The sequence below is a fragment of the Lampetra fluviatilis genome, chromosome 20, assembly GCF_964198595.1.
Source record: "Lampetra fluviatilis chromosome 20, kcLamFluv1.1, whole genome shotgun sequence".
Classification (NCBI taxonomy): domain Eukaryota; kingdom Metazoa; phylum Chordata; class Hyperoartia; order Petromyzontiformes; family Petromyzontidae; genus Lampetra; species Lampetra fluviatilis.
Window position 1 is genome coordinate 4423840 of NC_136294.1, and position 60948 is coordinate 4484787.

The window sequence follows — 60948 nt, forward strand, 5'->3', positions numbered from 1 at the left end:
CACATTCCTATGGCAGGGGCGAGCCTCTATATGGAACCACTGCTGAGTTCCCCACAATAGTGGACTCCTTTATTACCCCCCCCCTGCCCCTCCAAAGGGGATGAAGGGCTGCGTCAACCCCCAATCAGGATTTGAGCCCTCAGCTTTCCGTTTGGGAGTCGCCCGCTTATCAGTGACGCCCTTGAAGAGGGCCCCGATTGTCGATGACCCCTTGGCGATGTTTGGGCCTTCGGGGGTCAGTGCTCCAGCGACCGTGTGGTTTAAAGATTGAAAAAAACGTGTCTTGTGCAACAGGCCCGCTAACCGCTGCAAGCAAATCTGCTCCTGCGGCAGATTTATGCCGCAGCTGCCACACATCTGTGGAAATGTCTACTGGCGTGGCCGTGCGCTTTGAAAGCCAACGGGCGCATATTTAGCGAGGCGCTTTTGCCAGTCCCAGACGCCAACATCGAGCCTTGCTCGCATGGGGAATAGCGCTAAAAAAAAAAACAAATGTGAACCGACCGTCGGTCCAAAAGATTTTTTTTTTACCTCGACGATGAAGAAACTCCTCTGTTTACCATTAATTACATTTTCGTTTTTTGGCAGTGATATCTAGGAAAGGAGAAAACGAGTGTCGTATGTATGTCAAGGCAGAAAAAAATATAGACGAATAGCATCCTTAATGTATAGGGGAAAGCTTTGCCGAGTCTCAATACCTTTAGGAAGGTCCTGGATTGGGATGCGTGCTCATTTCCATGAATAAATCAAATAATATTTGATACTGGATGAATCCGATGAGCTATAAAGCTCGTTCTCACAGATCTCCACTATGTTTGTCATGCAGAGTATGTTGTTGAAAACTCCACGCAGTGAGTTCAAGAATGTACTTGCTGTACTGCCATCTCCTGGCCAGCATGCAGCCCCAGGGAAGTTTGGAGTTTGGAAGTTCTGGATGATTCACCAAACCTGGCCGAGGAATCGGTGGATCACAGACGGTGCGCACCACTGCTCCCAACGATACATTTTCACTAATCTTCCATTGGAGGCAGGACTCTTTAAGGAGCATGGGCATTTGGATATAATTATCAAGAAACCAAATTGAATATATATTTGTTAAAGGAAAACACCGAGGACTTTCATCAAGAGGGAGCCTATAAAATAATGTCCACATAACCAACTATGTAAAATATGTATGTATAAATCAGTGTATTCTTTAAATATTCACGAGAATGTCCTTTGTGAGTTCATAATACATATATCGTGTACCATAATTTATCCTCCTTGTGCCAAGTATTCACACATTCCACGTTAATATAAATTCCCTCAGTGTCCCAAGTTATAAATTTAAATTAAAACACTCTTGCTAATGGACTGGAGTTCAAACAGTTCCGAGTATTGAGCCATTTTGTAATTTGCACAGCAATATGCACAGTGCAAATTGCTGGAACCAACTGGTTTTGTGACGAAAACATCAAAACTCAGGAGAGTAATAACCATCAAACATTTAATATGGAATATAAATAAAATTCCTTCACTTTATACGTCCTGGTTATTGGCCAAGGAAGCCTACTGCACAGAAATACAGAGCCGGTTTGTACATTATCTTTTGCATAAAATTGATAAAACACATCTTTATCTGCCTTAATTGTGTAACTAAATATGACATTATGCCCAATATATTTTCTAAATGTACAGCTGGACTTGGAGAAGCTATGAAATCGTATAAAAAACAGCAGTTTCAAATTCCAGTACAGCATTTAATAAAGGCATCTGTCAACATTTTTACAAAACATCTTGAAAATACATTTTTCACAATTTATGGTTTAAAAAAAACATTGGCCATATGAAAGATATTTAACAAGATGAAATGAACATGGGTAGATCAAAAATGTGATTTTTCTAAAAAAAACTTAAACAAATACATGATTGATCCACGACCAAAACCCATGAAAATTCACAACTGAAAAATATAGGCAATTTTTTGTTCAAATAATGTGCAGCTAATGCATTCATTCATCATTATAGGCACGGACTGCAAGTCACTGGGGCAGCATGAATCGGTGTTTGTGGTCCATTCTGTCTGCATGCCTGGGGGGGGGGGCCTCGTGGTCACGGACATGGATCGCTTCCAGTAAAAATAAACACCCATCAAGGCTGTCCTTAGACTGTGTGCTCATGCGCTGCAAATACCTAAACAAACAGTCATAATAAACAATAACTTTTTTGATACGTATATATAAACCATGTTAACCAGTTATAAGCAAGAGAACTTATGTATATAAAAAAGAGAATCCACACAGGTTATTTTTCTTGAACACAATTTAATTATTTTTTGCAGTGTATCAAGCCATACGTTGTGAATTACTAAAGCGAGAAAAAATCACCACCTCGTGTCCACAGTGGGTACTAAACACTTAAAAATGCGTCAACGGCATCATCTGCTTTTACAGATTTACACCGGATCAACAACAAAAAGTTCAAAACAACAGGGCTACAATCAAGCTGGCTCAAACAAATATTTTCGCGAGGAGGGTCAACGATTCAAAGCGCACTTAACACGCCACGGCAACAAACGATACTTTCATGAAAGCAACGTTATTGTTTTTTACGGCAAATGTCCGGTGTTCGGCCACTGTAAAATAGGCTTATACCACCAAGCGCTCGAACCACCAGATGGCGCAGAAACGCCACAGCAGAGGAGATTTACTGAACAGCCACGGTACATGAACGGCAAGCCCACCCCAAAAGCTGCGGCACACATAAGGGATCCATTATAATGCGTCACTTACAATACGGAATGTTTTAGTTTTTTTTGTGTGGAACGGACCGAGGGGCTCGATGTAGCACAATGGTGCGGACACAAAAGCGTCGAGGTGAACAGAGACAATCCAATGACACGCGGCTCGCCAACGAGTGCATTGTGGCAACGTTTCCCGTGAAGCGGAGTGTGTGAAATTCGGAGTGCATCTTCCATGGATTTCAATATTTAAACACAGTGTTAGGGTTGCAGTCGCGTTTGTATACTCCATCGATTAAAGTTGAATCGTGTTTTTTTGTTATTTTTTTCTGTTAAATCACACTGATTGGCAATAGTAAACGTCTTGTTTTTTTTGTTAATCAAATTTGCACGTTTTGGATTTGAGTTGGAAAAAACTGATCCATAAAGAACTACTATAATACACTCGCTATTTACAAATCGACGTGCCAACGTTCAATTCGAGGTTTTGCAGACGTAAGCCCCTGCGCCTGTCACTTTGGTTTGCCCGTACTGACATCAGCATGGTCACACGGCTCAAAAAGTACAAAGTTTAAATAACACAAACCTTCACCATCATAATCATCGTGCGCTTACCTGGTGCCATAGCCGTTTCCCAATTGAGATGTACACATTACTCTTTAATGCGATACGTTGCTCCATGAGGCCCTTAATAACGTGTAACCACATCGGTAAACGGACAAGATCAGCATCAACGAGCATCCGCCCCAGATGAATCATCATCGCGCCCATTTTAGCGCGATGACCGGATATAACTTGAGGTAGAGGCACACGAACCAGATTGACTCCCCCCCACACCCCCTGAGATGGGTCTCAATTGCATTAGGGTTGGTCCATAGGCATGGAAATCGATACAGGTTTTACCACTCCAGTTTAGCCAAATCTGTCAGTAACCTTTGACTGTTTTTTATCGTGATGCACGGGCATGTAAACATTAATCCGTTAAAATATATTCTAATACTCAAGATACATGCATTGAACCCTGAGGCTAAGTGCACATTACAGGTCTGTGTGCCTTGAGGCTAACAGAGGGAGAATGATTGAGCACACTTCGAGACAAACAATATACATGGTACGGTAAAAACAAAACACAAATTAATTTTTGAATCGAATCATGACCATGATTCATGACAATCCATAGAATAAACAGAGATATTAAGTTACATGCCTGGCGAAACTTACACAGGTCTACTGCACTTCATTAGGTGTTGGTGGGACTACATCTATATTTAAAATGAAGCCTTGATTAAGAATGACTTAAGTGGTGTTGTAATTAATAAGTAGCATCGATTAAGTTGATCGCACCAGTGGAATCAATCGGGTCATCCGACACAGACAAGTGCTCGAGCATGGGAGAGAGGGTCCCCTGTCAACTTTAAGAGGGTGGAAATTGCAAATCATTTCACATGATCTCACTTCCCCACGTGTGAGAATGTCGTTTGAACGATGGCCTCCGCTGTGCAAGAGTCCTATGTACAGCAGAGATTTTGATCAATTGACCCACTTTTGGTCAAAAGCCGAATGTAGTGTTAGCGCCGCTGATAAAGGTTTTTTTTTTGGTTACAACGTGCACGAGGCAGACGCGAGAAGTTGCAAAGCATCACGGTGCCAGCAAGGCGGAGTGCAACAAATGGTCACTCCTTCACGGTGGACTTCGGAGAGCTAACAACAGTCAACGAGGCTCGTGGCCAAGACTTTTAATTTGAGCGGCTCACTCACTTAAAAAGCGGGGGGGGGGGGGTTAACGCTGCCAAATTACAAATAATATAAAAGTTACGGGGTGTGGAGGGGGGGCCCCCGCTGACTAAGCCACGGTACATCTTGAAACTTAGTTCCGGGAAAGGAGGGTTCGGCGCAGGAGACTTGCGTTCCTACCCGATCCGGTAAGAAACGATGTGCTGCTACAGAGCTTCAATGTCTCCACGGATTCCGTGCAAGAAAACCACTCAAAATTCAGCTATTCATTTCACTTGCTTATTTGCATATATTTCGAATCAAATGTTAACTAATATTAAAAACAACAGACGATAATCATGTTGAGCCCAACTGATAATTATTTAAGTCATTTGAAAACAAATGTTTCCTGTAACTGGTTTGCTGGAGTTTTGCGAAAGAGTTTGAAGCCACTGAGCTTATATTTTGTTCCAGTTGTTATCTACAAAAACATTTAAAACCAAGATTTCAGTCAAGACAACCTCTATTGACTCCTGTTTAAACCAACGTTATTCCAACGCACGCTAATGGTACTACATATATATGCTTCGGATTTATATCGCGTCTAAGTGCAACAGCATCTCAAGTTGCCGCCAAGGTAATTTAAGAGCTTGTCGTGGATGTAAAACTCAAAATAATCAATGACCTGCATAGAACCGCAACGTATCTCCGATGAGATTCAACGCGCGCGCGGCACTTTGAAAACGCAAAATTGCATGCCCCATGTGGTTTGCCGGTCTTCTGATTTATCCTATCAAGGTCAATCTTGGTTTCAAAAGTTTCTTCGGTACAAGCCCTCCGAGCATTTATTCATTAAGGAAATCCATATTAGCGAACAAGCCAAGCGTATGTATAAATGAAACGAGGATCTCCCGTCGGCACTGAGCATGCCGCCCCGCACAAAGCGGGGGTGGCGCCATCTCAAAATGGAGCCTTGCATGTTATTTCATACCAGCAAGACGGAGGGGTGGGGTTTTGTACGATAGAAGCATGCATGCGGTGCAGGTATTAAATCACAACGGGCCGAATAACGGTTATATTACAGCATTTAAGAATGAGTGCTCAACTGTTCAAAATAACAAGGGTGTGTGTGCACGGATGCATCAACTTTGCGAGTACATTGTCCAACATGGAGGCACTGATACCGGATTTTGCACAAACCCCCCTTTGGACCCGCACCCAAAGAAGGAATTACTGTCAAAGTTCAACTTACTGCTATGTATAACTTACAGGTCGCACATGATGATTGCAGTTTTTTTTACTGGTGGAATGAGTAAGGTCTTGCAGGTACAGATGGAGGCCTCCTGGATGATACAAAGGAAAGAATTACTACGTGAATGTCACAAGCACACCACAACAAAGGCTACATAAATAACGATCCAAGTAATGATCTCACAAGTTTGTTGCTAACCCACTGCACCATTTTAATTTTAAACGCGCACACAATTATAGCTTGACCGTTTAACTCCCAAATGGAACGAATAGACTGTACGCATGCATTTCGAGCGGTACGTTCCACATAAAAAAAAACTGACATGCAATGCGACGCAGCGAGACAGGAAATTGTTGGCTTAGGGGAAATGACGCTAGCCTTTAACCTATGATACTCCAGAAAAAAGCAAGCAAGCACACGCTGAATAGGGGACAAACAGCACTTTATTACAGCAAGTTATTGCAACAATTTGGAGCAGGACAACGGGCTACAGACTATAGGCTAACGATACAGTACTGGCATACGACTCTTATGCTTACATCGGCCTACTTAAACATTGCGTGATCGATTTACAGTGCCAATTACATTGCACACAAAACTAAACTTTGCACTGAAATGTCAGAGGGAGTTAGCATGACCAAGGTCATTACAAGAGTTTACATTCGTAGAACACAAGTCTCTCAACGGGTTCGTCAACACAACACAAACTTTAGGTCAGGACATTTTTATATTCTTATAAACGAACCACTGCACACAGCCCCCCACGAAGTTGCATAACAGTGGGACAGGCAGGTTACGAGTTTCACCAGCTGACAATATGAATCACAAGGCAATGGTAATCATATTTTGTAACTGATAATTTCACCTTTTATTACCGGTCATGATTAGCCATATAAAATCGGCAGGATAAAATATGAGACGTAACACTGAAAAAACTACAAGTCTGTGTACATTCCCTTAAAACATAACGACCGTAATCATGGATAGATTTTCTACATTTTTTGCCAGTGATTGAATGTCAATTCGAATAATGGACGTTGAAAGTATAATTGAAATCAAAATGAAATAAAAAACAATTAAGTACATTTTATTCACTCACCTTTGCATAACATTTGCTTATATTTGTCATTTTGTTAATAGCTGTATTATGAGCAACAGTTAACTAATACCTTACCTTTTTCAATGTAGACATTCAAAAACTACTGAATTCATAATAAGCGCAATATTTAATTCCGTCTATTTACCCATAAAAGCCTACAGAGTCTTACGATTCTCTTACAGGAGGGTATTCTGCACTGGGACGTTTGGCCAAATCCATTAATGAGCGTTTGGCTTCATGTGGGAAGAAACTGGAGAACCTGAAGGGAACCTACCACACAAACGGGGGGGGGGGGGTGGGGACGACACTCAGCATCGCCATCTCCTGGCCACATCTCACCCCCCCCCCCCCACAACGCTTGGCCAACTATGGGGCGGTCAACCATCTATACACAAATAAGCAGGGCTCAAACCCTAAGCTTCGGAGATCTGATGAGATTGGGCATATTCGTAGGGGGATTTCAAGCGAATTTCTTTTAAAATTTGACGTGGGAACAAGGATGAAAGGACTTGCTTATCACGTGTTCAAATTACTGAATTGTTTTGGCGTGGGTAGATATTATAAACCTGTACGTTTAATAATGCATATATATAATCGTGACTTAAAGCTTTCGTGACTGCAGAATTTCATATTCTTTGGGTCTTTTGGTAAAGTTACGTAGATAGGTACAAATTAATAAAAAATTATAAAAAAATTTACATGAAATAAACAAAAAAAACTACGACTTTTCGATCACAACACAAGCGGTCGTCATCAGGAGGAAAGAAGCGATCGCTTGTGTTGTGATCGAAACGTCGTAGTTTTTTGTTTATTTTATATTCATTATTTTTATTTACCGAAAGACCCAAAGAACATACGTAATCGTGTTGCTTATTATAGTAAAAAAAAACATTGCGGCATGAACTTCAATTACGCTCACAATATGGGAATGGTAGGCCGTGTAACACTCAAAACTATGAATGGTTTGCTCTGGGTCAATTTATATCAGAACTTTACTATATTGCAGTTTGCAATAAGGAATGTTGACATGGAGACAAACAGGACTCAAACCACACTTCCAACATGCGACGGTACCATGCATGCACACAGACAGGATACACTCACTTACCACAGCTATAACAATTTCACCACAAAGCACTTAAATCTTGGCGTACACAATGTCTATTGCATACATTGTGTAGGCCGATAGAACAAACGCAAAGCGTTACCGCACAGCACTGAAGGAGGTTGCAATAAGACACAAAAGCACACGTACGTACATTCATTGCGAGTTGCGTTAATTTGGAAGCAAAACGGATGTCAGTCAGCTCACCAGACAAGTCAAACGAGCAAGACGCTAGCATGACTTATCATGTTATCTTTTCAAGCCAATTTAACACGAACAAAGAACATTAAGAGTGCTGGAGTTTAGATTTCAGTAACACAGGACCTACAGTTTCGTGCCTGCAAAACTACAGGAAGAGAGCCCACTAAAAAAGTATTAATCATAACCAATTAAGCTAAAATAAAATGAATCAAATGAGAATGTTATACAGGGGTATTTATTATAATTCGAATGGCTAAGTCTCCATACAATTGCCATCAACTTTGACAGAGCCGTTTCACCGAAAGCGCCAAGCGTACGTTTAGCGTGTGAGTTAAACTTAGTTTACCATTAGAGAGCCGGTAGGCAAGCACTGCGTGACATTGAAACGCTCTCAGCTGTAGGCCAGGGCATTGCACTAACCTACTTGAAGCAGCCTTTGTGTCTTAACATTTGTGCTCCACATAACGGCCTTGAAGCATCAAAGCTTTGCAAACATCTGTGTTCACTACGCATGCACGCGTACTTGCGGTATGCAAAGTTAACCCGCTTTGATGAAGTCACAACTATCGGTGAGGATAATCTTGTCATTGTGCTCAAAGCACACACACCATTAAGGAATATATATTTATCCCAATAACGGTTAGCTGCTGCGAATTCCTGTTGCCTCCAGCTGCACATTTTAAACATTGTGCAAGTGGAAATGGTTTTATTTTCTACTTAACTTAAAATCCCAGCCACCTACGTTTCTTTTCAAAGCTTGAAATGGTTGACAATTGTAGTGGTGGTGGTAAGGATTTCCATAAATATGCCTTATTATTAGTACTGTGTGGGCTCTTTAAAAAATGGCAAGGGTTGCTTACCAATAACTAATATTTTGCAGTTACTTAGGCAACGGGAATGTGCTATAGGAAAATTGGAAACGTGTTACGAGCGGCACGCGCAGGCGCACACGCACGTACGCACGCGCCACCAAAAGCTCGCAGGGGGGCTACGTTAGACTTGGAAGGGTACACGTGTGCACACACACCCCACACAAACACTCCGACACACGCTTTTGCCGAGGGCATAATCTACTTCACGAAGGGAGCCGCGGAGCTGAAGGCTGTTTTGTACGCAAGACCACACAGCAGCGGTGGTGGTGGCGACGAGAGGCAGAGCTCAGTCGAGAAGACTGGAATCTGGGCGAATCATGGTCGGGCGAGTGGGAGAGGGCGGAGGGCGTCTGCTGCTCGACAAAGTGGCCAGCGCGGCACATTCACACAAGGGGGGGGGAGGGATGTGTGCGTGAGCGAGAGACGATGATGGGGGAGAAATAAGGGAGCCAGAAGCGAAGGGTTGAAAGAGAAAACAAAAAGACGAGGTGGTTAGCACAGGACTCAGGGATGAGATCAAACGAGTCGCAAAAATAGCGAGGAAACCGAAGCCTTTGCTGGTATTTGTTTAAACAGAGGGCATTTTATTCACACACACACACTGCAGACTGTTATGATATATTTTGTTAGCTGAAACGCATTATGATTAAAATGCTGGGAAATCAGCTGGCTGCTGAAAATTCAGTCGACAAGCAGTCCCACTCTGGCATTTTTAGGACATAATAATAAAGCGGACGGAGAATAAATCCTTCCTAAACCACTCCAAGCGCGAGGTTAGTTTGAAGCAGAATGTGACAGCGCAACCAACCCGCGGCGGCATGCGACAGATGGAAGGTGGCAGGGCTACTTGGACAGCTAAAACATTCCGTTGGGGAGCAAACATGAGACGCAGCCTCACAAATTACATCAACCATTCTCTTTGGGGTGTCTGCAATCCAAATATGAGTTTATTGCCACTTTATGGAATAAAGCTTGTAGTGTTACAAATGGTGTGGGTGTACAATAGGCAACGCAGAGGACGAGGGCGAAACAGAAGATAGCCATGTCATGCCTTAACACCGGGTGCGATTACTGTACACAGCGCTTACAAAACGGGAAGAAAAAAAACAATATGGGTTGGCGCTCAACAAATATACATCCACGACCAGACAGGCAGCCATGGGTCGATTTAAATTTCACCAATTAAAGCCAAACACCGAGATAAACAGAAACGAGAAATATTCTTATATGATCGTGGAATGTACTAAACCAAGCCAAATCATAAAATGCATACTTACCTTATTAAGCTTTATACACAGCAAGCAAAAACTTGTTTTTGTAATTTTGAAATTGACTAAGCTATGTCCTCCTTTACTAGAACACCCAGGTCTTATTTTACTTGATTTAATTAAACAAAATGTCTATATTATCTTGTGGCAATTATAAAATGTCCAACAACTCCTGGCCCTTATTGTTTTTGTTTGTTCATGGCTTAACTATAAAGCTGCACAAATCACATATTTTAAATATATATACTGTATACACATATGTATAATTCACAAATTTTCAAGTTGCGCTGGGGTAGCCAACCAATTAAACTTCGGAATAAATCCTAGTCACGTGAGCGCACCCACATGAGCTCACTTCCCTTGAACGCCAACTTGCACATAAACATGCAGCTGAAAGTTAACCAGAATTGAGTATAAACTCCCGATTAACCCTATCCAATAAGGCAACACCGAAGCAGCACTTACTTAAAGTGGTTCTCACACACTAGATATACAATCACAGCCGTTAATTGCCAATGTGCCAATAGCTGTAAATCTAAACGTACCGACGATCTTAAGCGCAAACATAAAAAAAAGCTCAACTATAGTAACTTGCAAGATAATATAGAATTAATAATTATAGTGGATTTTTACTTGCAGAAAAGTATCGTAGCGAACTTAATGATATTTTTTCCACTCTAATATATATATTTTTTGACAGAAAGTCCAGCTTCCAGAAGCCACTGATGAAAGGATGGTAAGTGCAAACATATTTGCTTTTCAAAACACTCCAGGAGTGGTGGTACTAATGCCATCAGTAACCTTGACGAGCGCTAGACCTGCTCCACCGCAAGTGAGCGTGCATTCAGAAAATACCCTGCACACTCCAGCCACTCGGGGGTCATTAACTGGGCTCTACGTTGGAAGTAGCTCATTGCACATAGGCACAGTTTACTCAGATGTATTTTAATAAATTATATGAACAAGCTGTAGTGGAGGACCTACCGGCTCACCTTGCTTTTACAGTACATGTACAGCCCTTCATAGTCAATTCACTGCCGGCAGAATGCCTTTTCCACTCAGTGCATTTCATGGCGGTTACTTAACCATACTTGACCACGCTGGTCAGTGCGGGTTGGTGAAGTCGGGGTGAGCTTAGCTGTGAGAGTACAGCACAGGACAACAATGGAACTTGCTGCACTGAACTCTTCTGCCTGCAACGTTTAATGGTACATCACAGAGGAATTGTTTTAAAAAACACACATTTACGGTGCACCTGTGCGCGCGTGCGTGTGTGCGATTAGCTACACCAACTGCCCACTTATGGAAGAAATCAATCGGTAAGCTATAAGGCAGTGCTAATCCAAGAAAGGCAACGCAACTTGGCTGCGCATCAAATAAAAACGGGCACAATGTGGTGCCCAGGCACCCCCCGGGTGACTGTCACCAACGCGACCTCGACGGCGACGTGCGGGATTTACGCCGATGGAAATCGGTAACGGGTGCCACTTGCGAAGGGAGCGATGAGAGGGGGGGGCGGCGGTGGTGGTGCGTTCTTGGTTGCGAACGGCGATCGCGCGAGTCTAGAAATCGATGAGGTTTTGCCCGCTGGGGGGCAGGTATGGCGGACGGCGGGGCACGGCAGGGGGAGGGCGGGTGGTGCCAGGAGGGGGCACGTTCGGGGGAGGGCGGATGATGGTGGGTTGGCTCTGATTCGGACCAGAACTTGCAGAGGGAGGGAAGGAGGAACTAAAAACAGCCGGGGGGGGGGGAAGAAAAAAAAACACGCGCACCACACACATACGCACGCACGTACGTACATACGTAAGGACATGCGCATGCAAAAAAATGGAAGATGGGTAAAGAGCTCAATAAACCCCCAAAAATTTCAAACCTCAAAAACAACCATGACGACCAGCAACCACAATGACTTGTGAAAGAAGTCACTAAGGAATGAGGCACACATCGAGTTTCAAACAGTTACAGACTGGAGTTACCATCAACTGACGAAACAATGATATTAATATGCAGAACTTATTCCCATGACATCTACCAATAGGATACTTTTGTTTGGCACAACCCCGAGGTGCACCTGGAAGAAATGTAGAATTCTTTACTTCAGTTTTACAGTTTGCTCCTTTTGAATATGTCAAATCTTGAACTTTACAATGAAAGTTCAGGAAAAATTGTGAATAATACCAGAGACGGCTCACAGAATGTTTAAAAAATAGAAATATTTCTTGTTTACGCTTCAACCGGTTAGTGACAACGGAGCTGTGGCGAGGCAAACAACAGGGTTGGGAAAGTAAGATTCAGTTTGCCCTTGAATGGTTCAGTTAACCTTGTGAATAGAGTTGCAACATTAAAAGGTTTAATTAATAAAAGTGGCTTAAGTGTTATTTATTGTGCTGGATTAGCATGGATAACATTTTTTTAATGCGTGGCTTCCCAGTGAATGTCAAAGCCTACGCTACAAAGCACGCTACACGATTTGTGTTGCAGGATTAATGTACACATTCACAAACACCGAAAAACACACGCACAAAGTGGAACGTTAGGCTCAAGGGTTAGAGGCAGTAAGCTCAAGCAGAAAAAGTTGTGATTTTTTTTTGTCCAAAGGAAAGGGCTTCTCAAGATGGATGATGAATTTGTTATTTAGTTTGTTAAAAGAGACTAATTGTATAGTGAAGTATCCTGGATCTCTACTGATACAAACCACTACCGACAATAAGGTCAAGTTAAAAATGGTATGCTAAACTAATTTGCTGACAATATTAGTACACACACATTGACAGCACAAAAAACACAAACGTAAAGTACAAACTACAGAATAAAGTAAACAAGGAAGCCAAGTACGGCACACACACAATCTCTTCTATAAGCATAACTTTGTCAACAAGGAGGCCAAAGTAGTTTAAAATAATTTTGTCGATGACGCACTGTGTTAATGAAGACAATGTTACACCAAATCTCAAGCATGATCAAAATGACCGGCGCGCATCGATCTCACTTGTCGGCAAATGTACACTACACCGCCACAAGTTAATACGCCAATTAGTGCGGCATTCTGACACTGTAAAACACAACCTAAGATATTGCCTCTTCAAAAAAGCTTTAATAACCGCTGTTGGACAGGACTTGACAAGCAAACCTAGGTACGCATCTGCAACAATCGAGCCAATTCCTTTCGAGGGTTGCGTCTCCGTATAAGCGCGAGGCAAGTCAAACGAATGCTCTCCGATGTGTTTTTGGTTCCTCAAGCTGCTAACCCCCCCCCCCCCCCCAGCACGGGGAGAGGCAAAACGGACGAGCGTCACGCCAAGCGCAAAACGGCGTCATTGACCCCAAAAAGAAAAACACATCGGAGAGCTGTACGCTGTGCACCTGGCGACAAAAAAAAAACCTCGGTGGCGAATCGACAACCGTAGAGAAGGAGAAACGGGTGACGTACCTGGGCACGCTGGGCGGGGCGCGGTTCGGGCGATTCGGAATCTGCGGGGGTGCGACGAAGGGATCGCTGCCAGCCGGAGGGTTGAGGGTGCCCGGGCGGTTGGGGATGGGTGGTCCGCCCATCGCCGATGCTGCCGCCATGGGTGGAGGGGGCCCGGCGCCACGGCCGGCTGGACGCGCTTGCGGGAAGTTGGGCGGTCGCCGGATGGGAGTCGGGCTGGGGGGAGGCCTGAATATGTTAACCGAGGCGGGGGGGGGAAAGCGGGCAGAAGCGGAGAAAAAAAAAAAGAGAGAGAGGGAGGGAGGGAGGACGGGTGCCGAAAAAAAGCCAAGCAGATCAGGTGGGCGAGAGGCATCAAAAGATTGGCAGAATTCAGCTGCAAAGCAAAGCGTAGCGAGGAAGTGTGCAACTAATGCGAGGACCAATGACAAAAAGCCAAGCGAACGGCAGCTGAAAGATAAAGCACATTCAGAAGCGCATCTAAGAAAAGATTTGATGTAAACCATAAGGGGTATCGTATTATCGAAGTCCTTAATGCCAACTTGATTTTATTAAAAGGACACAAATGATCCCCCACTGAGTCGCCTCAAACACGCGGATGCAGAGCAAAGTTGATGGAGCAACTTGCACACAATTCCTCAAGGCACATCCTGTACACACTGGGTTAACACCGAGCCTAAACATGGTGGCAAACGCTTTAAATGGCCATAACAAACTGCATCTTTTTTCCATTTAAACTTTGCTCCGCTTAGAAGCGGAGCAACTTCCCTTCTCGGTACACGCGCGATTGGCAACGAACGTTGAGGTTGAACTAAAAAGGGTGCGAACCGGGGCTTTACCTGGGCGCCGCGTTGTTCTGCATCCACGTGTCGTCTACGGGCGGCGGCAGCGGAGTGGTTGCGGTGGACATGCTGATGTCGCCGATGATGCTGAGCGCATCCTTCAGGGTGTGGTACATGCGCAGCACCTCGTCGCGCCTCTGAGCCTGCTCCGCCGACTCCTCCATCAGCGAGGTCTGGTCACTGGACGAGTACAGGTGGGCCAGCAGCTCCGAGTGGATGAAATCCTTCGTCTGCAAGAATGCACGACGGCGCCATCGTCCGCAAATCAGGTCTCGTCGGAATGATCCGTTCGCTGCAATTAAGTAATTTTTCTCCCTCCAGCCCCGATTGTGTCGTACCGTGGTCACTGGTTAAAAATCGGAGGCCCGTTCTCCCCATGGTTTGATGTTAAGATCAATTGGTGGGCGAATCTATTACGATAAAAATATTCACCAGCACACCAGCAGAGAAATCACTTCCGAGACGCGAGCTACATCGGGCTCGGCAATACCAAGGCAGCTTTTGCGCACGGTGCTGTAGAATTCTTTACAACCGACAATGATGAGTGTGTGAAATAATTATGTTTATGAGTAAGTGCTTTCTGTTTAAAATATTTAGGAAGGGAGGGGAAAAAAAGGTTATAAACATGCGTAATAGTGAATCTTCAGTGTGTTCATACTTGGCACTTTACAGCCCTATGACTCCACTGCTGGATGAAGGAATCCTCCAATGTTGTGTCGATCATGTGGGTTGTTTGACCATACTTCACCATGATAAATACTGTTTTATAAATTTATTTTTGCCAATGGAATGCATTTTGTGAATATGGATTTCTCTTTGGAGGAAATTCTTCCCGTTTTAAACTACGTGACATTTTAGACAAAGTATTTAACTGGACCAACTTTACAACACATTGAACGTTCATAATTACAATCCATACGTTGTCCGTTCCACTTTAGGATGGTAACAATATCATTGCACCGACGATTGTAATATTATTAATATTATTCTGCTTCTTAACCTAGGAAACCAACACCAGACACTTGTGACTCATTTCCAGGAGGGTAAAGTCACGTTTTAAAAAAATAGGAAAGATAACAATGTACTACCCAACAGATTAACAGCAATTCACCGTGTATTCTAAAAACACAAATCTCCCTCAACTATATCTGGGCAAATTTTTATTTAAAGCTTTCGTGACTACAGGGATTCATATTCTTGGTTCTTTCGGTAAAGTCACGGAGAAGGAAAATAATAAACTAATAAAAATATTAAGCAATACAATTCTCACGACGTTTCGACTGCAACACAAGCAATCATCATCAGGTGTGAAATCCACAGCAAGAAAATGTTCTGTCTTGCTGTGGATTTGTGGATTTCACACCTGATGATTGCTTGTGTTGCAGTCGAAACGTCGTGAGAATTTTATTGTTTTATATTTTTTAAAATTATTTTATTATTTCCCTTCTACGTGACTTTACCGAAAGAACCAAGCATATATATATATTTGGGCAGTTCAACAAATTAGGCTGCCAAAGAGTTAACATTTCAGAAGCAAAATCATAACGAAAGACATTGGGTGTAAGTTTGAAGGTAATTATCTAGTTTTAGAAATTAAGTGTTATATATGGAATATGTCATTGGTGCGGACACACTATAATGAATGTGCTGTCATCCCAGCGTGGATGAAAAAGACATTTTGTTCTCCCCCCGTCAAATAACTTCAAAGGTGGACACATTACTTACGTTTGAATTATAGTCCTAATACGAAATATATATATACAAGCTGTACTACCCGGCTTCGCCCGGGACTTGGATTCACCACACCCGGCCGCCTTTGTCTCCCCAGTGGCAATGCTCACACAACAGGGACTCGTTTGAGGCTGAGTCGACCTAGGGGAGGCCCAGGACCGGTTCAAATAATCGTCACTGGTGGTGGCCGTGAGCGGGAATCGAACTCGGGTCGCCGGGTTCGTAGCGCAGCGCGCTAACCACTACACGACAATGCGTTACGCTTCCACATGCGCGGGTCACGTGACAGATTTGACGTCATAGCTCACTTGCCGTGCAAAAAATATATGCATTATTGAGCTCCCCCCCCCCCCCCAAAAAAAGTTTATTTCTACAATTTTTGCATGGTGTAGTCTGGAAAGTACCCACATGGCAAATTTGCAGTTTGTTGCATGTCGGGAAGTACGCGAAACATTTTGAACAGACACACATATTCACAACTTTGCCTTTTATATATAAATGGAGATGGAGATATACTAATGATGAACCCACGTGTTTAATACAAGTGGCTGCCACGTACGTCCCAAAATCATGAAACCCACCCATATTTAAATTGTATTCATCAGGCGCTTGCTCGTTCACTCACGTTGTTTATCATGAGGTGCATGATGGTCTTGGGCATGAGGTCTCGGATGTTCTTGCTGACGATGCTCATGTAAGAGTCAACCAGGTTTCGGATGGTCTCCACCTGGCGCTCCAGCTGCGGGTCCATGGAATTCCCAAAGTTGTCTCCGGTAGACTCCTCACTCTCACTCTGCTGTATGAAACAGGACACAGGAGACTGATTGAAAAGGAAAACAGCAAGGGGGGCAGCATCCATTTGTTCCACTTCCAGGTTGTGCCCACACAGCAATACAAAAACTCTTTGTTAAACTCTCAACTCCATGTATAAATCGCCTTGCTTTGGCAAAATATCCACAGAAAATAAATGATCCTCACGTCTTAATTACATTTTTACTTTTGTGACCATGTAACAGACTCTCACAAATAAGGGGAAGAGTTAAAAAACAACACGACGGGTTATTTTTTCAACCATTAAACATTCCAAGAAACTTCATAAACAAAACAAAGAATAAAGGATGCATGAAAAAATATGTTGAAAGGATTACTTCAGCAGGGAAATTAAATAGAAAAAAAACTTTAAATTTAATATTTTTTGGCACTGTCAAAATCATAATCTATTAAATGGCAATGGAAAGAATGTAGCAAGCTTGCTGCAACCTGGCATGCAACCAAACTTACTTGGTCCTTGCTCCGTGAAAGCTGTTTAACACAGAGTTTAGCGTTTTTGATGCAAAAAATAGGGCCATGCGCAGTGTTTACAAGACGTCTTTAGACAAAACAAATGAAATTCCCCAGACCGCCAGATATGGCCGATAAGTCTTTACAGCCCCATGACACTTTGTGACAAAGAAAAAAATAGAAAAGCATTTTCAATGTCGCAGCAAAGTATGCGACTGCAGCCTGAAAGCGACATACGTTAACCTGAATGAAAGTGCGAAAGCAGAAAAATAGATTTTTTTATGCCATTTGATTAGAAAATGTGCAATGTGAACGAGTTCATATCCAATTGCACACTAACAGTGCAAGACAATGCTTGACGTGGAAATAAGACCAAAAACTGCATCTAGTTTGTAAGCAGTCGCATGAACAAAAAACCTATTTAGTTTATAAAAACCCATAAAGTGTTTTATATAAAAGTCCAAAAAATTTAAGTTCCACATTTTCTTTCACAAGTTTTCAATACAAATGAAATAACTTCACATTTTATGACATTTCAGAATTTGGATAATGACTTTCTTTGAAACATATGCCAATAGTATTTATGTTTTCCATTTTGGATAAATAAGACACCATAACAATAACGTTAGTGTACCAACTCAAACAAAATCACTTTGAATGCCGATGTTTTGATAAACATGCTTTCTCAAAGCACTACCCTTGACAAGTCATTTTTTTTGCCGTGGAACTACTCATATGCATCAGCAAATGTAGAAATATACTTGGCTCACAGTAAATCCTAATCTGATAGTATGATGTGTCAATTACATTTTTTTTTTACCATGTGTCAAATCCATTGCAGGAAGGCCTATTAAAAATGTTACAACAATTTGTTGATCCACTGCTGGATGAAGGCCACCCCATGCATCGCTGTAGGTCACAGGGTTGTTTTCCCATATGTAGACATGGCTTCCCCTATATGTTCAAGGCACATAAATATAGGGAATGAAGGCCACAGACCACTTCGGATATCACTAACCACGCTTCACCAACGCCGCATGGATATATGCGCGGTGAAGTATGGTCAAACAGCCCCGACATGGGCAGGGGGGAGGCTTCATTCAGCAGTGGATTTACAAAGGGCTGGAAGTGGATATAGGCAGTACCTTTTTCATTGACAGAATACAAACGGAAACACACACGGTAACGTACAGCAATATATCTTGCACAAACGACGAGGCTAACTGTCCGTCAACAAACGTACACGACACAAGCATATGGCAAAGAGCCTGTGCAGGTTTTGCTTTGGCTGCAAACAACAGCCAATGGATTCCTCCAGTCCAAGTAAAGATTCTAGTAAAAAGATTCTGATAACACTGGCAAGTGCAATTGAACTACTGCACTGCCCATAATTACACTATGAATTGTTGAAAATTCAACTAATGAGGGACATTTATGTAATGTAAACACAGATATTATCTATCAGTGCATGGTATACAAAAAAAACCTTTATTATGCATTTATTTCAATTAAACATTTGCATCATGTGTGTTTGTGTGTGTTAGGCACACATCATATCAATGAAACTGCAGAGGTGATGCGATGGAAATGTCCACTAACGCACTCTTGTGCAAAAAGAGATACAGATCCAATGGGGCAAAAAAATAACAGCAAGCGCAGAAAATGTGGATCTTTTAATAGAAAGGTATGGCGACAGGAAAGCAATAGTTTGCCATCAGGCTTACAAAGCTACCAACCACTGTGTAGACGTCGTGCGAACGGAAAAGTTTACGCACAACTACTTGTTGGACTGTTAATGTGGCTATTTTGTTCTTGAATGTTTGAAAAAAAGCAGGTGTTTTCATTTTACTCTTAATTTAATTCATTTCAAGCTAGAAACTGGGCCAATGTTTGGTTTCTCTTGAAAAAGAAAACCTGCTTTTTGTTTTTGAGAACGATGATTTAAAACTTTCCACGTACCATTTCAGGGTTTAAATGTGAAGCGCTCTCAACTCGAGTCTACACATTGTTCTCTCATGTCATCTTAGATATGGTCCACAGATATTTCACAATACAATTATTAAGAATGAATGAGGGTTATTGGCCAATCGAACCGAGAGAAAAAAACAAAACTGACGAGAATGTTTAATTGAAAGTTCTGTTGGAATACTGCACGAGAATGGAAGTCAAGAGCTCATTCAAGCTATGATAATTGTGCCTTTTAGCCATTGTTTGTGTTGGTCGGCACGTTCAGCAGACATCTGGCCTGGATGTTTATACAAGTTGCTGGCAGCGGGCGAGCAGAGCTCTTGTGACGAGCGGTGGCTTCATGCTCCCAAAAGAATGCCGAGCACTTGCAAGCCACATTATAAAGGCCGCAAATCCCACCAAAATGCCTCAATCAGTCACCAAGGCGCTCACGAACCACACACATTTCCCACGAGCGGGGAACAACATGAGCTCATTAAAAACTTTCCCCCCACCCACTCCCCCAATACCGCAAGCACACATTTTTATGGTGGTCAACACACATTAAAAAAACCCGGCTTGGTAGACCATAATGTACTTGCGAGTTGATAATGCACTTCAACGTATTTGCAAGGAGAATAAACGAGGGCCGTGTTTCCTATCTTTGTGTGAAGGACGTGCCGCTTTCCTACAGACGTCCCGATTTGCGTGCACAAGTTGAAGATATTAAGTTACTGATCGTGTCCACGGCTCGTCACGTTTAAAACCGATTTTGTGCGGCCATCTATGCGCGATGCACATAAATAAAGCGCAAGGAGAACACGTTAATTTCTTCAATTTTGAGTCTTGTTTGTCATCCGCGGCTGACTGCAAAGACGTCCGTGAATCAATCCCTCTCCCTCGTGACGCATTACAGCTCGGCAGCAGACAGAACACAACCTGCCTATGAGGGAGACCCCCCTCATAGGAAGGTTGGCCGTCATCCAGTAACAAAAGCCTCCTCACATTACTACAACTCTCAAATTCAGTTGGTGGTCGGCAAATACTTTCAGAACAGAGGGTGGGATTACAACTACCATTAGGTTAAGATGATACAGATTCGATCTATATTCACATTTTTAAAAGTATATATATTCCCAGCTAGTTTATTTTTCCATGCTAAATGAAAAAGGCTCAAATTGCCGAGAAAAAACCCTAGCTTAACGCGCAACGAGGCTGCTCCTGCTTTAGATAGGAGCCATTACCGCTCCCAAGATTCAAAGATAACCCTTGCCATTTGCACTATTGTGAAGATATCAATCCACTGCTGGATGAGGGACTCTTTAACACACTGCAGTTCATAATAATAATTATAACAAATTACATGTATAAAGCGCCTTTCTACTCGGTATTCAAGGCGCTGTGTGTCGCAGACAAAATAGCATAGGGCAAGGGGTGAAAAATGAAGACAAATAAAAGCGAATTCAGAGAATCACAACAGAGAATAAACACATGTTGAGGCGTGTTTTAAATACCGCCGCCATCTCCGAATCACGAACGACAGTGGGCAAGTTCGTTTTTGACCGTACTTCACCACGCTGGTTGGTGAAGGCGGGCGGGCATAAAAGTTGACAACACTATAGAGTACAAAATTATAATTTTCTGCACTCTCTCTGCTGACAAAGTAGGCCAGCAGCAGCCTACAACATCTGTTCTATGCATGTGGTCACCCATCCAAGCACTACCCTGCCTCAAACCTGCTAAGTTTCCGAGATCTGATGAGATCGGGCACATCAAGTGGTTTGGACACAGGCCCCTTTACCATCTCCGCAATCCAAATGAAGTTGATATGAAGAGTTATTTTCCACTCATAAATAACGTTCTAAATTGGCTCGGAAGGATGTAAATAATATTGGTATAGGCTCATGTACGGCACGCCGCATGAGAAAAGCCACCGCTCCTCATGAGTCAAGAGCTAATCCACAATCTGTACAGATAACAATGTCTTTGGCATAAATTTGATAACAAAACATTAAAAACAAGAGTTGGCCATGCGTGGCCAACAACGCAACATTAAACAGGCAAATGTTTGTGGGAATCGAAAATAATAATTTAAAAAATGCACTGTTGAATCGTCACCAAACTACATGGAAACACAATTTGGGTAACTTGACGTGGCTGTTGAAAAAAAAGGAGAGGGGGGGGGAAAGAGGGGGAAGGCGGACGGAAACAGGGGCCATAAAAAGGAGTTTCAAAATAACGCGCGTGTTCATTTCCAGCGTTCTCCCTTCAGATTTTAACGTTCCTCCGTGGGACGCGTGTGTGCGTAAGCATGCAAAGGCGTATGTCATCTATGGTCGCTTACTGTTCTGCGCTCGGGGTAGACTCCGGCACGGAGGAAAGAGGCCTTCCAGCTGTCCACCTCCTCTTGGCCTTCGCAAGCCAGCTCCAGCTGCCGATAATCCTTGTACACATTCCTAAGCGCGACACAAAACGGAGTAACGCGCACGCACGCACGAGAGAGCCGAGAGCGGAAGATGCGCACCGGCGGAGTGCTCTGCAAATTCAGTTCTGCCGAGCGTTGTCGCGCACACCACATACAGAAACGCATTTGCAAACAAACACACGTGCGAGGAGGAAAAGTCTGTTGTCATTATTGTAACTATAATGGGCCAATTGCTCAGCCGCCATTTGTCTCACATGAGCTCCCCTGACACTGCACAGCAGAAGGCCAAGCATAAATAAAAGTAATAAAATATACACGACGGCAACACTTGAGGCAGGGGGATACCAAGCCACAATTCCCAACGGTGCGCACACATTTTGGGGCAGGCAGCAGGAGGCCGCTGCGAAGGTGCCTCCCGGGTTGGGTTCAAACTCTGGCTGTGCGGACCCACACTGCTGTTGCAATAGTGTATAGCTGGTAAGAGTCGAATTTGATGTTAACTTGTACTCGTTTCGACAAGACATTCTCACGGATGAAGACGAGCGACCGCTGGTTAATCGTGATGAATGGTTCCGAGGTAAAGGAAAGTTACTATACGGCACACGCTATTTTTAACAAATTCGTTTCCCCCAACAAGGCATGGATTTGCAGGTCTTCACGGTCAAAAAAGAACTCAGATGGGACACATGGCATCTTCAATTGAGATCCAGGACCGCAAAATCCACCTTTGTTTGTATAATACAGTATAACATCACATACCCATGCTGGCGTCTCCGCCCGCACCCATTGCTGCTCGTTGGAACTGTAACCTCTGTTGACATTCACAAATCCGACCCTTTTCGCATTCAGCAACGTGTTCTTAACCTCGTCTGCATTTGCACTTCCGCAAGCAGAGTGATGCATTTTTCGCCACATTTTGAGCGTTTGCACATATTTTTTTACCAGTAACCTATTTGCGCATGGTGTATAAAACGTCATTTTCCAGAGATAACCACATATCCGCGTCTCCGGTGAGCCGGAAGCTGCCATATCGAACTGTATCGCGTATCTTGCGTACAAAATGCTTTGAAAATGGGAGTTGTCTCTTCAGACAAAATCATCGTCTAACCTCTGCTCCGTGTTGAAGATGGCAAATATGTGCTTGCTGGACATGAACCCGCCCTTCTCCATGTCCCTCAGCTGCAGGTTGTCCAGCGGAAGCATGTACTTCTTTTCTTTCTCCTGCGAAACGTACAGCGCATGCCACAAACAGCGTTAATCAAAGGACACACATGACCTAATGTTATTCTTACCAGAAACTGGGGTCTCTTTGTGCTCAAACGGCGTTGGGGTAATGACAGGTCTCATTAACAAAGGGCAGGGCAGGGGAGAGTTGGGGGGGGGCAGTGAGGGAACCACAACGTAAGGATGTATCGTGAAGTGCTCAACAATAATTATAACATGAAAACAGACGTGGAGTACAGTGAAACTATTTTTTTTTTCAAATGCACAGCGTAAAAATATGTAATAGTCAGAAAATAACCGTTATGCACGAACACAGAGGTACACAGTGTGTGGTGGCTGTTAAGTTTTACCATAGGGAGACAAAGAAAAACCCAGCTACAATTACCACGATTCTAAAAGTCAAGACGCAATTAGTCGATTTTTTTTTTGGTGAGGAGGAAAAGGCCGGGAACTCTTAAAAAAAAAATTCGTCAGCGGTTTGAAATGTAGATTCTCGTGTAAAAAATATATATATTCCCGGAGGGAAAGAAATGCCTTCGACGTGTCTGAGACAAGAGTGGACGGTTATTGTTTAATAAACAACAAAGAGTGAACCACCAGCGGACAACAAATCCAAGCAAGCGGCTATGGCTCCCAGGCTGCCGTAGAGCTGCATTATCCAAACAGTTTGTAACGGCAACATTTTCCATCTGGTTCTGACTCGCCGTTGGGTCGCCTGCCAGCAGCCTACGCTTTCCGGTCTACGTCTGAAAGTCTGTCTTTTTACTCAGTCTTTCTGTACAGTATGCATATAGGTAATGAAATTCACCGGTTGCTAGTTTCATTTTTCACCCCCCCCTCCCGCTTGCAGGCTCTCCTGCGAGACCCCAGAACAATTTCTGCATTAATTGGAACCGTTTAAACCCTTTGTTAAATTGCGATGATTAACACAAACCTATTAAAATATATCGTCTTCGCTTGGCCAGAAAAAGCACGATGGAACGTTCAACAGACTTTAAAAACAAGGTGATCAGGTCTCCATAAACCACGCCTGTAACTGTCAGCTATTTTTTGGGCAATGGTGGAAATTTCCATTTTTTAAATCTGAGAATTAAGTTGCGAGCAGCCAAAGCTAAACTCTTAAAAGACACCTTTGATATTTTTTTTAAACAACATTACACATTTATAACTCAAAAGAACATTGCTCCTAAGAGGACGGAGAGACACTTAGAGAATCTAAGATTTGCCATGGGTTTTAAAAAGCTCAAGAACTAGAGCCTCAAAAAAAGTACGTGCTACCCGTGGCACTCTGGGGCGGGCAGCAAGAGCGCATGCGCTCGTTTCAAACCAAAAAAAAAGTAGAGAGACACTTGGCCTTGACGATGCCAGCATGTCGTACCCTCTTTTTTCTCTCTCTCTCTCTTCTTATGCACATTTAGTATCTGACACTTTTTTCCATATCTGCCTGGAATTCCTCCTGGTCTGGCCCTCTTCCGGTGGCCAAAAGCCAAGAATCCTTGCCAACATTTCCTGTTTATCTCCACCACCCTCAGACTATCCTCGAGAATTTTTTTACTCAACGATGGGGAGTCTAGATGGAAGCGTTATTCACAAATACATTTTTCGTCACCTACAAATGTACGGGTGGCCGTTTGTTAATCCACTACGAAATGAAAGCCTGCCTAACACTGTGTTGGTCATGGGGATATGTTTTCAACATACTTCACCCCCTCTGGTCAGTGCAAGTTGGTTAAGGGGGAACACACATAACTAGTTCGTTAATCACTCCCCACTGGCATCAGTTGTGGCCGGGAATCAAATTCAGGTTGCCAGGTTCATAGGGCAGTGCATTAACAACTGCTCCACTGCTACAACCCCCATTTATACATAAACTATGAAAAAGTAAGTAGATACGTGACATTTACATTTAATGAAGTCAACATGCTCACAAAGAAATATATTAGCCGAAAAAAATGTGAAAATGTATTCGAACACGACAACAATTGAATTATCCAAGTGCAGGCAATAAACAAAATGTCATGATTGCTCTCACAGTGTTATCAATTCCAGTTTGGCTGCTGCAGCTATGATTGATGAGGGACAAACTAAGTAATGGTCAAGATGCAGCCCTGGAATTACTTGTTCGCACCGCTGCTGGCGGAAAGGACTCTCACGAGAAGTGTAAGACAGTCCTTCTGAAGTATATTTTGGCCTACTCTTCCGCGCCAGCCAGACACTCTTGGAAGTGGTGGGGGTGGCTGCACACCACATGCGGGCGAACCCGCCGACCGACTCAATGTGGCACAGCCATTTATACCGCTGTGTGGACAGAGACGGGGAGGGGGGGGGCGGACTAGGATTTGCTAAAAACTTGCCAGTTAGTCCAGCTGCCGCGCCAGGAGATCGAATTGAACCCGTGACCTCTGGATTGCAAGCCAAGTGTGCCAACCGTTACACCAATGGCAGCATGTCATCAACTAAGCTTATGGACACAAACAACGTTAATGAAACGCATTCCTCCACACTGCGCGTTTCCCCCACACGGAACCTGCACAGAGTGGACTTCTGCAGTTTCTGCAACGATCGCTTTCCCCCTTTCCTCTCATGTGACGGGGGCAAGAAGCCAACAAGTTATGTATCACTTCCTGTGAGTCTGTTTTTCTCTCAGTCTGGCTCTTTCTGCACATGTGACTTCAAATGGGACGCATACACAAACCAGGGGGCCAAATAAAAAGATATTTTAGACAGCCTGCGAGGGCAATGCTCAAACATTATAACAAAAGCCAAGGTAATGGCATTAAAAGTCCCAAACTACAATGCTAGCGCTGAAACACAAACTTTTTCATATCCGAGACGCGCCACGACCGTAACTCGACACTCACAAGAGCCGTTAGAAAAACATTCTTCTCATAAGAACTCCAGTATCATTAAAGCCCCTATTCTCAGTTAGAATCACACAAAATATACAATTGCCATTTGATGCATCTTATTGAATCATTTCACTGCAGTGTTAGTTAGATTGTTTATAAAATGCACCTTAAGTAGCTTTCAGACCAACTGCACACTGCAGGTGGCAGTACATGCCACGTAGGCGCAACATTTGTTACACACTGATACTCTAAAACACCATTTAATTTTTAATCGCATGCTGTGCCATTATAAATTGTACCAATGTGATGTGGATCACGTAACTGCGGTGCTGGTAACCGAGGGTGTTAATCGTTCAAACCTCCCTAGCGATTCCATGAAATGTCACGATTCGATTCTAGAATCAATAACTTTTTTTGTTTTAACACTGGTTTAACGTTGCAGCCTCCAGCAGCTGCAGGGGTCATGGGAACCCATTACATACAACGTATATATAAAAACTAAATCGCAACTGAAGACCCCCCACAATCCACGTCTCAACCGTGGGGGATGTCTGACCCTTCTTCACCGAGCTGGGCTGTGCTGGTGTGCGAAGGGGCACCCAGGACGGGTTCGGATATCGCTCAAAGAGTGACGACGTTAGCCGTGGCCGCTAAGCTAAGTCGGGTCACAGGGTTCATGGTGCGTGCTAACCACAGCGCCACCGCTCCAACCACGCGACGTACAAAACCAAAAATAAATCACGCGATTTCGGCACGTGTATCGTGTAAGCTTAATAATCAATGTACCAGTACATCCATACACTGATTGCAGTGCCCGGAACGCCCCTACAAATGTGCACATGAACAGAGCGCACCAGTACTGGTAAACATGATCTAATAAACATCGCCCCAATTTTTTGTACTCGAAGCAAATTCATTGCAAGATTTTTTTTTGTATTATGTGCATAGTAGTAGGAGTAGATAAAAGCAGATGGTTGAGACTAATGACAGAGTGGCAGCCCAATGAGAGAATACGACCAAGAGGACGTACACCGTGGAGATGGAGCGTTGAAACGATCTCATGCAATGGAGCCGGATGAATCGTTGCCTTGCAAGAACGTAAGAGAAAGGCAACGGCTTGTGAAGGGGCCTTCATCCAGTGGTGAATAGATCGAGGTTGATTAAAGTAGTAGTAATAATGAATCTGAGCATTATATTGCCATTCTCAAACCTTTTCGAGCGCCAGTAATGGGTCAAAATTTGTTTTAAGTTCGACTCGTAACGTTGAATGAATAATTTCTCAGCCTACGGCGGGGGGCAGGCAGTTCTGTGCCCCTGTCTGTCCTCCAAGAAGGAAACCTATAGGAAACGTAAACTTGAAGTAAAAAAAAAATCCTCTGGCTCAATTAGGTTCTCTTATAAACACAACCCGCTCAAAGTTTGAGCAACTCGTACCGATAAAAAGCTGCAGCACAATCACTCAAATAATGGGGCCGACTTTTCCCCCTAATTCTTTACAAACATATCTCTGCTCATTCCAACTACTGCTGTTGGGCTGCACCACAGTCTTGCGTCTTATGAAAGCGCTAAATACGGGGAATATATATATAATCACATCAAATAAATATACCGGCGACACATTTAATAACGTAATAAAGTGGGGGTGGGATGGGGGAAGGCGTAGGTTTCGAAAGCGCCCGTTAATGTTCTCTTGTGCCAACAGGCATGCTCATAAGCACCAGCTGAGCATAGGATACATTTACGTACGGCATAACTCTCCAAAGCTTTACTTTTTCTGACACATTTTCCACATTTATTTTTAGAGTGTTTGCCCACGGCAGTTCTAAAGGATGTGGAGACATTACAGAATTCCATCTTTCCATGTGGGCGTTACCCTCAGATTTAAATCTTTACTTTACATATAAGGCACTGTCAAAATTAACTAAAAAATATATAGTGGGCCACTTATTTTGTACTATATCTTACCGCTAAGCAGCAGGCCACAAGAAAAGCCTCCGCAAGAATCCAGAGTTCAAGACAAGAAACTCGGGACATCTGGAAACCATTACTTGAAAACCTCCTGCCAAGCTCAGCGGTGGCTTGGGCTTGCGAGTTGGGGGGTTTGGTGAGGAGGGGGGTGGGTGAGGGGGTGCTGGAGGCCTTCAGTTTACTTCCCTTGTCCCCAGAGATGCTTGAATTGGGGTGGGGGATCATTTGGAGCCTGTGCGTCTTACTATTGGTCATACCGGCGCTGACACATTTCCTGTAAACTGTGAGCAGTTTAACCCATTTTTGTAGATGCTGTGGATTTACCGAGAGGGAAAAGGACACGCATGCAAAATGGAAGGAAAAAGTTTGAAAGCGGTCGACGAGATTAACGTTTGTCTCCGCGCACCGAGCTAAACATTTTATTTTTTAAGGGTCAGGATTCCATAGGCATGATTTTGCGGGTGCGTGTGTAACATATGGTGGCTCACTAGCACATGTGTGCGATTCTGCGAGGTGCGGAGCCACAAAGTTAATCTGTAAATTTCTTATTAAAATTTGTCTGAAATAAAAATAGGCGTAAATACGAAATCAAATAATTGAGTTCTGGCTTCCTGCACTGTATGCAGGACGAGCATTCCGGGGTAATATACCTTTTTAAAAGGAATTTTAGGAAACTCGAGTACGTCCTGCTAACATATGGAAATAATGGAAAAGCGCAGGGGAGGGGAGGGGGGGGAAATAAGGGGTTAACCACAAAGCAGCATGAACCAATCAGCTGGGCCGTGCCACGTCGTCGCAGCACATCTGCGACTTCACTCGGAGAGTCGTCGGCCATGAGACTTTCCCTCACTCCATCTTAAGACGGACCACCAGCAACCCCGGGTGGCTCGCGAGGAGGACGAGGAGGAGACGGGAGCGCTCGCTGCCCCCGTTTGCGTGGCCCGGTCGGGAGCCCGGGTGCCTCGCGCTCGGGCAGCAGCGAGTGCTCCTTTTGCGCGCTCTTCCCCCAGGTTGGTTGCGACGAAGGCAGCTCACATTTTCGCCTCTGCTTCTCTTTTGTTACGCTCGCGCGGATTTCGGTCATTGGCGCTGCACTTTAAAAGAGATTCACGACGTCTGCTTTTCAGCTTGCGGTAGACGCGAGGACGGGTTTAGCGAACTCTGCATGGTACGGGTATTTGAGCGCTAAATATGCCGCACAATTTACGGAGCTCCGAATGAATTCTAGCCTTTGCGTTTTGTTCAATTTTGTTTTTTCTTGCGGGTTATTTTCTCATCTTCTTACAGCAGACGCAATGACATTCTGCTTGGTGGCGGTGGAAAAACTATAACGAATTGAAGAGGGCACCAGCGATGAAGACAAGATGAAGAATTGCCGTTCCGTCTCCCCAGTGTTCAGACTACCTGTTCAGGAGGTTAATGTTGTACAGTAGTCTGCACATTGGTTAGACTGAGCACGGCCATTCATCTCAAAAACTATGACTCTGTTGTAAGGAAAATCACTTCACGGATCAGTTTTGTTGTTGTACGATTCCATTGCTCGTTATCAGTAGATATAGCAACGTAGCAATAATTTCAGTCTTTTTGCAGTTTCGTTGTTAGTAAATGTCAACATATTTTGGATTCTGTGTTCATGTTGTGAAATCGGCAAAATAAAACAGAGTTAATAACTCAAGTCTGAAAAGTTTATTGTTTGTTTTTTCACAACTAAAAGGTAATGAGGTGTGATTTTACATAACTGCTGAAAAATTACAAATGATTTTGTCTAGTTGATAACCAAAAAGAACTTTTTAAAGTTTGCAAAATTAAACTTTCCTCCAATGACGCAAAGAAGAATGGGCAAAGGGTATTTCAAATCTAGAAGGTATTTTTGTGTTTTTATCACAACAACAACGCAAAAACCACAAAGGGAGACGTTGATTTTTTTTCTCTCTCAAGTTGCTTTTTCTGAGAGAGTCTGTGGTGGGGGTTAAGGAAACGCACACTCCCAGCCGAACCCTGACCCCCATGGGCATCCCCAAAGAAGACCTCCAAACCCAACGCCTGCAGTGTTCTCCTCCACAGCTCATCAACAATGTAGCTCCCCAGTGGGTGCACAAGGCAATTACGAGACCACATATGCTATTCATGAGATAGCTCCACTTTCAAAACGGCTAGTTACTTAACCGCACTCGGGGATGCTTTACGAGTCGCTAAAACAATTGAATGCGTCCACTAGAGTCGTGCTTTTTATTATGAGTTGTGACAAAATAAAAATATATTTTGAAAATGCCTCGTGAAATATGTGATTTTTTTTTTACTTGTTTTCGCAGTATTCATTTTTCGAGATATACTACTCGGTGTACACGCACATTTTCTGATGTTATAAAGTAACGCAAAGAAAGGGAAAGTTTTAAGTGTATTAATTTGTGGGGGGGAAAATGTCATGATAAAGCTACGTAACTTAAGAAGAACAAAGGAAAATGACATTAGACAGCTTGGACTGCATGTTTGAAGGAGGAGGGAGCAGATGTTTAACTTCTGCAGCAATCCTTTACTGCCATAGTTATCTATGGGCTTTGTGGATTAACTTTGACAGATTCTCAAGACAAAATGTAAATAAGAGGCATAGTCTCAACAAATGCTATAAATATGGAATATCTCAATCGTTGCAGCTCACTGTAAAAAAATCAACCTAAATCATGGAAGGAGGAGGAGGGGGGAATAAAATGAGCCATTCTCAGAAGAGTGAGCAGTTTGCTTTTCTTTCTGCTGAACAATTTCCTGTCTTTCCTCCCCCTCTCCCTTTCCTCTCTGCCTCTCTGGCTGGTTCCTCGTGAGGCCTCCGTGCGGGGTGCACTTGGGCTGAACCTCACCACAAATATTGTGCCGTTTATACATTCCTTTCTTCTCACCATGTAACAAAGCACAATTTGTGTGACTTTCAGTGGAAAGATCACAATTTAAAGCGCACAGTCGCCAAAATAAACTGTGCAGAGTCTTCGCGATGGAAAAATCATTGTCTGGTTAACAACTGCTGGTTACCCACCAAAGGTGATGGGAGTTTTTTTTTCTTATTTGTGCTTTTACAATCCAAAACGACAAACTGGTTTAAATGAAAGGGTTTATCATAAAAAAATATATCGGGTTTTATCGGAGAGAATTTTAAAAAGATTAAAACAAAGCAGCTGAGATGTATCTGAACGTGCAGACTTGCGATATCAAACCACAAGGGTGAGGTCAGTAATCATTGCGACAACAGGTAAGGAGAGATACAGTACTATAAAACAAAAGAATTACAGCCCACTGTCATCATTTGAATTCAATTCACGCTACAATATTCTTGAGATAGCCTAAATATATCCTTGCTATAGCGGCATACATTATGAACACTGTCAATTTTAGTCATCCAATAATCCAGGAGCCACCACGCCGCCTCTCACCTGACGAGGGCGAAATAGAGCAAGTGATTTCACCACACATCACGCCTGGCCGTGCACTGATAAACGGTAAGCGCGCACTCAGGAAATTGTCATTGTACCCCAGGGTGCATGATTTGAAAGGCACGGGGACAAAGAAACACCTCTGCAATGGCCAAATTCAAAATGACCTTTGCGGTGCAGTCCAACCACATCATTTGTGAACTGGTGACAAATCAAAGCAAGCGAGCATCTTCAGCCTGCGTGAATCATGAGATAACCATAATTAGAGGTCAATTATGGTTACAAAACTTTCACAAAGGAGTCATGGATGGAAGACTGCACAGCTTGGGAAAAAAAACCCCTGAAATGTGGCCAAAGTAACGTATTGTGATAAGCTGTAATATATACACTGTTGTTAATTCTCTGCATTGGTTCCAGGTATTCTGGCTATACAAACTTCCTGTCTCAAAATGCTCTCAAACGGTAATGGTAACAGATCTGTGACACATACTCCAGACAAAAAAAAGCACATTTCACAATTGAACACATTGCAGCAGCAGCAGCACCAACATTAAAATGAATCAACAATTCCACCATCTGTACACACGTTAAATGTTTGCATTTTAGCACGGCCCACATAGCAAACGCTTGTATTTTCTCCACCCCATGAGGGTACTTGAGAAACCTTTATGATGCGCACAGCCAGCATGCTGTGGGGATATACAAACACGTGTGAATGCAACCAAGATTAACATATATAGAGGGTTGGGCATGTGCACGCACGCGCACACACACAAGCACGACACACACGAGTAGGTGCGGAGGAGAACGTACCTCCTCATCCTTGTACCAGGAGAGACTTTCGGCGGACAGCACAAACCAGTACTCCTTCGAGCCACCTTTCATGATGCCAATGTTGTTAATTGTGAGCCAGCCCTTTCTGATCACCTACAAAGGTTCGCAGGTAAGGGATAAGGACCATGGGCAAGGAAGGTACAACGGAAAGCATGGCACAACGGTGGTGATGAGTTCCAAAACGATCATCAGCGGCATACACAAATCATGGCGACGTCTGCAGGCAGGGCTGCTCAAGAGGTTCCCGAAGGCCCAGGGTGGGCATGGAGGCCCAGGACAGAATTCCACGAAGGGCGCCCCCCCCTTGTTTATGAGCAACAAAAAAAAAACATTGTTGTTGTTGCGGGGCCCTATTTTGTGAGAGCAAATTCCCGGCCACCCCCACCACCACCCTGTCACCAATCTGGGCGGCCCTGACAACAGGTCCTCCGAGTGACAGCTGTATTTGAATTGTACAGCGATGGGGCATGTCACTCATGAAATACCTTCTTTTAGTAAAACAAAACATTATTTTAACAGCAACGTTTCAATGCAAAAAAATAAGTGATAATTCACTTAGAAAAACACATAGAACTTGGCAACAATGTCTGATTGTTATGAATTGATGTAAAATGCAGTGGTATAAAATGTCTAGTAAACATTAGCATCTGCTAGTGCAATAAAGGGCAATTGCTTCAATAAGTTGCTTTGGATAATTTACCAAGTCCTGTTCTTTTCTCAAATTACCAAACATTTATGTTTAATAATGGCCACTTCCTATGCACTACCTAACAGAGAACACTACAATCATGGAATGCACATATTAAAAACACAGTAATGTCGGCAACATAAGCAAATGCTACTGTGCTACATCTGACAATGATCCACGTAGATTTTAATATCATGAAACTATGTTAACTAAAGACTGAACACACACATGTGGAAGCCTTTCTACAACACACAATGCTGAAAACATAACACACACACACAATGTCCAAAAAAAGAATGCGGCTCAACCAAAGGTGAACTCAAAACGTGACATCTATACACTCTCCTACGTGTACCCCATTTCAATCGTCATTTATTTATTCATTCATTTGCTTTCACTTTCAGAGTTTGTGATGCCAAGATTGTTTGACCGTTTAACTTGTCAGGGTGTGAGAGATGGCAGGGGAATTGGTGGGTGGAGGGGGGGAATTGGGGCAGTGTTTGGAATTTTCCATTCCAAAAACAAAATAAAAAAAACTTGACCAATCTTACCACTTGCCCCTTCAGGTCAGGTGTCCAGTGTTAGCTGGGGACTTGGTAAAGCATGTCTGCTTACTTGCAGATGTTAAACGTTCGACAAAACAACACTCTCCATAAGCGTGACCACTGTGCCCTGCTGCCGAGGCATGGATGAAATCACTGCCCAATCCTGTCTCATATTTATCCGCAGTACAAACAGGCAGTCCGTGTAAACGAGCCACAAGTGGTGATGTCGAGTTGACCTGTAATCACATATGTAGTTCATACACACCCCATCTCCAAGGACCTTTGATTGGAGGTGAGTGAAGGGTGGTGGATGAAAATAAAATGTATTTTTTCAATGTTAATTTACTCAATGGAGAATGCCTATTAGATAATGATAATAACCCCAAGTCTTCATTTGGTTTAGAAAAAAATATATACCTTTGGACAAGACAATGATGTATTGTCTAGAATTTGTGATGAAGCAGGGCTAACGTTTTTATGGTTAGTCTTGTAAGGGCATGCAAAATGAACTTTAATAAACTCAAAGCCTTTTGGTTAGTTGGTTAACGAAAAGCCACTTTTTCGATGGAGGCTGGTTAGTTTCTCATTAATACGCAATAAGACATTTTAAGGCATGAAGTAGGCAGGAGCCAGTATAGCCATTTGTACGTCAAAATATTAGAACTGTGGGCTTGCGCTGGTTGTTAGAGGGCAGGGAGACAGCCACAGGGCTTTGATACAGCTGTGGTATGCAGGGGGGGGGAGAGAACTGCAATTCGGTCGCCTCTGAGCCTAAATTGGTCCTCTTTATACACTTTCTATAAACGTGGCTTCATCGATCAATGCTCAATCATCCTGGAATCAGCTGTAGCAAAGACGGGAGCCGCTGCGCATAGACTCGGGCTAAACGCAAGTTAATAGCGAGGGGGCAGACATTTACAAGCTTTACTTAGCTCATACAATTTGCTCTGGAAGAGAGGGGCGGGCACCCTGCAGCTGGAAAAAGTACAACACGAAAACTGATCATGCCCATTGAGCCCAAGTGACCTCATTGCAAAGGATTATGTAAGGCGTAAGGGGGGAGAGCACACAAAAGGCTTAAGTCAGTTCATTTTTTTGAAGAATTTGCCTGATTAGAGCAGTCAAATTTAGCTGTTTCAAATTACATGCAGTCACAAGAAAGATATAACTAAAGAAAAAAAACGGCAGGCAACATAGTTCTTACTACAACAAATTTAACACGTAGACACTGTTCACGTATGCACATGAATACATATATCTGTATTTTATGTATGTAGACTGCATCTACAACTACTGAAAAAGCAAAACCTAATTTTTTTTAAAAATTGTGTGTGTAGAATACATGAAAACATTATCTATTCTACATTTTTGGCAACTGAAAAAAAGCAAATACAAATTATATTTCTATACTGTTTGGACGGTGCTTATGCATTTGTATATTTGGCCAAATAAGGCGTCTAACAATGTACACATGCTCCATTGCATTATGGCTTATGACAATGTAACACTGATCAAAAAGTCAAACGTTTTCATGTTTTACTTAATGTATTCTATAAATATACTTATTGAAAACTTATTAAATAAAAGAATTACCCTTTTAAATGATCCCTTTAAATATAAACTAAAAACTAGCAACAATTATCATAAGCCGAAATAATAATTACAATGCTATGGCAATGGAATTATGGCGGAGACAATGACTTTTATAAGTGGGGCCCAGATCGGTCTGACAGACCAATCACGAGCAAGCCAGGTTTTGTTTTCTTAGAGCACCAACAATAAAATGTGGCCAGGTAGATTGAATGTTAATTTTTTATGGTGTGCATTCATCACACGTCCAACCTAGCCACTTCCAACATCAGCTGAGGCTAATGTACATGCATTAATGTTGAACTTAAGATCAGTGTTGGCAATGGGAGCACTGTCACCTTGAAATGAAAGGACCTACAGAGAAGCATGCCTTTTAGCGTTAAGTACTCACCATTAGTTCATCCTGACAGCACCATGCACACAGCAAGAATGTAGGTTGATAGCAACCATTGCAAACAACAAAAAATAAGATGAGCAAATTAACAAAAAGATTTTGACCACAGGAAATAGTTTGGCAAACACGGCAAAATCATGCAGTTAAGGGTTCCTTAATCAGCAATGTGATGATCTTCTTGGGGATTTTCTCATCCCCAGTGACCAGAGGTGAAGTGAGCCTTTGTAAAGTGGCTGGGAACACCACGTGTCACTTTGAAGAAATGCCCGCGTGTTAAACAATTGAGCACCCTGTACAAAAAACATGTTATACTCGTTTTGGCCACAGTGTGGCAGTGTGGCATCTGGTAAAGCCTCACAAGTTGCCTATTTTTTATTTTACCTGCTTTACACCAGTCAATTACCTGATTGCCAGGTGCCTTCTTCTTAGCAACGGGCTGGCTGGTTCGCTGCTGGGCACTGGAGCATAAAAATGGCACCATCAGACAAGAAAATATATCACACAAAACATGCAACAGAATTTTATTCCATACCTAGTGACTTGACCAAAAGAACCGAAGAGTATGTAACAGAATAATACCTCAACGCAGCTGCAGCTCTAACTGTAGTTGTTCATCCATTTAAAATCTGAGACAAATTGTCCATGTTTTACATTAATAACAAGCAACAGTTAAGAGGTCAGCTGCGATAAAATGTGTCACCGGTTAAATGGAAAAATGTAGGCGTCCATTGCATCTTCACTGTCATGTTGCACCGACTTAAGTCATACACAAAAGCAATATTTAAAACAAATGTATGTTTTCATGTTTGTCCCAATTGTGGCATAGGTGTCTCTTATCATGAGACCAAGCAATCATTGTGAACTCTTGCCGAGCCGTACATGACCCCATATTCGAGTGCAGCTTTCGGCAGAAAATGACTCGGAACGACTTGAGGTCTCTGAAAGTATCCGGTTGATCCACATACTGAGGCACTCTCTCACATGGCCTGCTACAAATAAATTATCAGAACACGGTGATAATATAGATGTTTTTTTTCTCTTGGGGCTGGAATTTCGCCAGACGAAGTGACGAGTTTTCTGTACAGTCATTGGCTGAGACCGACTCGCTACACTTGAGAACATACTTTAATCACCTGCATTCGAGCCCAGGACCTCAGCTATGAAAGACGATTACCACCCGGCCACCTTCTCCTCACACATAATTCTTGGAGATGAACGCAATGAGTCTGGTGCCTGAGACAGTGACCAAGGACACTGAAATGAAGTTCTCACTCACTTGGAAAATCCAATGAAATCCTCATGGTTGGTGTTCATGTACGCCAGCTGGATGTCAATTAGAAGCAACACCTGGTTGGGGAAAAATAAATATCATAATTTGTATGCATGTTGAATTTATTTTGCACTATATATAGCCAACCATGCTAATCGGAGGTGGGGGGGGGGAAGTACAACAAACTATACACAAACAGCAGTTGTGAAGAAATTCGTTTTCAATCTATATTTAAAAGTGCATTGCTCCAGTGGCTTCCTAACATCGATAGGAAGAGCATTCCAGACGGCCGCAGAAACGCATCTGAAGGCGCGCGATGCAGTTACCATCTTTGTTCGATAGCTCAGCAAAAGTCGCTGCGAGGAATACATCAGTAGATTGACAAAAGGGCTGTATGAAACTTTTTTCTAGTATAATTCACGTGTCTTTTGAGAACAGGACACAGGCCTTAACATCAAAGCTATTATGGTACAAGTCGCTTGTTAAAGATGATTGTCGGTGGCTGGCGATTCTTACAATGCTCACATTCCAACGTTAATTATAAAAGCACCCATCCTTTTGCCCGACAGTATTTTAGGCACACTTAGGCACCCAATATCCCACAGTATAAAATAAATAACTGCTACTTCGATCAAGAAGATAGAATAACCATGAGCCCACAACATTGCGTGTCATGGTGTAAATAGTGTACGTAACTGTCTTTCCATTTTGACATGGAATGAGAATGAAGGCATCTACGAGACCCAATGTTGAATAAAGTCAGCGATGTGAGACATGACAAATTCTACAATAAAGTCAAATTGCTTGGCTTTCTAACAATTTAACTTGAAACAATGCTACTTCGTTGGTCCAAATATAAAACAAAAACCTTCTACTTACAATTATCATGTTCCATTTTTCTGCGATTTCAATTCTACAGCAATAAGTGCACAAACTTTCTAAAACAATGATCACTCTCCCATGCTCATTCGAGCAAAAGTCAAGTACACGAGTGCACACGGTTTACAAATAATAGTGGATGAATTTTGGCCCACGTCTTCAACGTTATAACAAGCAGTACAGGGCCTGTACTAGAGTTACCTGGTCCTTGGTACGCCCCTCCCGCTCGCGGATGTACGTCGTCACTATCCGGTCTGTGTCGTCACGCAGCCTGGGGTAACTGCCCAACTACGCGGGCAACACAGAAAGGGGGGGAGGACACTGCAGTACCAGGTAGAGCAGTGCAAATCTGCAGTATGTTTCGAATGTTAAAAAGTGTCTGTTCACAACTGCTCTAAAGTGGCACCAGAATATTAAGTAGGCATGTAATGACTCAACTGCACATCCAAAGCAGTTGCATGAACTGTCACAATCAAACATAGCGATTCAAATTTAAAGATCAGTTTGTGTAAATTTGCCACCTTAATTTTGCGGGGGTTTTTTTGTGTCCTGTTTCATTTGTAAGTGTTGTAACCCCCACCTCTGCGCCCTAGCATAAATTAAACACCAGCATAGCGTTTGTATGAATTGTATATAAGCAATTTTGCATGGATGTATGGTGAACAGTGAATTTTTACATGCCTACACAAAATATTTTTGCCATTTGATATTACCAAAATATTCAGATTTTATAATACATTACTGTTTGAAGCCTTATGCCAACCAACTATGCCATCAGGTAGCGTTTGTGCCATTTCCCATGCATGTGTTATCAAAAAAATCAGGCAAACACAAGCAGTTTTAGTTCCATGCATGAGATCTGAATAAATTAGTCACTCGGCAATGAGAAACAAAGAGCAGAGGACAAAGCGATCGTGAGGAAACTCAACAGATGATCACTAAAGAATATACCATATTTTACACATCAGCACCGCCGAAAAAAATGTAACAAATATGATTTTAGATTAAATTAAAAAGTCCGATAAAAGTTTTCGAAGACTAATTTAGATGACTATTGCCCTCCGTTAACATATCTTGGAAGCGGAAAACAAGTGTTCCGATGAATAATTATGCAAACGTTCCAAACCAATTGGAAGAACAAAAAACAAAAAGACTCTAAACAAAAAAATATAACCGTGAGCTAAACAGCTTCAATTGAACACTTATGAGAGCAAGAGAGAGGTGGACTTCAAGTGTCAGATTAAAGAGAGAGTGGGGGGTTGTGTTTCACGGTCAAACCACAGTAGCTCCCAATGGGCACTGCGAGTTACCTTTTCGCTGCACTTTCTGATCACAGTGGTGAGTTCACCCACCACCAAGTCTACACATTTCAGGCAGGGTTCCTTCAGCTTTTGGATCTGCTTTTTCACTATGGCTTCAAAGGCAAGGTCAGGGGTGAAAAGTCCCGTTCTATAGCACAGCATGGGTTTGGGGGGGGGGAGGAGGTAATGTTCAGGCAGAAATTCGAAAAGAGATGCAAGGTAGCAGTGGGGGTAAGGAAATGTGAGGAGGCAGCAGTGGTGGAGCAAAAGGATGCAAGGTAGAGAAATATTTGTGCGTTGAAGGCATGACATGTTAAATAGGTGACGTAGATTTTGATTGTATGAAGAAAAGAAAAATAAGAGACAAGGTTGAGAGGGGGGGTTAAAAAGAAGCATTGCAATGGTAAAGGCAAAAAAAGAGTTGAAAGAAAGCTTAATATAATTTGAGGTTACAGGGCAGGGGTGGGATTGGGAAGTGGGGAGAGATCGATACCAGGTGTTAGTCAACACTTATTTTTGTTCAAACGAGCAATGCTCCATTCAATTGGTTAAGGTACATTCAAAGTGCTAACTCAGCAATATGACTTTTGAAGAACACTGGCATGTTATTCGACACCATTAACAGGCGGCCGGTGGCTTTTGCCGGCCATAAATAAATGTCAATGACGGCGCAGTGCATTTGGTCTCCGGCGAGTTTTCAGGTTGCACCCGCGTATTGTTTGGCGTGTGTGGATGTTTGACTCCACGTGCTGGGGAGCAATTGCTTTCTCGACGAACAAGTTGCCAGCGCGTGGGAGTGAAACGTCAGACATCGCGCCGAACAACATGCTAATACAACCCAAAAATGCATTGAAAACCTCCACAGTTGGATGCAGTGCATTGCTTAGCTAGATGAAAGAATGTCAATTCGTACAGCACATTTACATGCCATCACCACGGAGTGTTCTTTACGGCCACATGTCCCGAGAGGCACGTTAGTACACAATGCACAGCATACATTCTCCTTTTCCACGATGCACCTGCAGAAACATGCCAACTCATGCACAGAGATACACTATTATACGCTGGCTACTCCTCACGCTTTCAGTCTAGAGCTGGCTCACAGCATTATGTACATTGCATGTACTGTGACTCGAAAAAAATCTAATTTTGTTGGGTTTTTTGTTTTACTTCTCAAGATTACAAAAGGCGATTTCACAGCATGAGCCCCAATGTTGCTTTAATGCAAACGGTGGCACAGCTTGCACTGTACTCTGTACTGAAAGCCAGGACATCTCAGGATTACAACATCGCTAAGAGGTACGAGATCAATTGCCGGTACTAAATACCTTTTCGGAACACTGTCTAACAGTCACTATCAACTGGCCAATAACCATGTCGACACATTTCAGGCACGGCTCTTTCAGCTTGACGATGAGCTTTTTTACAATGGTTTCGAATGCCAGGTCGGGCGTGAAGATGCCCGTTCTACAAGACAAAACACAAAACACAGCAGGAAGATGGCAGAAGAACTCAATGCCACACAAACCAATGTGATGGGGGGTCCCAACTGGGTTTTCTCATAGCAACTGCAGTACCAACCAAGCATGAAGGCTTGGACAAAAGCCTGACCCACAACTATATGTCAAAAATGCATGCCGTATCTATACAGCGTCTGGATATGCGGTTGTATTTAGACGCTACATAAATCCAAATTGTACTGTTATTGTCTTATTTAGGGTTGTTTTAATACACTTAAATGTCTGGTATTGTTATCGTACTGAGCTGATATCTCCTCACCGATCACTGCAAGTCTTGAGCCAAAAAATCAAGAAAAGTAAACGGCTCTTGTATTTAAGAAGCCTAACAAAATAGCATTTCAATGAAAACTTACTTTGTTTTAATATTTGTAGATTTTATTGAATAGTATATATTCAGCATTATCAAGCATAGATAATCGACTGCTGCGGTGTATCTCTATCAACATGACGCACGTGGTATCATTCACTACGTTTTTTAGGAGAGGTACATATTACTGGCCTGTACTATATGCTAAGCAACTGAAATCCAATTATTTATACCATTCCATCAACTGTCACCAAATTACTTCAATGAGAAGCTTCCACACCCTAAGCTGGAGCGATCTGCTCCCAAAACGTCACCATGAAAAACGTGATATGCCCCCCCCCCATTTGCCCCATGAACACAGAACAATGGTCACCTCCAACAAAGAGGAAATTAAAAAAATATATATAACTATCTTAACGGAAATGTGCTCGCTATACCAAAAATAAAGAGATCTCTTCCGGGTTGCTTGCTTGGTCCAGTTAATAAAATGACGCACGCAAATGTTTTTTTGTTTAAATGCACACGATGAGACCCCCACACAGGATGCAAGATGAAATAACATTGCTCTGAATAACATCGTCACTTGCCTGATGCCGTTTATGTTACGGATAGCATAGCTGATCTCTCTGCGTAACTCCTTTTCATCAAACTCCATCTGGAGAAAGAAAAACAATGATCAATGTAAACATGTTTTTATAAGCAGCCAAATTGTCATTTTAGTGGAACTTATAATACAGTCATCGCTTTGTAAGAAGGCCAACAACCGCAGCTATAATGCATGAAAAATTATAGGTTTTTTTATTTTCTTGCAATAAAACAGCTGTAAAGATGTTCAATACCGAACAGAAACCTTTTACAAGGAGTCAAGTCTGCATTAACCACACCTACTTTTGATTACCATGCTCGAATAATATTTGCATCGTCTTTGAAACTGATTGGGCTACACCAGAGACAGCCTTCTTGATGGCCTAGTCTCACCAGTGTCAGACCAGAGAACAGCAAAGGATGACCAGTACAAATACAATGCCACACGTATCAGAGCACTTGAGAGCTCGGGGTGACAATGCATATATTTTTTGCACTTTCTGTACGCAGCATGGACGGGTTGTGCTTTTTCTGTAGGATGTTATTGTTTACGTATGTGATGTTCAGATTTGTGTACAACGAATTTTAGGTGTATCTTGTAATTGTATTGTTTGTTGCGGTTGAACCCAAATCAAGAGTCGAATGGCTCATAGGGTAAATCCTAATAAATTAAACTGAAAATGAATCACAGCATGTTTGTTTGTTTACCACAAGTACGTGTGGTTAATGCAGACTTGAATCCTTGCTTAAAAGGTTTCTATTTGGTGTTTGAACATCTTAACACCTGTTTTATTGCCAAAAAAGGTAAAAACTATTCTTATTTTTCATACTTTGATATTGGCAAATACACCGTTTAGGATATAAATTCATTTTACATACATTTATTATGTATACTGCATCTATGCATCTTAAGTCTCTATATATACTAACTGACACCGGTGAATATAAATGCACCTTCTGTTCCGTCATCATGAACAAAAAAATGCAAAATTACAGTTTTAACGAAGACACTCGACAGACATGTCAGATAAACGTTAAACTCGTCAATAGATGCCTGTTTTGTAATCTCGTAGAAAACCAAAACTTACCGATGACAAATCATGTGTTTCTCAGTGAGTGAGAATATTGAAAACACTGGGTTAGAATCCATAAGTATTTTTTTGGGTTAGATCGCGTAAATGTATAAATGTGTTCTAAAAACCTCCCACCAGCCGACATAGCCAACGAGTAAAGGTTGTCATGTAAACAGAACATGCCAATTAGTCACTAGTACAGCACGCCCGTGTTGAAGAGCCAAGCCATAACATTTACAATCTGAGTATGACATTTCGCCAGTAATTATAACTCGCTTCATCAGGTGTGCTGTACTAGTGATGAATTGGCACGTTCTGGTTCTGTTTACGTGACAACCCTTACTAGTTGGCTGTGTCGGGTGGTGGCGGGTTTTAACGACATTTAACCCCAAAAAAAACTATATTATGGATGATATTGGTCACGAAAGCCTACGTGTCAAACTGTGTTAGAATGCCTACATATGAATTTGCAATATTTGTTTTACTTGGGTAGCCTGAGGAATGAATTAAACCGAAGTTCACTTCAAGCCATGGAATTATCTTGGAGCCAAAAGCTTCTTAACTCTATAAAATGTATAAACAGGTATTTTGAATTTGTTTTAATAACTTACAATAAAACAGTTTGTAACATTTTCAAATCAAATTACTAGAAATGAAGCTGTACATTGGAACACAGATGTTATTCAAATGCAACAGATTATTAAGCCGTTAGCACACTGCACTTTGAACCCAGTAAACCTACGTTCAATAATTCATAGCCATGGCTAACGTCAGGTGGTAAGTGGAAACTGAATCATTCCTCGGTAGCCCTTCTTCGCCAACTCACACTGACCAGTGTGTTCAAGTATGGTGAACAAAAATCCACGACAGACATGGTCTGAGGAAGCCTTCATCTAGCAGTGGATGGGCGAAGATACAAACGTTATGCATTTAATCTACGGCCACGATGGGTTTCACAGGTTTCACAAACACGTACCAACATTGTAAACAAGCCAAAGGTCAAAATGAGCATTTAATCTATTTAAAAAAAGCACTCAGATAGATGGCACCGTCGACAGAATTCAGATTGGCCGCCACCGTTGTTTGTGTTCAGGTTGAGTCACCTTGACGAGCTCAAAGGGAAAGCGCTCGTGAAAGATGCGATTGATGCGAGCGCCACCCGACAGCTCCACGGTGTCGATCTGGTCTCCGGAACCCTCGATCCTCTTCTCAAAATCAAAGGCAAACTGCTGCACCATCCTGCAAAGCCACACGACATAACAAAAAAACAACAACAAAGCTCACACAGTTGCCAACAAATATACAGGGTTTACCTGAAACACTTGAACATCTCAATTATAATTGAAACTCCCTGTATCTGAAAATCACTGTATATTAAATGACATTCTTTTATTGCCGAGGGGGAACAGAATGGGTTTTTTCTGTACAAGCACAGACTTGTTTGATTTATTATTTTCAATCAATCTCTGTGCCTTTGAGGTACAAAGCATATTGTGCACGGGAAAACAAACCTTGTACGAGTATTTTTTTTCAACTGGAAAACCTCCGTTTTTTTTTTGAGTATTTGTTTTTTCCCAAAAATTTATTGGAATTGTGCGATTGTCATATTGTTTTGGGGTTACAAATAAATTATAATCTTGCAGTGGGTCACCCGTGTTAAAGAAGTGTTCATGGAAGCACGACCTCCGAAATTCCTCCAAGTGACCGTTTTATTCACGATAAAACTCAACAAATTCGTCCATAACACTGCCTTCAAAATGAAAGGTATACAATAAGATGCAACATTTTGATCAATAGCCCTTCTTAACAGCACTGAGCGAGGAAATCGTTTTTGCATCCACGCACAAGTGGGTATACTTTCCGACACAACCCTCCAGACCAACGTTCACCACATAGCAATCAAACTAATATTTTCTTTTAAGAGCTGCAATTTCACCAAACAAACGAGCAAAAAAAACTTACTGGGATGAGTTTTTTTATGCAGCCATTGGCAAGTAGGCTGAGATCATCAACTTAACTAGCCTTACTCTTTGTTTTTTTCGGTAAAGTCACGTAGGTAAAAAAGAAAAGAAAGTAAATTAAATCACGACGTTTCGGAGGCAACACAAGTTTCCGTCTTCAGGTGGCACCGTCACAGCAAAATTACTGTAGCCTTGAGAACATGGTTTAACCCAAGGGTGGTCACCCATACTCAAAACGAGGATTTCTCAGTGGTTCCGGCTAAGCATTTGGATCTCTTGAGCCACCAAAGGCAATCGCTAAAAAAAACCATAGCTTTTAAAACAAACAAAAAGTACGTACAAAAACAGAAGTTCATCAAAGAAAGGCTTCGGAAATAACAGGGATAAAGGGTCAACCACACGCTTACTGGAGGAGAGCTTTGGTCTTGCGAGTGGGGTCGTCAGGACGAAAGTTCTTGTATTCCTCCACCTCCTTCTCCATGCTCAGCATCTGGCCCTGCAGCTTGTTCCTTAGCGCAGGCAGTGTGTCACGAATGTGGTTGGTGAGTTGCTGTCAAGAAAAAAACATTCATGAGCAATTAATCGGCAAAAATAGGGCCCCGCTTAGCATGTCACAGATTCATTATGTTACGGTTAACCTATATACCCCCCCAAGGTTATCTTGATCATGAGGACTCAAAGTTGACCAGACTTTGTTGTGCTACAACAACTAAAGTTCAAGAATTAAACGAGGTTAGTAATAGTCATTAAAAAGCCTCTCAACGCAGTTAAAGCAATGCGGTAAATTCTGTGTACCACTATTTGTAGTTTTCATAACATCAAAAATCGTATTTGAAGGTTAACTACCAATATCAAATGTTTACTTTTCCTTGCTTATTGAACAAAAATTGTTTTTGTTCCACAACTCGGATTAGCACAGTTGGCTACGTATGGTGCGGTAGAAGTTCAACATATTAGGGTGCCACTCCGTATGTGTGTGGGCAAGTGAAGCTTCTGTTTTCTGCGATCGCACTCTCAATTTGATACATTTAATTACAAAGTCAACGGCTGAGAATCTCATTCTAATGTTGAAATTTACAGGTTGCTAAGAATCATATCTTGTTCTCTGTATACACACTTATAATATAACTCTTTATGTTGATTTGAAGCTTTCTTAACTGCAGGAATCCATACTCTTTGGTTCTTTCGGTAAAGTCACGTAGAAAAATAATAGATCACAACGTTTCGATCGCCACACAAGTGATCATCCTCAGGTGGGATAGAGAATATATAACTCTGTATTGACTTGAGTGCATATTTCAACTCCATTGATGCAACCAGAAAATACTTAGGGATTGTATTTAAACTTGCAGTGATTCAGTTTAACAGGCAATTGAATGTAACCAGGTGTGACGTTGAAAAAAGAAAAAAACTTGAATTTTGAGTGGCACCCGAACAAGAATAATAATCACGATTTATAACGCGCGTCTATTTCACGAATCAAAAGCATTGTACGAATGAGAACTCGGGAGGCATGGACCCAGAGCTCAAAGTACCTCGTGTGGGTAATTACAAACGACAGCCTGGGATCGCATTCATGAAATCGAGGCGAGGCAGAGCACGCTGGAGCTTTTTTGAAAAATGTAATTTGATCAACAACAAAAAATATTCGTCCCAATGTTCCTAACGGTGAACATTTCCCTTAGGCGCACATTACCCTGCTCTGATGCGTGGATCGGAAGCATGAATGCTGACAAAGAAAACGGAATGAGAGCTGAAAGGGCCACAAAGAAACATGGAGAAATGTATGCTCGGGATTACACCGAGATAAGATGGGACGCATTGATCAGGGAACACATGCAAATCAGAGACATTGTCGTGTCTTAGGAAAAGAAAGCGAGCTTCGGTAGGATACATTGCAAGAAGGTTTGATGGCTGATCGACAAGTTTAATGACAGATCGACCAATCAGGCAAGGCAACACACCTGAAAGTATAACCAACACGGAGATGGAGCGAGCAATGGTGTTCGCTCATTGCAGGTGGGAGTTGTATTGTGAACATATGTGGGTGGTGGATATAACGTAGGAAGGCCTTCATCCAGCAGTAGAAAAAAGAAAGCCGATGATAATGTCATCACTGAAAGACGGAACGAGTCGTCTTACCTGGTTGAGGGTTTTCTGCAAGTAGGGTGTTCCCATGCGATCAGCCATGTGCCGGTAAGAAGGATGGGATAGAAAGAATTTCCTCTCGGCAGCCATTGCTGCATTGATGTCTTTTCGGCCATCAATATCCTTCTGGCTGCGGTTCACAACTCCAATGTACCCTGCAAATGTAAGAAACGTGTGACACTTGCCAAACCAAAGTTTGAGACGCGTATATAAGTTTAACACGTAGGCTTTCGTGACCAAAATCATCCATGAGAGGTTTTTTTGGGGTTAGATCGTGTAAATATATGTGTTGTTAAACCCGCCACCACCCGACAGCCAACACACCGGTGTGCTGTACTAGTGACGAATTGGCATGTTCTGTTTACGTGACAACCCTTACTAGTTGGCTGTGTCGGATGGTGGCGGGTTTAACAACACATTTATATATTAACGCGATCTAACCCAAAAAACTATTATAAAGAGCAATTTCCTTGTTACAATAATTCTAAAACATTTCACAATCATGGTTAGACAACACAGACTAGGAGGACTGTTGTGCCGAGTAGCCTAGCTTTAAGAATAATTTGCTTAAATATTATCGATGTACTGCCAACCCAGGACTGTATTGATCAAGGCTGCTGAAGCGCATGTACAACTATTTTGTCAATCCCCTGCTATAAGAGGGCCTCTCTCCCCACACTATGTGGGTCGTAGGGAGTTTTTTTTTTTACCATATTTAACCACGCTGGTCAATGCGGGTTGGTGAAGGCGGAAAGCAGCCGTGGGAGCATTGCAATACAGTGTAATACTTTGCACTTCCCTTTGCTACCCGCCACGGAGCCTCGCAGATACCTATGGCAACCTGGCATGCACGCTATCCAAGCATTATCTAGGCACAACCTTGTTCAGCTTCTTTTATTCTCAGATCTCTGTAAACAAGTGGACAAAACCTACCGATCTCAATAAATTATTATCTGGTCTGAAACAAAGAACATCTATCATTCCATCTGGCTGTGTTTATATATTGCAGGACAGCGAGTGCCAAAAGGGGATTATTTTAAAACAAAAATGAGTCACTGTGTGATAACTCCATCCGACAATAACCTTCCATTGCTACTGATGTCAATGGTTCTATGACATACACTTTACAGAATGTGTAATTTTTTTCCTTGGCTCATTTTAAAAAAAATTCCTTAACTTATCCCAATTGTGCTACTGGCGGCATGTCTTGCGATGAAGAATACATCCATTTGGAACTCTTGGAGCGGTGCTTCCCCTTAGTTAAAAGGGTCTGTTAGAGCAGATTTCACATCTCAAGTGACCACTTATTGATCCTAGGAGATGCTGCACATTCCTACCTGTAAGTCAGCCAAACTACATGCAAAAACAACATTTATTTAATGGGGGTTTTGTACAGTCATTGGTGAAGAGACTGAGACCATTAATGCACAACACTTTGAGAACCCAGTATAATCAGACAGTTGGCCCGGTTCAAACCCAAGGTCTCAAAGGTGCCAGCTAAGCACTCTACCCTCCGAGTCACTCGACCATTTAGGGTTTGCGTAATTTGGCAATGATATTCCTGGTAGTTGTTCGATGTAAATAATTAAACCTGTATACGGTGTCTCATTGGATGGAACATTGCCAGTGCGGCCAGATGAGTGGTGTCACCCATGAATGCACTAAGAGCAGCAAAACAACAGCCAAAGTTGCACTTACCCCGACGAAGTGGCAGGAGTTTGTTCTCCAGAATATCTCGTGCATCTGTGCCATCATCCATTAGATCCAGCTTTGTGATGACGCCAATAGTACGAAGACCTATGACAAAATAAAACGCAACAAGGGCACATTCAGAGTACATCGTAAACTTGCACAGTCTCACTACGGTTTCAGCAACAGTGAGTATCAATTATTAAAAACAGCCAGCCACCTTGAGGGTCGACTTCCTTGGCGATCTTCAGAGCGTCCGAGTTGGCCAAGTCAGTGTTGGCGGGCGACACAGCCAAAATGAGGCAGTTCTCCTTGGTCACAAACTGCATGAGCATTTCGCGGATCTGGTACTCGATGTCTACCGGCTGATCTCCAACAGGCACCTTGGTCATGCCCGGCAAGTCGATCAGCGTCAGGTTCAGCACTGAATCACACATGGGAAAATCCAGGTTCACCAGGGGAATTTGTAAACAGGTGAGCATTTCATACATAAACATGAACACGAACCGTTTAGCCTATGCCAATATCATACTAAACTCACCCCTGAACTCATCAGATCTCGGAAGATAAGCAGGGACGAGCCTGAACAGTGTTTGAAAGAACGACCATGATGAATGAAAGTTGTTGCTGAAGAGCTACATTCTCAGGATGGAACTGCAGCCAAATCCATCATTCTCCAATGTATATTCACCAATCCGTACAGACCAGTGTGATCAGGTACTCAAATAACTCCCTCGCAGTGGATTTGATAAAAGGGCTGTAGATGTACTTTAACAAGACTCGCAGGGCCAATGGGCTATTGTCTGGTTACAAGTAGACGATTTTACTCACCCACACAAGCATCTCACATTTTACCATGCACACGTTCACAATGGACTAAATTTTGCATGTGAACAAGACTATTCGCACGCAAAAACACATGCTGTTCTGACACGCGTCTACAGTTCGACGTGTTAACCACCGCCTGCCTCTCCCTCCCCACTGCCGGCCAACACAGGATGCAATGTGAATTTCACGCGCTAGCGCTCCCAGATATTGCAATAGGACTGTAACTGCTGACATTGCACTGGCTAACAGTGCGTTTAAACTTGAAATCGTCATTGGATACAGAAAAAACATTCTCTTTTCAGATATCAACACTATGGGACCTCCTAACTGCATCTGTGCAACATCTCCTGCACCTGCACCTTGTTTACTCAAGCTTCTGATGCGATCCATATTGCACCCACCGTCTCCCAATACAATCTACCATCAATTTCAATGATTGAACAACACACCATCTTCAGGATCCTCCTTGGAACCGTCCGTCGCTGCCTACCTCTCTCCTCTCATCACCCCAACGCTTTGTCAACCTTCAATCAGCGGGAGGTCATTATTCCTCCTTTTCTGCTGTCAAATGTGTGGAACACCCTTCCCCCACCTGGTCATCAATACTGCTGACTACCCTGGCCCCATTATAGTCCAGACTCAAGTCCTTCCTCTTCCCCTCTGCCTGTGACTATTTTATATTTCTCTCCGATTCTTTCGGTAAAGTCACTTAGGAAGAAAATAAATTAAATAATAGAATACGACATTTTGATTGCAACACAAGCAATCGTTATCGGGTAGAAAACAAACCTCGTGAACTTAGAAATACATTGCAATACAACACAGAGTCGGCTAACACAACAGTCAGCACCTTACCTGATTGATTACATTCTTCCAAAGATTGCTAAATTTGAGAAAGAGACAAAACACAGACAGACACACAAGCAGAGAGAGACAACACAGAGAGAGATATACAACAGACACAAAACTGTGTCTATGTTGTGTGTCTCTCTCTCTGTGTCTCTGTGTTGTCTCTCTGCTTGTGTGTCTGTCTGTGTGTCTGTGTTTTGTCTCTCTCTCAAATTTAGCAATCTTTGGAAGAACGTAATCAACCAGGTAAGGTGCTAACTGTTGTTTTAGCCAACTCTGTGTTGGATTGCAATGTATTTCTAAGTTAACGAGGTTCGTTTTCTACCTGATGACAATTGCTTGTGTTGCAATGGAAACGTCGTATTCTATTATTACATTTATTTTCTTTCTACGTGACTTACCGAAAGAACCAAAGAGTAATTCCTGCAGTCAGGAAAGCTTCAAAGCAAGTTTATTTTATATTTATAAATACTGTATATAAATACACACACAGTACACACATGCATCCTTTACAGTCTCAGGATGCATGTCCTACTATTCACAGAGTGACTTCAGATGCAGATTTTATATGAACCCATAATGCATTGCAACGGTCAAAATAACACTCGAGTATTTCACATGCTTAATCTGGAAAAGTGGAGCGGCAGCACAGTTGTTGCCACACTGCGCTCCTAATCTGGTGACCTTTGCCCAATTCCTGGCGAAGGGGCAACATCAGTACCCTGTAATATCTGAACTAGTGCTGGACACCCCCTCACAGCTCGCAATCACAAGTGTCGTAAAGTATGGTGAAACACCTCCCCCCACCCACCATGCTAAGCATGGCATGGCCAGGCCTTTGTCCAGCAGTGGATTGATAAAGAACTGTTAAATAATCGAGATAACCTAGTGCGGTTCTTTCTGTACGAGGGTTCTGTGCCTTACCGTGCGGGGAGTAGACGCGCAGGTTGATGGGAATCGGGGAGATCCCCTTGTTGCTGCCTGTTAGTCGATCCGTCTCCGCCTCGATCTCCGCTCGAACCTCCTCAAAGTCCGTGAACTTCTTCCCCTTGCAGTGCAGGAACTCGGCATATTCTGGAAACATACGCCAGAGCACTGTTACCGATTGCTCAAAAGCACTGCCAGCGGTCTATAATCAAAGCTATCAGCAATTTGCAAGAGCGAATTCGTGCTCCGTCGCCACTTTGATGTCACTGTCTATGTCACCGTCATTCACATTGCGAAATTCACAGGACACCATTGGTTTATATTTTAAATCATGTAGAGAAATGGGACGGAGTGTTAGTACCTTGATTAGTGTCCACTGCACTATGCATCACATGACTTGAGTTTGATTACTGGCCACAGACAACATCAGCAGGGAGTGAAGAAGTTCTGCACCCTCCCTTCATCATCCTAAACTGACCAGCGTGGTGAAGTATAGTAAAACTACCCCCATGACTGTCACGGAGTGATAAGGCCTTCATCCATCAGTGGACTGACAAACAAGTAAGTTTTAAATCTTGACTTAAAGCTTTCGTGACTGCAGGAATTCATATTATTTGGGTATTTCGGTAAAGCCACGGAGAAAAACATTATTTGCTGTATCTATGTGGCTTTACCGAAAAACTAAAAAAATATTAATCAAGTTTTAATTTAAAGAAAGACTGACATAGAGGGAATATTGTTAAAATAGTCTAATTGCTTTCCATTCAATAAGTTCATACACAAGTGGGCCTCCCACATATGGACATACCACTCCTGGGGGAATTTGTAGCCCAGAGGACCCAACCCACAGTGGCGAGGGTGCCACAGTGGCAAGATGTTAACTACCTCGCCTGGTATACAGGAGGTTGTGGGTTCATTCCCGACCCTGACACCTGTATATTTGGAGTTTGCATGTTCTCCCAATGACAGCATGGATCTTTCTCTGGGTCCTCCAGTTTTTACGTCCAGATTAAGAAACATGTGTTTCGAGTATTTGGCTGCTATACATTTCCACAAAGCCACTTCACCGAGTCATCATTTGTGGCCAGGTCATTTCTGAAAAAGAGTTATATAGTGGGCCTTACCTGATATAATAAAAAAAAATTAGTTTAGTTTTAGTGAAACACATAAACTGTTTTGTCCCCCCCATATCCTCCGACCACAACGTTTTCTGTAAGTGCCAGACATGTGAAAAGCCCCCAAAAAATATGAAAATAAAAATAAGTGCATATACAGTTTGAAAGGAATGGCTGTAAAAGGAAAACATGCCTGGTAGTGTGATCTTCAAAGAGACAGAAAATCAGATCAGTTCATATGCATGAGTGAGATGGATTGTGGCATTGCCAGACTATGAGGGATGGAAAGATAAGTGGAGAGGATTTCTTGCCAGCAGTTAGTAGACCATTAATAAAGATTTGTACATGCAATCTGATCAGAAGTCCTTGTGGTGCTATTCCTCTGCAGATTTTTTGTTGAAGAATACAGCAAAAACATGAATATTGACAAAGTTAAAAAGTCATCAGGTATTATAATTTAAAGGTTAGTTAAAATTTACTCAAGCGATAATACGTATAACAAATGAACTGTCAATATGTAACTTAGTCTAAAGGTAAAATGAAACAATATTCAACAGGAATGCAAGTAAACTGTGATGTCAGTATGCATCTGACAGTTCTCTCTTTACCTGCTTTACAGAACATCAGCTGCAGGATGAGAGGTCTGCGGGTGACAATTCCAGACCCACGGGGAAGGAAGTCCCTGAAAAATATAAAAAAAATAAAAGATCTTCATGCTGAAATGAACAAAAGATATACTTTTTAATGAGGCAAGGACATAAATGTATGTTTGTGAATAGCACTGATAAGTTCATGTTCAGCCCATTTTCAATCCACTGCTGGATGAGAACCTCCATATACCGTAGGTAGAGCAGTGGTGGGCATCCTGCGGGCTCACGGGCCGCATGCGTCGTGTGGAACCACTCGTGGTGGCCTGTTCTAAGTTTGTCTAAGGTGATGCGTGGGGTTACAATGAATGCACACGCACGATTTCAAGCTTGCAGCCCACCGAGGTAAAGGAGGGCCGCGCATGTCGCCTACGAACTAGTCTAGGGTTGCCCATCACCGCCGTAGAGGGTATATGGCAACGTTTCGCCTCGGTGGTCCAGCGCGGTTGGTGAAGGGTGGGGGGGCAGAGAAGTAGTGAAACAATGGATGTTATTGCACTGTCCTCTACTGCTCACAATGTTCCTCCTGCCCACAGCCGGTGACGCCTTTAATGCACGGTGGTCACCGATCCAACCACTGTCCAAACGGAGTCTGATGTATGTACGTAGAACTTCTTTTGCACTGTATATATCCCAACCGTGTTAATTGGAGGTGCTGATATGACGAGACTGGGCACATTTCAGGTGATTTGATCACAGGCACAAATTAAAATTGTGATTTAATTACGTTATTTATAAACAGAGTAATATCCCAACAGGTACCGTTTTTATCTAGAATATATAATGTCTATAATGATTTGTTATATAACGCCTTAAAAACGTACAATTTCTCCTTTGTGTGACAACAAAAACACACGGCAGGCATCGCACTAGAGAGACGACTTCTCCGTTACTCGGCGTGGAAATTAATTAAATATAGATCACTACAATTATCAGCAACAGTCTTCAATTCCCCTCTTCCACCCAAAGCTGTAACCCATGTGGCAGGCACACTAGTTAGGACGCAACAATGCTTGAAAGCCACAAGCTGACGGACAATTTCAAAGGTCATTGCTTCAGTGCCAGGCAACGTGTTCAGCTGCTGGCAGTGAACAAAAAAAATCAATATAAGGATGTACACGTTAAATGGTACGCACTTATCAAATTCCAGCAGCATGCGTGTCCTCAGTAACGAACAAGGTCAACAGGGCTTTTGTTCCAAAGTGTGCAAGTGTCACATGAAAAAAAGCAAGATTATATATACTAAGGGTATTTTTACATTTAATTTGTAAAAAAATATTTGCATTCATGAAAGCATTCGAAGCCAAAAAAAATAACAATGCCAAGAGAATAAGCGTCACATGAAAAAAAAATAATGATTATATACACTAAGGATATTTTTACATACTATTTGTAATATCTTTTGTTTAAAACTGCATTCATAAGAGTATTCAAAGCCAAACCTAAAACTGTCAAGAGAACGACAATGGCGTTCAAAGAGAACGATTGCGTGGTGCGTTACTGACGCCTCCGGCAAACACTGTACGCAAACGCTTCGCGTCGGGTTTTTCTCAAAGATCAGGGTGTGTGTGTGTGCCACAACCGTTTCAACATTCCCCGCTGGCAAAATAGTCAAGGACACCAAACATGTGCAAATCTCACGCAAAAGGTAAAATGCGATTCACGGACAGAGGACTCTTTAAACCATCGCACATGTTGACATCACCTTCATTAACGGTGACTCGCAGTATAATAGATATGTAATGGTGCCTTGATTTGTCAATATACATTGATTTCCGAGCTCATGTGTGCAATGTACGATTCAATATATATTTCTATACATAAGTCATACATTGGCGTGGGGAGGGTCCTTCATCCATCAGTGCACTGACAAAGGGCTGTACATTACTATTATAATGATCTCCTATGACACAGGCAAGCAGCAGCAACCACAGCATTCACTGCATCATCATCACCACCAACCATGCCCAATCTCATGCTGCTTGTCAGGTATCTTCACTCACCTGCAACCGACCAGTATGGTAGAGTAGGTCACCTATCTCACAATGGCCACGATAAAAAAAATAATGAATCATGACACCCCTACAGAATGAAGTGGTAATAAATAATATATAAAGTTGTCTCTTCCTGTTCTTCCCTTTCTCTCCATTTCCTTTTTCTGTAGTTTCCAGATCAAGCCCGAGACAATTATTATTGATATTATCCTGTTTGTGCTGGTCGTCAAAATTGTGAGCGCTGTGCTTTTACGTATGTTGTTTAAAATGTAAATACAATCAAATAAGATTTAGGAATGGAAGAAAGTGCTGAAATTGACACAAGTCTCTGTATTGATGGATGTATCAATTAAAATCATAGGGTAGCTGGTCACAAGTTTTTGTTTTAACCACACACTGGGAGGTTAACAATGCAGTCCACTTAAATATGACCCTTGTGTTGTTAAGGACATCAGCTTTGCTTGTAACCAACAACTGAGTAAGAAAAACCCACACTATGGCAATTTTTAAACCAAGGGTGAGCTTGAATCAGAAGAATACATGTGTGCGAGTGGAATTGTGCATGAAGGGAGTACAGCTGATGCATCTACCAGTCATCTCAGTCAGCGAACCCATGGCACCTGGGTCTGTGCGGTGACCTCCTGTCAGCGAGATTTCGACACTTCACGTGACCTCAAAGGGCACCTGGCCTGCCACAGGCGACGTGGCCGATGCCACAGGCGATGTGGTGACGCCAGCGTCACTTAGTGGTGAATGGTGGGTGTTGGTATTGGCATGTAAATGTGTAAATGTACGGCAGCCTTTTGTAAATTCGCTGCTGGGTGAAGGCATCCCCACACCTCTCCAGTGAAGGTTCTCCAAAATCTGGCAAAATGTTGGGATTGTGACTGAACGGATATATTTATTTAAAATTATTTTCTCTGCGATAATTTTTTATTAAGTGCACTTTTTCTCGTTATTAGTGTATTAATTTTTTTTGTTAAGTAGTGGGTTTTTATTTTTGTACGAAACTGGATAATTCATGTGCGGCATTGTGGGATGCAAATGCATGAATGAGGCTATATAAAATGAAATTCGTATTATTATCCTGGTTATGAAATTATCTGACCTTACTTTACCATAGTGGTCAGTGTAGGTTTTATGAAGGCGTGGAACAATTGTTGGAACACAGTACTGTAACAACAAGGGATTTTCTTCACTGTATTTTGTGGCCAAGAACATAGGCCACAGCCTATAACATCTGTTGTGGATGGTCGTCACACTCACATGCGCTGTTCAAGCTCAATTTTGCTTAGCTTCCAAGATCTTGCACGGACTAGGTGATATATGGCAAAGTCAGAGCTCATATTGTGAAAATATAAAAGCTCCAACCAGTATGACTCAATGTTTTTGGGAACTAAACAATTGCGCTTGTCGAAATTTACAAGAAAAAATAGATATCAAACGACAATAAGAGGCTTTGATAAGATTAGGTCTAATGATTTTATGGCAAAGATCAAGAAAGTGGGCTAAAATACTCTTTTATAGACTGAAGAGGATGTTAGCAACAAAAAAGGCCCCAACACTGCATACATACATCGAGATCTGCACTTGTGTGCATAACCATTGTTTAAAAATGCAGGTCCTGAGCGGATCAGTAGGCATGTCTTGAAAAGGAAATGTCCCAGGGGAAATTGCACAATTGCAGGGCACTGGGCCACAGTTCTTTCACATGAGGACAATGGCTGTGTCTGCAAAACCTATTATTTAACGTTGCCCATGCTGCTTTGCAGTGGCACAGATGGCTGAGTGAATGAGGCATGGGAGCCCAGTTGTGGTAACACACTCAACAAAACGGAATCCCCATCACAATACCAAGCACTGGTGTATAGAAAGCACTGATATAATAATATAGTAGCTGGCGGGTGGTGTGTGTGTTGGGGAGCAGCTGTCAGACCAGAACACATGTTTGAGAGCATGCAAGTGCAGAGGTCAACAGGTGAGGGGGGATATTTACAAGTAAGAAAATTGTGAACAATGCCATTGCGAATACTTATTTGTGTATTAGCTAATAACATACCACCACAAGCATGTCTGATATAAGCAGACACATGACAGATGTGTCAAGAATTCACGAAAAGAACCACCCATGTATACAAGTAATGGGCACTGCTATCTTTCAATGAAGTGTTACAATTTCAATGTGATTACAAACAACATAACACTAGCTTGTGAAGCTATTTTAACATTTTGCCTGATGAAGGATATTAGATTCTTTGGAGTAATGTAAATATGATTTAGGCATTAAAAGTTAGACTCATAATCTATGTTTTATGGTGAGTATAGAAATCTAAGAGTACTGTATGCCTTAAAAAATCTGTGCAATTTATTTGTACCTCATGGTCACAATGTTTTTTCCTGCCATGATACCTTCATGCCACAAGGCCATTGTAAATATTCTTTTTCACACTATTGTTATGTGTTGACGCTTATGCAACATACCTCCATCAACTTTCTAGCTGCTGGTTTACAAAGACTGTTTGGCTTTTGGTTAGACCTTAACTTCCTAACAGGTGGTAAAGCCAGTGTGTAAACGCTACACAATAGTACCTTTCTTATAAAACAAAGTTGTGAAATCTTCAAATACTACAAACAGGTTTCCAAACAAGCGTATGATGCCCACCAAAAGAAAGGGAGTTCAAATGACGCTCAGTCTGTTGCACAGAACCAAGATGGCATTACATTTCAAACTTGAGAACTCAAAGCCACTGGTGAGTGTGCATTCTGATTAAATGGCACGCACAAATGTGAACATTTCACGTGGCATTTGTATTCAGTGGACTTCGTTCAATATACCTGAAGATAGCTCTTAACTGTAAACATCTGCTGTTTATGCTTTGGCCTCTGTCCTGAGCCAGCCACATGACTCACGTCAAAAATAACCTCGCCCCTATCTTATTAATATGAACTGCAAGCAAGCTACTGGAGGAAACTGGAAAAACCACCTAACACTGTACCCTAGGTTTTTTTCTTTTTTGTTGGCGACTAACACAGGAAAAATGTTTTATCGTCACACCGCAAGATTGGAAAGTGCACACCGATTAGTAGACTTCGATTAAATATTGCGCAAACGCCTGTACCACACAGCTGGATGTATCGTGCTTGTGAATTACAAGTGAAAAGTGCATACACCAAATGATCCACCTCATCTTGAGATACATGACATTATAACGATGCAATTTTTAACCTTTTATAAGGATAAAACTCTGGCCAAATCACCCAAAAGACACCCGATCTCATCAAATATCAGAAGCTAAGCAGGGATGAGTCTGAACAGTGCTTGGATGGGCCAACACCGTGCATGACAGGTTGCTATCAGCTACATGGTTACCGTGGTGGATGTCAGAGGGCAGTGCATCAAATTGTATTGTTATACTGAACTTCTATGACGACCCCTACGTTCCCTGCCCTCAGAATCGCACGGACCAGCATGGTGAATTATGGTCAAATAAGACCCACACGGTGTGCAGACGCCCTCATCCAGCAGTGGATTGACGAAAATACTGTACACGAGGGTATATTGTTGATGTATTAATTTAGAATACCCATAAGACAATTCAAAAGTAAGCAAACCAAGCATGTGTCAGTTTAAACTATGTTTTAATTTGAGTTCTAGGTATGGGCCAAGTGTGACACTTTGGGTTTTTGTTTGGGCTATACTGGGTGTGTGAATGGTGGATCTGGGCACGCATCAAGAAAAGCTTAAGTTCCCAGTGAAGCTACATTCTTTTACGAATTACAATTAATGATATTTGGGATCTAAATACAACTGCATATCAAGACACTGTAAAGACAGTGGTAATGTCCCTTTGTTGTGAAAGGGAGCCAGCCAGCCAGCCATACAGTGGGCAAGAAAGGGAAGGTCGTGAATCTGAACTTGAATAGGGGCAGGAAGTCAACACTGAAAACAGCACGGGGCTTCCGGACTACGTGCGTTGCTAAGTTTCACGGAAGAAGGAGACGAGGGCGCGAAAGAATAACCCTACCAGATACAATCTTGACACAACTCCTGAGTTGTAACCTATCATCATCAACACCATCCTCCAACCAAAAGTGTGCGTGTTTTTTTTATGACACGCATTTGTCGCGAAAACGTGGGACTGTACGTGGCGTTGACCGTGCTGGAGAATGTCTTTCATGTGCATGTTGGGTGGATCCGTTTTCAAGAAGTGTACATGCTCAGCAAGTTTTGATATATATAGCTTCGTGTGTAAGTGGGTCACTTCTCAGGTGTATACGTGTAACAATTGACAGCTTTGCCTCTCTGATTCCGTAAACCATCCGGATTCAATTGAGTAATCGATTTTCTTAGTCTCATTTGTGGAGAGTTTACGTGTACCGTGTACACTACGTCCTGTCTTGTTTGCACTGTGTTCTGGCTGGTGTTTGCCTCTCGTTTTGGTCCGTTTCGTTTGTGCCGTCTCACGTATAACCTTTCCATCTGCATTACCCCCTTCCAGTCTCTGTCGCGTTTGTTCTCGTTTGCACAGTGTTGATTCTGTTTTCTCAGCGCTGTCTGGGCTACACGACTCCATCAATACGGCATGCAGTATCTGGTCTAAAGCTACTGTACTGTTTCGTCTGTACTGCATTGTCTGAGGCCAGGCTCTTCTGTACTGCATCTTGCCTAGTCCGCCTGCGAAGTTTATCTCGCTTGTACTGCAATGTCGACCTCGTCTATTGTGTCGTGTTTCGTCTCTCGTTTGTCTTATCTGCAATATCTATACTGAAAGTGTTGCCTGGAGATAAAGGACTCGTTTGATGTATCTTCGGACCTGTCTACGTTGTCCGTACCGTACGTATCTAAAAATGTAGCGTCCCGTGAAGCTAAAGATGTCTACATTTTTTTTATGAGGAAATCGTAGCTGTCAACCCCTTATCAGTGCCTACCTTATTACAGGCCAATTCAGACCTTATTAGTCACCCCGTGCCCTTATAAATCTCAACGTTCATCCTACAAAGTCCATTCACAAGGGAGAAACACAAATAGACAAAAATGTCTTGCCCGTGTTAAAACGGCTGTACGCCGTATGGGCTTGAACACTCAATTTCCCTGCACAAGAATACGTGGAAATCGTATGGGTTGACAGGCATTGGGAAATATCCCCTCGTAACACGCACGCTTCGATTATAATCGATTCCCGCTCAACAACAACACGGGGGGGGGGGGTGGTGGTTGTGGGTGGACGAGGCAGCTGCATCATCATCACCATCACCAGCCATTGTCTCATCCACCGACGAAAGCCTCTCAATGCCCATCACTACCCTCCACCCACCCCTCCTCAACATCCCAGCGCCGCTACCATCCACCTACACCCGATCTTAATTGAATCGCGGCTCCATCTCCACGGCGGTGGTGGCTCCCATCGTGGGGGGGGGGTCCCGATGCAGGCCGCTGCCATTCCACCACCAACACCGCCTTCACATTCCGTAGAGCAGATAAGCATCGCGCGGGCTCCCGATTGGTCGAGGGCGTCGCCCGCAAAATCCACCATCGACGCTTCCGATTGGCTCCCGGCTCGGGCCTTCGAACGCGCGCCCGCCAATCAGACGCGAGCTCGGCTTCAATGCGGACTAGGGAATCTGAAATCGTTCGCGCCCGTGTCCCACCCCCCCCCTCGCGTCTCTCTCCGTCCGTCACACAGCCGATGGAGGGTGAGGAGGGTGAGGAGGATGAGGGGGGGGGGAAGAGAATTATTACATAAAAAACCACGCAACATAGAGCTCGCTCACCGCCCCACGAAGTTCTCGAGCACCGAGCTCTTGCCCGCGCTCTGCCCTCCCACCACGGCGATCTGCGGCAGGTCGAGGCTGCAGTTCTGGCCGATGGCGGAGAAGGCGTCTTGTAGCTTGTTGACGAGCGGGATGAGGTCCTCCATGCCGCGGTTCCCCATGGCGACGACTTTTGGGCAAGCGATCGACTACCCCCGCCCACCTTCTCCCTGGGTCGGCGCTCTGTGTGTGTGTGGTGTTGGTGGTGGTGTTTTTTTAGTTTTACGCCGTTAACAAAAAAAAACTTCGCCCGCCCGCTCGCTCCCCTCAGCGTCCGCTTCCTGATGTCGCACAAATGGCCGTAACCAGGCTGCCGTAAAGCGAGGGGCCTGGGTATCCGCTTCGGAGTGGGCGGGGGATGCGGTTTTGCACCGCCCCCCTTTTTTACCCCAACGACTTCACGACCTTGTCGTGAAACCGATGACGTCGTCAACGGCGACCCGTGACTCCGCCCACGTTCGGCTCCCCCCGCCATCACGCCCCGCCTCCCTCCGTTGACTCCGCCCACTTTTGACTCCGCCCCGCTAAGTAGCCACACCCGTTAAAACAATGTTCATACTTCAAATTGTCTTGCTGTGGATTTCGCACCTGATGATGATTGCTTGTGTTGCAGTCGAAACGTCGTAATAATTTGTATTGTTTTAT

At 42.8% G+C, this 60948-nt stretch overlaps 1 protein-coding gene across 21 annotated transcripts; it reads right to left on the reverse strand.

Moving 5' to 3' along the window:
* Positions 1 to 2281: 2281 nt before the first annotated feature.
* LOC144937866 (dynamin-1-like) lies at positions 2282 to 60622 on the reverse strand. 21 transcript variants are annotated; one of them, XM_078865403.1, is made up of 23 exons: positions 60265 to 60621; positions 52460 to 52533; positions 50734 to 50883; positions 48353 to 48556; positions 48142 to 48240; positions 46438 to 46598; positions 44703 to 44845; positions 43438 to 43573; positions 41264 to 41331; positions 38859 to 38997; positions 37750 to 37836; positions 36676 to 36746; positions 35803 to 35857; positions 35397 to 35408; positions 34355 to 34390; positions 32162 to 32275; positions 22994 to 23106; positions 21805 to 21916; positions 16858 to 17028; positions 14499 to 14731; positions 13660 to 13887; positions 6964 to 7053; positions 5760 to 5775 (listed from the first exon to the last, which is right to left on the reverse strand). In XM_078865403.1, exons 1-22 carry the CDS (start codon positions 60423 to 60425, stop codon positions 7002 to 7004), a joined length of 2619 nt encoding a protein of 872 aa, XP_078721529.1. In that variant the 5' UTR covers positions 60426 to 60621; the 3' UTR covers positions 5760 to 5775; positions 6964 to 7001. The 21 variants fall into 21 exon arrangements, with proteins under 21 accessions (XP_078721530.1, XP_078721529.1, XP_078721528.1 ...); XM_078865404.1 differs by lacking the exon at positions 6964 to 7053 and having other exon boundaries at positions 2282 to 5775; XM_078865402.1 differs by lacking the exon at positions 5760 to 5775 and having other exon boundaries at positions 6110 to 7053.
* Between the last annotated feature and the right edge of the window lie 326 nt (positions 60623 to 60948).

Excerpts from the sequence above, each read along its gene's own strand:
- LOC144937866 (XM_078865389.1), bottom strand. The coding sequence starts at position 60,425 with ATGGGGAACCGCGGCATGGAGGACCTCATCCCGCTCGTCAACAAGCTA. Across the intron at positions 43,574-44,702 it reads AAGACCAAAGCTCTCCTCCA|GATGGTGCAGCAGTTTGCCT; the intron begins GTAAGCGTGTGG and ends GTGGCTTTGCAG. Across the intron at positions 17,029-21,804 it reads TCTACCCCGAGCGCAGAACA|CAGAGTGAGAGTGAGGAGTC; the intron begins GTAAGCGACCAT and ends TGTTTCATACAG.